This window comes from Citrus clementina, unplaced genomic scaffold (genome assembly GCF_000493195.1).
Source record: "Citrus clementina cultivar Clemenules unplaced genomic scaffold, Citrus_clementina_v1.0 scaffold_7, whole genome shotgun sequence".
NCBI classification, from domain to species: Eukaryota; Viridiplantae; Streptophyta; class Magnoliopsida; order Sapindales; family Rutaceae; genus Citrus; species Citrus x clementina.
In genome coordinates, this window is record NW_006262075.1 from 20,269,218 (window position 1) to 20,340,895 (window position 71,678).

General features: G+C 32.4%; 6 protein-coding genes and 1 pseudogene across 9 annotated transcripts; 3 read left to right on the forward strand and 4 right to left on the reverse strand.

Annotated features, from left to right (window-relative positions):
- Window positions 1-1,795: 1,795 nt before the first annotated feature.
- On the reverse strand, window positions 1,796-4,558 carry LOC18037725 (L-ascorbate oxidase). Its single transcript, XM_006428075.2, has 5 exons — window positions 4,170-4,558; window positions 3,983-4,075; window positions 3,400-3,612; window positions 2,997-3,188; window positions 1,796-2,852 (listed from the first exon to the last, which is right to left on the reverse strand). The coding sequence occupies exons 1-5, from the start codon at window positions 4,482-4,484 to the stop codon at window positions 1,905-1,907; spliced, it is 1,761 nt and encodes a 586-aa protein (XP_006428138.1). The 5' UTR covers window positions 4,485-4,558; the 3' UTR covers window positions 1,796-1,904.
- A 4,303-nt stretch (window positions 4,559-8,861) lies between these two features.
- LOC18037815 (CD2 antigen cytoplasmic tail-binding protein 2 homolog) lies at window positions 8,862-15,687 on the reverse strand. Of its 2 annotated transcripts, XM_024180548.1 has the most exons (10): window positions 15,497-15,687; window positions 14,877-15,096; window positions 13,567-13,692; window positions 13,319-13,489; window positions 12,347-12,476; window positions 11,686-11,727; window positions 10,563-10,739; window positions 10,424-10,466; window positions 9,683-9,760; window positions 8,862-9,229 (listed from the first exon to the last, which is right to left on the reverse strand). In XM_024180548.1, exons 1-10 carry the CDS (start codon window positions 15,559-15,561, stop codon window positions 9,163-9,165), a joined length of 1,119 nt encoding a protein of 372 aa, XP_024036316.1. In that variant the 5' UTR covers window positions 15,562-15,687; the 3' UTR covers window positions 8,862-9,162. The 2 variants fall into 2 exon arrangements, with proteins under 2 accessions (XP_024036316.1, XP_024036317.1); XM_024180549.1 differs by lacking the exon at window positions 9,683-9,760.
- Window positions 15,688-20,513: 4,826 nt separating this feature from the next.
- On the reverse strand, window positions 20,514-22,007 carry LOC112097037 (annotated as a pseudogene).
- Window positions 22,008-23,943: 1,936 nt separating this feature from the next.
- Window positions 23,944-27,530, forward strand: LOC18037029 (trafficking protein particle complex subunit 12). Of its 2 annotated transcripts, XR_002904687.1 has the most exons (3): window positions 23,944-25,197; window positions 26,535-26,944; window positions 27,314-27,524. XR_002904687.1 is itself a non-coding variant. In XM_006428080.2 (2 exons), exon 1 carries the CDS (start codon window positions 24,084-24,086, stop codon window positions 25,194-25,196), a length of 1,113 nt encoding a protein of 370 aa, XP_006428143.1. In that variant the 5' UTR covers window positions 23,944-24,083; the 3' UTR covers window position 25,197; window positions 26,535-27,530. The 2 variants fall into 2 exon arrangements, 1 of the variants encoding a protein (XP_006428143.1); XM_006428080.2 differs by having other exon boundaries at window positions 26,535-27,530.
- A 2,450-nt stretch (window positions 27,531-29,980) lies between these two features.
- LOC18037030 (bifunctional aspartate aminotransferase and glutamate/aspartate-prephenate aminotransferase) lies at window positions 29,981-34,973 on the forward strand. Of its 2 annotated transcripts, none has more exons than XM_024180846.1 (10): window positions 29,981-30,263; window positions 30,487-30,694; window positions 31,064-31,157; window positions 31,244-31,347; window positions 32,188-32,436; window positions 32,521-32,634; window positions 32,743-32,826; window positions 33,912-34,082; window positions 34,201-34,314; window positions 34,525-34,973. In XM_024180846.1, the coding sequence occupies exons 1-10, from the start codon at window positions 30,130-30,132 to the stop codon at window positions 34,663-34,665; spliced, it is 1,413 nt and encodes a 470-aa protein (XP_024036614.1). In that variant the 5' UTR covers window positions 29,981-30,129; the 3' UTR covers window positions 34,666-34,973. The 2 variants fall into 2 exon arrangements, with proteins under 2 accessions (XP_024036614.1, XP_024036613.1); XM_024180845.1 differs by having other exon boundaries at window positions 29,982-30,263; window positions 30,484-30,694.
- Window positions 34,974-35,816: 843 nt separating this feature from the next.
- On the forward strand, window positions 35,817-37,808 carry LOC18037000 (protein NEN4). The gene is made up of 4 exons (XM_006428083.2): window positions 35,817-36,306; window positions 36,479-36,589; window positions 36,857-37,033; window positions 37,496-37,808. The coding sequence occupies exons 1-4, from the start codon at window positions 35,854-35,856 to the stop codon at window positions 37,586-37,588; spliced, it is 834 nt and encodes a 277-aa protein (XP_006428146.1). The 5' UTR covers window positions 35,817-35,853; the 3' UTR covers window positions 37,589-37,808.
- A 13,602-nt stretch (window positions 37,809-51,410) lies between these two features.
- Window positions 51,411-55,538, reverse strand: LOC18037340 (sulfate transporter 2.1). The gene is made up of 11 exons (XM_006428084.2): window positions 55,215-55,538; window positions 55,075-55,123; window positions 54,784-54,991; window positions 54,452-54,692; window positions 54,125-54,355; window positions 53,854-53,980; window positions 53,355-53,641; window positions 52,530-52,723; window positions 52,113-52,222; window positions 51,906-51,982; window positions 51,411-51,687 (listed from the first exon to the last, which is right to left on the reverse strand). The coding sequence occupies exons 1-11, from the start codon at window positions 55,536-55,538 to the stop codon at window positions 51,562-51,564; spliced, it is 1,974 nt and encodes a 657-aa protein (XP_006428147.1). The 3' UTR covers window positions 51,411-51,561.
- Window positions 55,539-71,678: the final 16,140 nt, after the last annotated feature.

Below are 71,678 nucleotides of genomic sequence, written 5' to 3' on the forward strand. Positions count from 1 at the left end.
AGATCCAAAAGATCTGCCCCTTCCAAAATGCCTAGGTGATGGTTGAGGATTGTCATCATATCTATGCCAGCATTCATCTGCTGCATGTCCTGTTTTGTGGCATATCTGACATATGGTTGGTAATCCATCTGCATGCATGTTAGCTGAAGGATGAAAGTTTGGCTTCATAGGTGGCCTAAAAGGTTGCATCATCTAGCCCCTGCCATAACCCCCAACATTACCAACACCAGGTGAAAAACCTCTGGGATGTGGATTGTGAAACATGCCTCTTCCAACATTAAATCCTCTAGTCATAGGTCGACCATAATTTCCATTTCCAACAACACCTCTTCTAAAATTTCCTCTCATATAGGGATGATTCACATTCATTGTGCTATAGTTTGCATTAAACACAGTTTTGGCACTTTGATTTTGTTCAAGTCTAGCTTCATGAGTCAGTAACAATGCATAAGCATCATCATAGCTCATCTTATTAGTTGTGATTATGGAAGCTAGATCTAGATAACCTGAACCTAAGCCATTCAAAACTCTTATTAACAGATCCTTTTCAGTGATTACATCACCAGCACAAGCAAGTTTGTTGGCGAGTAATTTCATTTTAGCACAATATTCCTCAACATTCATTGAATCTTTTCTTAAGATATTCATTTCATATCTGACTTGCATAATCTTAGCCTCAGATTGAACTCCAAACTGTTTTTCAATAGATCTCCACACATCAAATGAAGTGTCATAGCTAAGAACAGAACTAAGAATACCTTCACTTATAGTTGAGAGCAGCCAACCAAGGAGTATTTGATCTTGTGCTCTCCAGTTGCTGTAGGCTGGATTTTCAATGCTCTCACCAGATCCTTCGATCGTTGAATCAACTAGATACTGTTCTGGAATAATTTGCGGCTCTAGAATGAATCTTTCAAGGCGATTTCCTCTGATTGAAGTTACCACTTGTTTGGGCCAAAGCAAGAAATTTGATCGATCAAGTTTCACAGTTGCAGCAAAAGTAAATGATGTTTGTGTATGTTGATTTGAGTTTATGATTGTTTGATTTGAGATTGTATTGCTTGAGCTGGCCATTTGTGGCTCTGATACCATGAAAGAAAACAGAGATGTGCTGTTTGGTTGAATAGAAAATTACAGAGAAAATTCTCAATACTTGTATTTGATAAAATTCAGTTCTTAAGAGCTTTTACAAATCAGTACAAGTATTTATATTATTCCTTACACGTGAGAATTGCTAGTAACTTACTAACTAACTAACTTTCTTTAAGCTGGATCACTAATACTTGACTAATCACGCTGAGCTGTTATTCTTCACTAACAACCTTCTGCTGACGTGGCTTCACCAAGCTACTTGAATAATGAGCAGCCTTGACAATATATTTATTTATTTATTTATTTCTTTATTAGTTTCTGTAGATGTCCGACTTTTGTACATATTGCATCAACAACTTATTGTTGATTCTATGAGCAACTTGCTTTGTCGACAAATTTTTATAAACAATGAATCTCTGATCCTACCTTAAATAAAAAAGGTGATAAGTTTCAAATAAATGTACAATTATTTTCAAATAAATTTTCATGTCTTCTTACACATCCTATTTGATCAAATTGCAGATTTGATACTATAAATCAATGTATAGGTGCCAAATAAAATCAAATAGTTAATCTGTTATATGAATTTAAGCTGCTTTTCTTTTTTCTTTTCATTTTTTTAACTCACCATGCATTGCAAGCATACAACACAACTATGCAAGAATCTTTTATTGATCTTTCAAATGAAAATGAATTTCGTCGATAACTAATTACAAGCAAATAAATTTTCTTGGGGTCAAAATTATTAACCCAAAAAAAATAGAAAAAGAAAAGGAAAGTGAAAAAAGTGTCCAAATTTTCCACAAGTTTTACTACTTCCTGTGCACACAGCCCTTAATTGAAGAAGGCAACTCCCCAAGCCTCTCAATTCCTTCAGCAAACACAACTCCCATGCCCATGTAGAAATGAGACTCAATATGGCAATGAAAAGCCCAAGCTCCCGGGTTATCGGCCCGAAACCGCAATGCGGTCCATCCATAACGATGAACAGGCACTGTATTTTTCATTATTGGATTCACCAAATTATACTTCTTTGGGTCATTGTAGATATCAAATTTGCCTTCTCCATAGCCCAATACCCAAAAATCATGGCCATGAAGATGCCAGGGATGTGTCTCACTCGTCTTGTTACTCAAGGAATTTGCATTCTGCAGAATAATATCCACCGTTGAATTGAAATTCAGCCTGTAAACTCCATTACGTATGGTGTAACTTTTGTTTTCTGCAACACTAAAAATGTCGTAGTTTTTGAAATCATACCCATCGGGAGGTGGGGTTTGATCAAAAGCACTTGTTATATTCTCTTTGAGTGCAATAAGGTAAGGAATGTGAGGCAAGGTATATGTGACTTTGTTCACAGACCATCTCACATTGCCACTCACATTATTTTGTGTATTGAGCATTACTATCATTCTGTCAGCACTTTGCGGCGGGGGAACGATGAATCCCTTCCGGGCTTTAATGGCTAAACTCTGGTTTAAGCGGGAGCCAACATCGTTCCAGAGGGGCCCTGAGGGGGGTGTCGTGGGAGGAGATCTTTTGGGATGATTTGGGTAGTAATTCAAAATGGCTAAGCCAGGAGGTGTTGTGAATGTGGCGTTCCTGCTGACAATATTTGTTGTGGCCCAATAGTTTCTAGTTGGGTTTTGGTCAGCTTTTATTAGGACAGAGTACGTTTCTCCTGAATATATGAAGAGATTTTGCACCACAAATGGCTCCACATTATGCCCATCTGCTTCCACAACTGTCATATTGTGACCCTGGAGAAGAAAAAAAAATTATGTCAAAAAAAGTTTTCATAGTGTATATGAAGTTATATATGGATGCGAAGTTTGATTATAATGTTTTTAGAACCGTGTTTTTTCTAAAACTAGTTTTGAAAAATGAAAATAAAAAACACATACCTCTATTTGAAAGCTGAGGGCAGAGAGAGCAGTCAAGCTGGAAATCCTGAGTCTGTAAGTTTTTCCAGGGATTACTGTGATAACATAGGGCGAACATTCTGGATTTGTTTCATTACAAATAATGCCAACATTCAAGCTTGGAGAGTTCAAAGAAGAACAATTGAATCTTCCTTTTCCTTGTATCAAAAGTGACTGAAACATCAAGCATGAAAAAATTGTTTAGCGAGATCCTGATATTAGCTTTCCTGAGCTTTAAAAATCTATTGTGACACGTGTATTATTGTTCTTCTATTTTATTAACAACTAACTACCAATCTCTATTTAGTCAGGTAAAAAAAAAAAAATTGCATTAAAAGAGAATCCTAATTCGCAATTTTAACTTTAGATATATGTTGCTCATTACCTGAGGCTCTCCAACCCATTGAAAGGGAATAGAGGACAAGCCAGCAGCTTGTTCAAAAGCGCTTCTGTGGAACCAATCATTCAAGATGATGCTTCTATCATAGTCATAGGCATATGGCTCGGATTCCCCTTCAGGAAGTGATACTCGAATTGAACCGTACAAGCCAGCTTCTCTTTGCATTCCGTAATGAGCATGATATAAATATGTTCCAGGCTACAGTAAATTCAAAATTAAAGAAATTAATTAATTGGCTCTTAGTTGTTGCATATACTTGTTATGACAAAACAACCTGGAAAATAACAAATTAATGCTTCAACTAGAAAGAGGGGGAAGAAAAAAACAGTATAAAGGTGTCTTGAAGGGCAAATACAGTGAGTGTCAAGTCAGTTAAGCCACTTGACCCAAAAGCATAAACTTGCATATGATATAGACCAAGAGACGTCGGGCTTTTATTACCATGTTAAAGTTTCGTTATCAGGTACAAAGGTTTAAAAGAGTACTTTAGTTCTAATTTGCTTGTCTTTGACCATAGGAAATTAATGAAGCTGAACGGAGGGATTCAAGATCCGAAATTAAAACTCACCCTGTCAACAACAAACTTGTAAGTAAATGTTTCTCCAGGAAGAATTGGACACTGAGTCACTCCTTCTGTTCCATCAGCCCAGGGAGTTCCAATCTACACGTGTACAAAAAATTAGCATCAATGATTTAAAATGAACTGAATCCATATTCCAAAAACATCGAAATGGAAACATTTCTAAAAATCCTACCTGTCGAATTCCATGCCAATGAATGGCAACATTCTCAGTAAGCAAGCTGTTCTTAAGCTCAACAATGACGGTATCATTTTGCCGAGCCTGAATTGTTGGTCCTGGAGTCCTTCCGTTGATTGTGATCACAACTTTTCTGAAGCAATCAGGGGACTTGTACTCATACTTCACTTCCCATTTGTATCTTCTAATCCTGGCCTCAGCCATTGGAACGATATTTGCTAAAGAGAAGATCAATACACATAAAGCCAACAAGTTTAAAATCTTCATTCCTCTAAATCTTGAAGAAACCGCCATGTCAAAAAAATATGCCATGGCTGCTTTTGTGACTCGAAAAAACTCAACTGGGTTGCTTTTGTTTGATGCAAATGCTTAAAATTTTGATTTAATATTTTAATATGGCAGGGCAAAGAGAGAAAAAAGAGAGAGCAGCAATGAGTTGTGTTGATTTGTAAATGTATATATAGACAAAATTCATTAGTGTGCTGCAACTACAAGGTCAAAGTTGGAGCTGGCGAGCCGCGCAAAGAATACTTTCGTATTTTGATTTGAATAGTAATTTACTGGTGTGAAACTCTAGGAAATTTCGGAGCATGCACTTGCAAGAAAGGATCGATGTTAATGACGTTGACCTTTTAGATTTTGGAAGCTTATTAGTCTTATTATTATTATTTTTTTGCTAACATATTGATTACGAGATGTTTGTTAGATTGAGATCGAATTAAGTAATTTTTTTTGTCGGAACACATGGACAAAAGTTTAGCCCACTTGTAAACATTTTCTATTGATATGCTTGTTAGATTGTAACGTCTACGTTTTGTAGAATACAAACTTGTATAAGAATTGAACTTGATGCATGCATGGTAAAAGAAATCTCGGCTCTATGTACTTAAAAAAGGGATGATTTTCAAATAATTTTTATCTTACGAATCGACATTCAAGTTAGTCATCCTCCTTCAACAACTTGCATGTGCCAATATTTACATTTTCAAAAATATGGATTTGACCTCTATAAATATATAGGTAGTGAACAAAAATATATAGGCCAAATTGGTATTTGAACACGTGGGGCCATTCGAACAAAAGAAGACTCCATCTTTCATTATTATTATATGTGCAACTAATTGAGTTAATTATGTTAACTTCCAGAAGGAAAATATAAAGAAAAAGTTTCAAAGATTATAAGCGGACCCGAGCAGTCAAATTATGCTTGCGTTTGCAAATGACTTGTGCCATGTTTGTCTTGCTGTCAATACAACTTGATTGCAATTAATGAACCAAAGATACTTGTATTCAACTTGGTCTTGCTGTAAGAAAGATTTGTGCCGGACGGACAAATATACAGTTTCAGACTTTCAGCATATGAAGGCAGCACGTCCCACTACATAAAACCCATCAATTGACAAATTACATGAGTCTCGGTAATGGATTTTAAAATGTAAATTTTAAAGTAATTAATGATTTGTCAAATCGGATACACTGATGGGTTGGAAGAAATGGTAAGAGAAGGGAAGAATAGAAAAGACAGTGAAGAAAAAAAGATAAATTTCATTTTCATTATTTAATTAGATATAAAATTCATCTTTTTCTATTATTCCTTTCATCTTTCTTTTTTTTTTTTTTGTCCTTTCCCGATATTTTCAAACCAAACAAACCGTAAATCAACCCCACATAAATTTGAGATAAAGCAAACTGTTGACCATTGACAATGTGAGCGATGACTTTTTTTATTCTTTCAGCATAAAGTTTTTAAAGTCAAGAAACCGCGTCGACTTTTTCTTTCGCGTAAAGGATTCATGAACCTTTTAAACATGATTATTGGGTTAATAACACCTGGATTCATAAGTTTGATAAAATCACAGATCAAGTTTTGGAAATTTTCCTTGACAAATCCTTGCATATTTTGTTAAGAGTTCGATCATTACCAAAAATCAATGAAAAAACTTTGAAAGAAATAATTTCTTAAGACCGTAACAATGTGGAGTATCAACAAGAACCTAGCCAGCTAATAACTGCTTAGTCAAATCATTATTTTAGTTAAAATATGTATATATATATATATAACAACAAGAACCTAGCCAGCTAATAACTGCTTAGGTATTAGGGGCAGTTTAGTTAATCTGATTTATGATGGTAAAAATAAGAAGGAATAATTCAATTTTCCTTGCACCAATCTTTAAAGGGGTTATTTCAATGAAGAATGACAAAGTGATCGTATAATTCTTTTGATCACTTGAGTCTGTTATAAATTATTAATACCATATTTCGACGATTACACTAAAACGTTAATGGAAAAAGTGCATAGGCACGTGTAAAAATTAAAACTAATTAATTTGTATAGTAAAAGATTATATTTAGCCTTCGATTAAAAACAAAAAAATAAAATAAAAATGTGCTTTCGACAATAACGTGTTGTTTATGATTTTGATAGAAACTAGGGACCTGGATATTATTTCCCATTTCTTTATTTTCTATTCGGGCTTTCTTAATAAGAAGTATCATTGGCTCATTGCATGTTGAGTCCTAATCCTCTTTTGATTGGCAAATCACGAGGTTTCTTTCGCATCTACTTGCCATAAAGAAAAAAAATACAACAAAACAAAGTAGTTAACGCGTTCTTCTATTTTTTCTCTTCCTTTTCGCTTTCTTCATTTTTCTTTAGTCTTTTCAAATTTGTTTCATTATCTTTCTTTTTTATTCATTTTCCTTTTTATTAAATCTGTTCTCATAGGAAACTTGTTATCTTTTGATTTGCGTTTAAGCATACAAGTTTCACTCGATGGCAACTCACATATCTTTCGCCTCGTGAAGGAAGGGGAAAAATATGAACTATATGAGAGTTAAAATTTGTTTTGAGTTTGGTGCGATTGGTAGTAAGGAAGGGTAAAATGGTAAGATCTTAAAAAATATGACAGGAAGTCTAAATATTTTTTAAAATATCAGGAGAATTTCGATTAATTTTATCAAGTAATATGGAGATATTGTTCATTTTCCCCGGCTGAAGGATGGTGTAAATATTTATAATGTTACAATAAATTTGATCCAAGCCGAATATCTAACTATAAATATTATTTCAAAACACAACGTGCGTTTTCATTTTGGCATTTATTGGCAAATATTTTAAACAAAGTGCAAATAATATTGGTACATGAATATGCACATTCAATAAGATTGCATTTGGCAGCTTCTGTTGCACTGTATTACATTACATGAAAACACTACTTTTATACTAACTTATTAAAAAGGTGATTAATATAATGATAGGTATAAAACAAATTCACTGGAGGTAGGGTTTAGGTTGTATTACATTAAAATATTGTTCATATTTCAAATATAATCATTTAACTTTTACTATTTATAAATCATAATAAATTTAATTTTGTTAAATGTTAATTTATAATTAAATAAAAAAATTTATTCAAATAATAATATAAGATGGTAATAAACCTAAATATTTATCAATAAATGATAATATATTATTTTACTTTCATTACATAAAATCATTTTAATTATTTTACTTCAAATGGGTAAAAAGTATTTTAGTTTTATTTAATAAGTTATTATTTACTAAAATACTAAATTTGAAAATAAATTTAAATTAAGCAATTATTTTTTACATTAAAAAATAAAAATAAAATTTATAATTTAATATGATATAAGTTTATAATATAATATATGTTATATTATATTATATAATTATATAGTATTATATTTTTACAATACATTATCAAGATATACTATATTTTAATATGATTATACTATATTATAATAATTAATTTATAGAAATAAATTTTATTATAAAATAACAATGTAGCATTTTATTATTTAATAAAGTATATTATCATATCATCTTTCTATTATAAAAATTAATATATATAAATAATTATTTAATACTTAATTTCAAAAATCAATAATAAAACCCCGCCCTAAAGTGCGATATACCATAATGTAATAAAGTTAATACAATATAATATAATACAATATGCTAAATGCACCATCAAGTGTAAAGCAAACCCATGGTTATTAGATTGCCATGAATTAGAAGTATTATCAAAGAAGTGGATAAAGCCTAAATATTGCCCAACCCCTAGCTGATATTATGCCATATTTGTAATTTTTGGAGAATCAATGGTTCTACCTATAATTGTGGATGTCATTTAATTGAAATAGCAAGAGATTTGGAATTTGAATCCATTTAATGAGTAGTGCTACACATTTGAAGTGAAAAAGTGATTAAATTACGGTTAGATTAAATAATGAAAAAATAAAAAATAACTATACTTATAATTTAATTATATACCAATTGACCATTTAATGAATAGTGCTACACATAAATTTACCTATTAGAGTACATACTTCCCTCAAAAATAATAGTAACAATAAAATCTACTCCTTACAGGTCAACGCTAGAGAAAATTAAAAAGCGAATATATATCTAAATGTTCCAAAGGCCGTTCTGGGGAAGAGGGATGGATGAATGGTTCAACCCGCTCAGTTGAAATTTCCTTGCAACGGTTTTTAACTTTATTTTATTTGCTTCTGGGTCAAAAGTCTATTTTTTCAGTGACGAAGATCACCAGGAGACTTTGACCTTGGAATTTTCTACAAAAGATGAATTTTCTACAAAATTGATTGACAGGGTTAGAGATGAATTTTCTACAAAATTGTGATGATATTTGATTGACAGGGTTAGAGATGAATTTTCTACAAAATTGGAACTTTGCACATGGGGAGCATATAAAAAGATTATCTGGAAGAATAGAATTTCAAACTTTTGGACAAAATTTTATCTGCTATCTCCTTCCCGAGTGAGAAAAATGCATGCTTCTAAGGTTAAGGGAGCTATGTATAGAAAGTCGAAATAAACCGGAATAATTTGAATCCCAAATCGTGGTTAACTTTCAATCAGCAGAACGGCTAGCATGTTCAATATTACTACAAGTCATTCGGTTGCCTGTACAAACAACTAAAGTTGAGCTGCGATGTTCACTCTTTAGTTTTCCCGCGATGCATCCGCATTCACTTGTTCATATGTACCAGTTTCCTCGTTGAACGAATACCTGCATAAAGAACACTTTCTTGTTAAAATAGTTCTACATATTATAAGGAACAGTGCATATCTTATCCTAGCATCAAGAGGTATTGCTGCATTTTAAATTTAATGCCTAAAACAGGATCCCACAAGCTACCGAGAAAAATAGAAACATTTGTATCTCTACAAGGTCTTAAAAATGCTACGAAAGATTTTAATAATGAAAAACCACCTCTCACAAGAAAAAAATCGTTTATGTTTCACCATGTCCAAGAAACTAATCGTATTAAGTGAAAAGTTACTTCTTAGTAATTTAGAATAGAAAAGGCCATACGATTATTTGTCTACTTTTCTATCTGAGGACAAGCATTTGCTACCAAATCAATTTTGCACTTTCCAGATCAAGCAGTGTGAATTTAGAAGTTCCCAGCAAGAAAAAAGAAAAAGCCAAAAATACGTTAAAAGAAATATGCAGTCATACCATTGCCCTGAAACAGCCGAGCAGTAAAGTCCAGTAGATGGGTCATAGTAATAGCCCAAACTGCTGCTGTAATAGTAACTGAAGGCACAATTCAAGATATAACCTTTAGTACTACTGGATATGTGAGGACTGAATATCATAAAATTTTGATCTAATTATGTCCATAATGATAGCACTATTGTGAAGCCAAGCCTCCAGAATGGTCAATCAACATATGTCAAAATGGTAACAGCTTTGACCAGGTTAAAAGAAAATTACTCAAGTAACTCAGAGCAAGATCATGCTGTTTCCCTCAACGCCCCAGTCAAACAAACCCCATGTAACACTAGAAGTGTAGGAACCATGAGACTGAAGCAAAAACAAATTGTATTTGGCCCATTACCGATGAAAAATAGAAGTGTCTAATCCAAATATTCTCTTAATTGAAGAAGCAAACAAAGAAGCATAGAAACAGTCATAATGTAGACAAAAGGTTATTCAAGGTGTAGGCATATTGCACATTTTAACCATATTGAAACACAAACTAAGAAAGTCCCACAAGAGATGGCATTTTGTATTTAAGCAACAACTTAAGCAAGAGAAAACCTAGAGTCATCACATCAAACAAAAAGTATAAAATTGAACTATCAAATGAAAGAAGCAAACAAGCGGTAATCACCAAAACTATAAAAAAGTGCATATTGCATTTCGATTTTATTTAAGTTGAAAAGAGAGAGAGTGAGAGAGTGTGTATTTGTTTACCCAGAAGACTCGTCATATACATAGTCATTTTGCAAAGATTCAGCTGTAGACAAAGCAACATCAGAAGGCATAAGGAAAAGACAGTTGGAAATGACTATCTGAAAAACTTGTAATATTATCAACAGCAGAGAGAACTCACTCTCACAAGCTGTGCTCAGAGCATCTGATGATGATTGACTGGCTGCATTTAAATTAGGACCCAAAACTGTATTACGCTCATCAGATGATGGCTTCACAGTAGCAGCTTCATCATCATCAGCAAACATATCATACGCATCAGCCTTTTCCTTTGACTGAGCTAACCTCTCATATCCTTCTGTAAAAGAGGAAAAAATGCATAATCAATAAGCCTCTTATTTCTCTCCCCCTCTACCCAAACTTGCATACAAATGTGAACGAATAAAACGGTTAATATCTATCTTTTTTTTTTGGGGGGGGGGGGGGGGGGGGGGGGGGCGGTGGTGGGAATCCGCAGAACAGCAGTTAAACCGAGTTAGTGCAAATAAAAATAGAATGTAGAACCAACGTTGAAAAGAAATGTTGTTCAACTTATTTCTGAAAAACATGTGATAGAAACAATAGCATGCAGCAGGCATCAAGTACAAATTCCGGCTGTTATGTTTGTACTTGACTAAGATCTGTATGGCACTTTTGTACTTACACATATTAAGAATTTTGTGTTTAGCACAAGAACAAGGCTTGTTTGCACCAGTGTCCATACGAAGATGGAGGATATAAGAGAATGCATCTTCATGGACTAAAAGTTATACCATGTTTTGAGGACGCTTCAAAAATTTCATTTAAAAAACATTCACATTTTTACAAGCTTGGGTTATTGGTTTTCTTCCTAAGAATTATGCAACAAGCAAAAACACACAGAATTATGACTCAGTACATCAACATGTAATATGCTATAAATGTACCAACACAAATATGTAATCATCCGAGTATGCCTAATTTTATAAGATTTGTTAAGTATGATGCCACCACCTATCAAAATATCACACTTTAGCACGTGTCGACAATTCATAAACACATTTAACAAAGAAGACCTTATCAACAAGAAATAAGACCATGTTAGGATTTCATGAATCCTACAAGAAGACGGCCACCCAATGGCACAAACAGGTTAGCTATAACATCTAAAATTACGCTCACCACTGCATAAACATCCGTTGATATTCTAATAGAACATAAGACTGTTGGAAAATGAATATTAGGATAAAGACACAGGTAAAGATAGTTTTAATTGTGGAACCAACCTGCCTCACGCTCAAAAGTCTCCCGGTTCTCGTGGTACACATCTGCAGAAGAAAAATACAAAGCAACATAACCGAAAGCACAAAAAAATAATTTCAAGTTATTATTATTATTATTATGAAAAAGAAAATGCGTTTCTTTCTCTGGAGAACCAGAAAACCTTGTGCCTGACAGTTACATATAAAACCTATACTAAAATCATAAAGAAACTCTATGCTCAGTGCAATTCCATGCGAGTGATCTTATTTTTTTTTTCCATTACATCTCTTCTCTAACAAGTCATACAAGTTTCATCATTTGACCATCCGGAAAATAAGTATTATACTTCATATACAAACTGTTGTGATAAATCCAGCCATATTTCTTAGTTTTCAACAAAACTAAACTAAGAACTTATAGAAACAAAATTTACTAACATTGCCCACATTTGTTCTGAGTTTTTTAAAAGCAATTCTACTAAGAATTACAAACTCTTAAAAAGAACGAGCAAGGGGTAGGCGGCTACTCTTTTGCTGCCAAATGACTGGTATAAGAGAAAAAGACGTTTACAGCATTACAAGCATTAAGATGGATATGCATAGCACATACACAGATTTAGGCAAAAAATTAAACAAGTATATTTCAAAGATTTAAATAAAAAAGCCTCACAATATACACACTTACTATATTCTCCATTCTCCTCCATCAGCCTCATGGCATCCTCAGTTAACTGATCAAATACGCGCTTTGTCTCAGCCGACATCTTTTCCTTCTTGTTTGAAGTTCCCTTCAGCCTTCTCAGAGCTTGTGTAACCTATCAAAGAAGCAAAAACAAAGTTCAAAAACCTAAACAAATATAACCTATCTGAATGGACAGATGTATGTGTTTATGAAGAAATCATCGATATATGATAACCATGGATATGTCAAATATCTTGCTTTAACAAGACAAAGGATAACAGCATATTGTCTTAATTTAAAAAAAAAAAAAAAGTGATAACGGCTTATCTAATTACAATACTTCAGTAAATATGTGATTAAAATTACTAATGCTAGCACAAAAAATAAAACTGGTTTTTCAGTCAATAATGAAAACAACTGAACCAGCTTCGAGGAGAAAATATATAAGTAGCGTGGCCCGACTGATGAAAGGAAAAGGATTAACATTGACATCAAAACAAGGTTACAACTTCTTTGCAGACTATCTTCAAATGTATGTAGCATATAAATAGCATGTAGACAACAAATGCAATCTAAACAAGAATTTTTGGCGGCAGTGCACATTTTCTATCTACATTGCAAGGACCTTAATATCATTACACTGTCATTTATAAAAAAAGAAAACATATACCAACAATACTCTAATTTCACACACAAAAATGATTTCTTCAAAATACAAAACCATGGTACCTAGACCAACAATTGGACCAAAAAAAGTAATTTATAACATCACAACTCACAAAGCACAAAAATTGCATCAATACATATACAACCCTGAATTATAAAAAGATGCAAAAGATTTTAAATATCACTGTCAAAGCTACATGGTTGAAAGCAGCTACACAGTGTCCATAATCAATATTTCTAGCGAAGCTTTCAAAAGAACCATGAAACCCAAATAAAACAAACATAAACTCAGAAACCATGTGAATTTACTGTTTCTCCTGGCTCAAGAATGTTGGCAATACGCCTCTTTATCACTCCAAGTTCTTCAGAAGAAAGTTCATGATCATTATCTTTATCTTCCTGCGCCTCAATAACTTTATTGTCTATTACTGCAGTACCAACATATCTTTGATCAACTTCAAGACTATCAAGCCATGCATCCTGCGAAAATTCATGTTAAGGATATGAACAAGTTGAATTATACATATTACAATGACATCCAAAACACATATCTTTACCTTGATTTCATTTTCGTTGACATACTCAACAAAATTTCCCTCTGCATCAAAATAACCTTCTTCCCTCTCCTTATCCAGATTAAAGGGATCGATCTGAATCCCATCATCAACAAAGTTCTCGTCACCCCTGTTAAAAAAAAATTCTCCCAATCATAAGTCTATCCTTTCCCTTGATCCAACAATTGATGAATCTGGAAATCATCTTGACTTCAAAAAAAATTTCTACTCTCAGCAAAGAAGCTTTACAAACTATGACACGCTCAATGAACAAGAATTACATGGCGCCCCTGGTGACCATGATATTTATAGACTTAAGAACCAGCAAACACATTTTTCAAAGAGAAGAACAGACGTTAAAAGGAAAAAATAATAAATCAATCAATTTACAATACTGCATGTCAAGTGGATTTGGATTTTGGGCTGTTTAGTCAGTAGAATTGACCAGATGAATACCAAACAAAATGGACAACAAAAACAGCCAATTAAGAATAACAAACACAAAGAGGTGAAGTATAAACTCCTTAAAAATGCTGTTTGATGAGAAAGTAAACAAGCTTCAATTTTTAGGCTTACTAAGATGGGGAAACATATGGTATCCTTCAGTTATAGCATTTAAAACATGATGAAAAGTGGAGCAAGAAAGTAAAGACATGAGAAAAGAATAAGTACATATGCGTACCTGAAACGATACACACAAGGAAATTGTTCAGTACTAAACCTCTACCAGTATATATTGCCTACTATGAAAGGGGTGTATGTATATATATATATTGAATGCAGGTGTACTGCTAGTATTCAGGAGGATAACTGTTAAATATGTATCTTAAAATACCATTGATCTTAAGTTTTTGTAACTACGTGCTATAGGGTGTATCATTAATATGTACCTATTACAGTAGTATAATGAGTAAAGCAGCATTAAGAAGGTTTGAGGGATCAAAAGCACTGGTACTTCAAACAACTTTCTACTAGATTTTAATTATACTTGCTTCATAAGAAATGGAAAATTCTATCCAACATAAAGAGAGCACCGAAGATAGATAAAGAAAAGATCAATTCCTGGGCTCAAAGAGTTCATATTGAAGAGCTCAGAAACCTTACTAAGTCAATCTCATTGTGAGAAATTATTGTTAGAATCTAGACTGTATCAATGAGCTTGAAAAGATGATATGTCTAGAATAAATTTCATCTATTGTCAGGACATCGAAGCCCCCCACTCTATTATTGTTTGGACAGGTCCTATATTGAATAGTTCCTGAATTGCCATTACTAAATTTTAAAATGAAAGAATATGTAATGAAAAAACGAACCTCATAAGTCACTTCAGCTGCAGAGATATCATTACCATTCCCTCTACTTTCTTCACTGCAAAGCTCGAAAGTCATTAGGTTCCGGCGAGTTGCACGCTCCTTAGCAGCAAGTTGGGGATTCTTCAAACCAGTTGGACCATCACCATCATCCTTGACTCCATCCACAGCCTCTTTCCCGGGCTTCACCTTCTTACCCTTGGGAAATCTAATTCTTTTCTGCCTGCAAAATTAAACCCATATAACATCATTACACCCAACAAGCAAAAACTTAAATATTATCAAAATTTCATTTCAATTTAACAAACAAGAGTAATTGCACTATTTTCTACATGTAAGACCAAGAGCATATAAGCAGAAACCCGCTTCACAAATAAAGAAAAGCAGCCGGCTATGTAACATACAAGAAAAGCAAATGGATGTTAAAAGAAAAAATGAAAAATAAAGACAACTCACAATGCCATTTTTCTAAAAATACAACAAATATCAGCTAAAACTCCAGTTATTATTGGTAAAACTGAATAAGCCCAGATGAAAAAAAAATATTATCTTAATAACTGGCAAATTCTTTTTAATTAGAAAAATTAAAGGGCTGAAAATAAGAGCAGAGATTAGGGTTTTACATGGGTTGTTCGTCCGAATCTTCGTCGTCTAAAAAGTGGCGCTTGCGAGAAGATTTTTGCTCCATTTTGAGACCAAAATATAAAAAAAAATCTAATAATAACTCAAAAAAAAAATAAAAAAATCAACCACTTAATCGAAAATATGTAGAAGCTTGTGATACAAGAGACGGTCGGGAGAGCGATCTCGAGTCTTTGCCGACTCGGCTTCGTGACGTGATGCTGGCCCGTATCATTTATCCGAACCGAATTATTTGGGTCGAATATTGTAACAAGCCCATAAATGTTTCGGTAGAAAATTATACAATAGGCCCAAACAATACATGCGGTGGGCCGCTGGCCCCTCATATTATACTCATTTTATTGGTTGTAGTAAAGCCTTTGTAAAATTTAAAAAAAAATTGAGGTTAATTTGACATCATTTTAATTATTAAGGTAATGAACAAAGGGATAAATTAATTTTTATCTTAATAGAGTAAAAGGATCAAATTGTTTATAAAAGTTATTTTATTTTGCCATAATATTTTAACTATTTAGTTTATGATAAATATGGCCGCATATTTCTTAACTGTATATTTCATAAGATATCACTCTGAAAAATACATTTTTTTGGGTTTAATTAAAAATTAACAGTCAAACAGATAAGATAGTACAACTAATGTTCCTTGATTGATAATTTTTTAGTGTTCTTAGACAGCTGCAATTTCAAATTTATGGGTGTACAAATTTTTTCCTTTTCTAATTCAATCTGATTGATTAGTTCGTAGCTATTCACTCGATTGCAGTCATTTTTGGAACACCTCTAATAATGGGACAAATTATCAATTTTGAAAGAACTTATAGTAATCTCTTTCAATTATGAATCAATCTAATCTAGATGAGAAGAATTTGCCTCAATATACTAAATATCTCCACTGATGTGCATCAATATAATTTCATCATTTTATATAATATAAAACTCGAGGAGAGAAGCATTGCTTGACCTTGGTGGCTTTGATTGTACTTATTCTTGTTGAACAAGTAATTAATTACTTTAGTTTATAGGTTTACAATTATATGCACAAATATAGAATAATATATAGAGTCTTTAAATTTCCTTTATTTCGAGTTAGTTATTTCAGTTTTACTATAATTTGAAGTTGGAGTCAATTATTTTAGTTTTGCTACCCTTTTCCTCTATTTTAGTCTCAAAAGCCTGAAATAGAGGGACATGTCGTCCAATTATATTCTCTTGTAATGACATGTCATACCTAAAATTTCCTAAAAACAATTTATCCTCATCCATTGTTTTCAACAAGTTGACGTGTCTTCTGGTAGCCTAATATATGGACGTAACGTCATCCTAATGTCTTTTACGTAAACGAGTCATTGTTCATTTCTGCAGTTGCTTATTCTAGTTAATCAAGTATAAGTGACTTGAGTTAACTAATTGTTTCATTTATTGTATAATTTAAACTTATTTATCTTTTTGTGGTCAAGAATTACGAGAAATATCTATTTAAAGAGTTAACAATCCAAAACAAAACTCTGAGGACAAGTTGTTGAATATCCTAATCGATGTTCACCAATAGAATTTTACCACTTGGATATTATATTTATATATAAATCTGGAGGAGAGAAGAGCTATTTAGCCTTGGTGGCTTTGATTTGTGCTTACTCTTATTGAACAAGTAATTGATTACTAGAGAAGTTTACAAATATATGCTCAAATATATAATAATATATAGAATCTTTAAATTTCCTTTATTTTGAGTTAGTTATTTCTATTTTACTGCAATTTAAACTTGGAGTCAGCTATTTTAGTTTTGCTACAATTTTCCTCTATTTCAGTCTCGAAAAAGCTTGTCGGTTGGACTTTTCTTTTATCTTATACCATGCGCCAACTCATACTCTGTACTGATTGTCGTCCATTGTTTCAACAAGATGACTTGTCATCGTGGGATGTAATACATGGATGTCACGTCGGCTTTTGTCTTTTACTTAAACTACTCGTCGTTAATTTTTGCAGTGTGCAGTAAAAGAGTCCTTACTGATGTATTTTGCTTTTACATGTGATAATGTTGTCTTTTAATTCTAATTACCAAGTCTAGAACATTCACATCTCAGAATATCGATCCTGGAGAAAATCTATCACAATATTGATTTAAAGAATTAATCACATTTTAATAATGGAGGCCGTGGAGAAAGAGCTAAGGTATCTCATTTGAGCTTATATTCGGTATGTGCATGTCACTTATTGTTGAGGATAGTATTTGTAAAATTATCTTTTAGTGCACGACTTTCATACTTCGTATATCTTGATCTATAAATACAGTGATTCAACTAATGGTTATTATAATAGACTGTATGTATATCGATCTAATGCTAAGCTATTATTGTGATTGTGCTAATGTGTTTGTAATATATATAACCATTATTTAATAATTACACATAACATCTTAACACACTTATGGCTTCATCAAACTCTTGGTTCAGACCACATCCCATATTCTGCTGCGGCGGCTCCGCCACCCTCTCTGGTCTCGATTCAAAAAGTATCATCGTACCCATCAAGAAATGAGCTTCAATATGGCAATGAAAGAGCCAAATTCCAGGATTATCAACTCGAAACCTCAGTGTAGTCCAGCCGTAAGAACGGAGTGGCACTATATTTTTCATTATCGGATAATTCAAATTATACTTGTTCACATCACTTGACATATTAAATTGGCCATCTCCAAATGCAAGTACCCAAAAATCATGCCCATTAAGGTGTCACGAATGTGTCTCACTGTCACCGTAACTCCAAGTATTAGCATTTTGCAAAAGGGTTAATTTTGTCCTGCCCCCAACTGTTTCAACATTTTTCACCACGCACCCATATGTTTCGAAAATACTCACTCCACACCCAATTCCGTTAATTTGACCGTTATGTTTAACGGAGCTATTTGAAATTTAAGTAAATGTCCGAAATACCCCTTATCTTGAATTAGAGAAAAATAAAATGAGATAAAATGTTAATTTAATAATTAATGTTTACATTAAAAAATTTTATTTAAAGGTAATTAATAATAATTTCATCAATTAAATTATCAAATAAATTTAATTTATCATCATCAAATAATATTTAGGATATGAATTTCTAAATTTGCCCTTTGACCGTTAGACTAAACGGTCAAATTAATGAAATTAGGTGTGGAGTGAGTATTTTCGAAACATATGGGTGCGTGGCGAAAAATGTTGAAACAGTTGGGGGCAGGACAAAATTAACCCTTTGCAAAATAACATCCACTGTTGAATTTAATTTGAGTCTATAAAATGATGCGCTAACAGTAGCATTACTGTTACTAGCAACACTGAAAAATATCATAGCTTTGATTATAAGTCTCCGGCGCGCGCATCAAAAGCATCAGTCCAATTCTTTTTTCAGGGCAATGAGATAAGGGGTGCCTGGCAGTAGAGATGGCAAAACCCCGGGCCGGGTCCGGGTATTGCCATGACCGGACCCTGCCCGGATGCAACCGGTCCGGGTCCGGGTCCGGATCGGGTTTTAATCCGGGTACCCGGATTTTATATTTTTTAATATTTTATGTGTATATATTTTTTATTTTTTGATAATTTTATAAGTTTTAAATTTATTTCAATAAAATTTGACATGAAAATATAAACTTTAAGTGTTTAAAACTTTATATATGTATAATAAATAAGTCAAATAAATATAAAATATTTAAAATAATATATATTTTATAATTTTTTTTAATAAAATTCGAATTCCGGGTTTATCAAGTGATGCCCAAGACCGACCCGGCTTCATACCCGGGCCAGGTATTACCCGGCCCGCAACACCCGGGTACGGTCCGGGCGGGTATTTTTGCCACCTCTACCTGGCAGGGAATATGACACATTATTTAAAGAACATACAATTTGACCCTGGAATGTGTTTTGTGTGTTGAGCAACAAAAGCACTTTGTCAGAAGTGCTTGGAGGGGTCCAGATGAAGCCCTAACGAGATTTGATGGAAGCAATTTGTTCTTTCTTGATTATGTGTCGTTCCAAATGGGGCCTAGTGGGGGATTTATTGGAGGATTTGGTGTTGAAGATTCAAAAGGTAATGTAAAATGGCTAAACCAATTGGGGTCTCTGGTTTTCGGGCAACAACATTTCTTATGATTCAGTAATTTCTTGAAGGAAAATGATTAAAGGAACTAAAATAAGACAAAGGGACGACATAAACGCGGCGCTCACTACCGTTTCACGTGTTTTCTTTGTCTTCTTTTAATTTCGCGTGGGGCCATAATAAATAATAAAATAAAGAATTGTTAAATGGAAAGCATATCATCTCTTTTTGTTTTTTATGTCCTCCCTCCCCAGCTAGATTTTCCTTTCCTTAGTTTACTCCCCTTCTTCGTTCTTCCCTTTCCGTTCATTTGGAAGGAAGAGGAAATCGACCCCCAGCAATTGGTCATCATTCCTGGCCGGCTGGTGCTTTTCCCACCCTTTCACAAGCTTGGTTAGCAACGTACGATTCTCATTGGCCACTAGCTCAGCCTCGATCTACGTGCATTCATCCCCATAGAACACAACAAAAATTTTACAATTTAAATTAAATATCCTAACCATTTAAATATATAGAACACAACAAAAATTTTATTTGAATGTAATGAGAGTTACTAACTTACTAATTAATCAGTACTAATTTTATCAAGTTGCCTCTGTTTACAGATCTAGATCTAACTTCTTCCTTGTGATAAGCGAGATGCAGAGAGGGAACTAATTTTTCCTTGTTAAATGCAGATGGCTCATGTTAAATGAGAGGTGAGAGATGGAGAGAGAGAAGACAACAAGAAAAATCGGAACTAAAAAAGTGCTGCTATTGTCATCTCTTTTCGTTACTTTTGTGGTTTCTTTTTTATTATTTTAATATATTTTTTTATTATTTTATTTTTTAAATGAAAAAAGTAACCGACTAAGGATGATGAATGGAGTTAAAACAACAGACAAAAGGACCTACGTTTCTGTCGTCCCTTTGTCGTCAAAGAGTTCAAATAGCAGAACTCTTTCTTAAAGAGTCTTGATTGGCTGTTATTAATACTGAATATGTTTCTCCCGAGTAAATGTAGAGATTTTGAGTTTTAAATGGCTGCACGTAGTTCTCGTCAGCTTCCACAATAGTCATGTTATGGCCCTGTAAAACAAATTTCGAAGTTAGCGGATTATTGCTCAAACAAAATTAAATTTTCTTTTCACTCATGTGAGTGAAGTTTAAATATCAAAAACATTTTGCATCATTTTTAGAATCTAACAGCTATAATTAAAATGCTCAAGAGAAGTTTAGATTAAAAAAGAATCATGGTCCTTTAGATAAAAAAATACTTTTGAAGAATAAATTATAAATCAATAAGTTCTATAAGAGATAGGGGAAAATTATTACATCCCCATTAAAGATTTTAACTCTTATCACATACCCAAATACAGGTTTTATAATACCTTATTATCTCAATGACATTAAAACTTTTTAACAATAATAATAGTATTAGCGGCTGGGGTCGATAGTTTTTATGCGAAACTGTTGATGTGAATTATGTAAAGAGATATTATGAAAATGACTGCTAGGGATGGCGAGTAAAGGCAAAACAATTAGGGGAGAAAGTGAGAGTCTTCCAATGATATGATATACTTCCAATGATGTATTAGTATATCTAGAGTTTGATTCATTCCTTTTCAATACTCTATACGCAAGAAAGGACATTGATTAACATAATAATTCTTTAACTTGTGATTATGCAAAAAGAAAACTAATTACCTTTATTTGGAAGCTAAGAGATGACAAAGAAGTCAAGCTAGCAGTTCTTGATCTGTAAGTTTTTCCAGGGATTACAGTGAGTGAATTAGGGTGGCATTCAAATTTGTTGCATCACAAACACTAGCATCCAAGTTAGAACAATTATATTTTCCTCTTCCATTTATTTGGAGTGACTGAAGCATCAATACAGAAAAAGAAAAACAAATCAAGTTAGTGTAATTTTTACGGTTCAAGATTTTTTTATGATTTGAGATTTTACCTAAGGTTCTCCAATCTAAACAAAAGACATTGAAGTCAAGTCAGTGGCTTGTTCATAAGAGGTATAACGGTACCAATCGCTTAAGATAATGTTGAGATCAAGATCATAGGTGAATGGATCATTTTTTCAGTCAGAAAAATGTACATTGATTAATCCATATAGGCCGGATGCTCTCTGCATTCCGTAATGAGAATGGTACATATATGTTGCGACCTATGAGTGAAAGAATTGGTCATTCATCTCTTAACCCAAAATCTTAAGTTATAAAAACTGAACGAGTAAGTGCTCATTTAATCATCACAGTTTGAAACAATTACTAAGTGAGTCTATTTATTAATTTTCAATAATTGTGAACATTTACCTTATCAACAACAAATTTAAGTGAAGGTGTCACCAGGTGCTGTTCCACACTGAGAGACGCCATCGGTTCCATCACTCCATTGTGTTCCAAGTTGCCATGCATTAATCACAAATTGTTGTTAAATGAATGAATGAAATAATAACCCTGAATTGGTCTAGCTAACATTGGCACACGAAACCGCAACCCTGATAGCATATGAGTTGGACGGTAAGCTCAATTTATTAGATAAGATCACAATATTAGCAAAGAGGTGGGAAGATTAATTTTCAACTGTGCACGGGTTCTTAGTCTCTGAAAATAAAGCAAAGAAAAGAGAATTCAATTTGATTCCGGTACCTGTCGGATTCCATACCAATGAATTGCAACAATTTCCATAATCAGATTGTTGACGACATTGATGCTAATTGTATCACCTATGGCTGCAGAAAGTACAGGCCTTGGAGTTTGTCCATTATGGCAATAGCAAGTTTCTTATAGCAGTCGGGATATTTGTAATTGTATGAAATTGCCCATATTAAATTGTGAACTTTTGCCTCAGCCAAAAAGACGGCCACGAGGCTTAAAAGCAAGCAACATAGCCAGAGATTTTGAGCAATATTGCAGAAGCTGAAAATCAGCCATCTGGATGAATGAAGACTGGAGTCTTAAGTTTTGGTTTTTGTGAATGCAAGTTTGGATCATAAGATTTTAAATGCATGAATTGGTGTTTATATAGAAATATTGATGTGTCTTGAGCACGAGTCAAATCTAATGAAGGAGCTGGTATAAAATTTTAAACTTGAAGATATTCCAATCTCCAAGTTAAAGATAATGTAACACACACTAGACTTATGCTGCGTTTACTTTTTGAATTGGAGTGGGAATCCTGAGGAGTGAGAATCTTTGGATTAGGAGTGTGGAGTGGGAGTGAGAGTAGGGTGTTTACTTAGACTAAATGAAAGTATGGATTGTCAATCAGAATTCTAATTATTTGTTTACTTTGTCTTGGATTGAGAGTAAATTGTTTTAAATTACAATTTTATCCTTATGTACAGAATTATAATTTGTAATTAAAAAATTAATAAAAAATATATTTAGAAAATAAAGTAAATATTTTATTATATTTATAAATTAATAATAATTACTAATATTCTTAATTATGTAAATCATAATTTTTTTTATTAATTTTAATTTAAATTATGTGAATAAAAATTATTATTAATAATAGCAACACAAATGAAATATTATTATTGATAATATAGTACAAAATTAATATTTTTTAGAATAAAATATTTATTATTATTAATTAAATAATTAATTAATATTTATTAAAATTAATGTTTAATATTATTAATTTAAATATAATTTTTATTTATTTTTATTTTATTAAATTTAATAAAATAAATATGATATAATTATTATTTTTAATAAATATGATATTATTTATTTTATTAAATATTATTTATTTATTTATTTTTATAAGGATAAAATGGGAAGAGGGGGGAGTGGATTCCTACTCCCACCTCCCCCCATGGGAGTGGGAATCCCCCTCCCCACTCCAAAATTGGGTGGGACCCACAGATTCCCACTCCCACTCCCTCTTTTTTTAAGCTAAGTAAACACTGGAGTGGGAGGAATCCACACTCCACACTCCCACTCCAGAAAGTAAACACTGACTTAGACACGATGCACGCTATTATGTGCCTGCCTAGTATAAAATAAATAATTATTTTTAATTCCATAATATAATGCAGAATTAGTACGAATATTAACGGCATTTTGCACACATATACAAGTTGATATAAACTAATGATTTTTTCCTTAGCTAAATTGTTTTTATTGTCAGTATAATAAGATGCAGATTTTGCCTTTATCATCAAACTTATCGGAACTCACACCACATTCAATTCCATCGACCCAACAAAATTTTTATCAATTGTACAAGAATGATGATAAATATGAGGGGGAAAATAGATAAAAGAAAAGAAAAAGGAGAGGAATATATATGATGGGCACTTTTGGAATTATAGGGGTGTCATTAGAATTATTTTAAGGATTGAGCAATTTGAACCCATTAAAATACTCAATAAACCCACTTTTCCTTCAGAACCAAGCCCAAAACTTTTACCACAACGCTGCGTTTTACCACTCTTGTCATCTTCATCACCTTGATTTCCAAATCGCTGGCACAGCAACGAAACTCAACACCATGACGGAGTCGCCACCCGTCTGTCAAAACCCAAGCCGATTCACGGATCCGTTAACCAACGAATTCGGATCCTTGAACGACCTCGTACCGGACCTCGCATCTCTCCAAGACCTCGCCACGCGCGGCTCCTGGCGCACAATCATCGACAATGTCTCACGCGCCCGCTCCCAGTCTCTCCTCACGCAACCCCACCACCACCTCACTTATCTCGCCTACAACACCCTCGCATTAATGAAACTACGCCGCTTCGATGAAGCCCAACAAGAGCTCGACTCTCTCGAAGACTTTAACAGCTCCGGTTACCAATACGAAACATATCCTCATATTTACCCGAACCGGACCGGATCCATGGTTCCCTTCTCTCTCCGCTGGCTCTACGCGGTTCTTCCGATTAAGTTATCGAACCGGCAAGTGGGTCTGGACCGGTTTTATGAATTGCTTGATTTCGTGAGAGAAAAGTTGGCACGAAAACTAGCTGAGAAATTGGAAGAATCGGTGAAATCGTGGAAGAAAAGAGAGATTTTTGTTTTGAATTGTTTGATTGGGTATCATTTGAGTAGTAAAGAGTATAATGTTTGTTTTGATTTGATGAATGAATCGATTGGTCGAGGTAATGGTTTGGACCCGATTTTGGTTTCGAAATTAGGGTTTATACAGATGCAAGTTGGGGATTTAGAGGGGGCAAAGAAGTCGTTTAATCGAGTGGAGGAAATGTTAAACGAGGGGAAATTTGAGGATGGGTTGCTGAGTGAAGTTGAGTTTAGGAACCTTGTCAGTAGAAATAAGGCATTGATTTATTTGGTGGGGAAAGATTATGTATCTGCGGTGAGAGAGTATGAGGAGTGTATAGAGAGGGATTATAATGATATTGTGGCGATTAATAATAAGGCGTTGTGTTTGATGTACTTGAGGGATTTGTCGGATTCGATTAAGGTGCTGGAAAATGCGCTTGAGAGAGTGCCGACAGTGGCGTTGAATGAGACTTTGGTGGTGAATTTGTGTAGTATGTATGAGCTGGCATATGTCAACCATTCAGATATTAAGAGGACACTGAGTAGTTGGATTGGGAGAGTTGCTCCTGATGATTTTGATTCTTCGTGTACGAGGATTTGAGGTAGTTTGATGTTTGTATCTAAAATTCATGGTTTTACTAAGGTTGAACTGTTAGCTTGTGGTACACATTATTTGTTCAGCTTAATCCAAGATATTCAAGCCCTTCCTTATACTGTTAAATTGACATACTATGTTCTGGTCATTGTGATTGTTTTTGGGTAAGTTACATTGCTCATTTCATGGTAGTTGTCATGGTCTGTTGTAATAATATGATTTTTTGATGTATGGGAAGAGTTTGCACAATGTTTCTTGCAATGCATATACTTGAGTCCACATGGATTGGGAATTTTTCATGCTGAGCTAGATATGGAACAACCTCGTCCATAATTACCTACATCTGTTTGAGACTAAATTAGAAGTTCCTGTACTATTTTTCTGATTCTTTCATTTAATTACTTTTTTGTGTTGTGAGGAGTAATGATCCCACTGCTATTAGCTTTTGATATTTATTGACATTGAACAAGTCAGTATGATTGTTTGCTGCTTATTAGGACAGGAAATCATCTGTCGTAGTAGATACACTAAAACTGAATCATATGTTTGTGTGCTCGTACTGCCTCTTTTAGGTTCAGCGATGGACATTGTTTACCTTTATTGATACATGAAATTTCATGTTTTTTTAAATAGACTGTTTTCTTTTTGTGATGGTGATCCATCAAATTAGGAGCAATCAATTACATGTTGATCTGTCATATCGTCAAGGCATGCTACTTCAATGCTATTTTCGTATCTTTGTTAGTTGATCTGGATATATATATACATATATGTTTGCTGTAGATGAGGTGCTGCTATTTTCTATATGTATCTCACTAATACAACCTAAATATCCATTTGTTTATTGATAAGTCACTTCTACAAAATGGTTGATTGCTTAAATTTTTCCTGACTTTGGGTTGCATCCATTTCATTTTGCTTTAGCCTCTAGCAAATCTAGACACTTATTTCATTTTGCTTTAGCCTCCAGAAAATCTAGACACTGATTTTGCTTCTGCTACTTTCTACCTTCCTGTGAAATTTTTATGCTCACGGCTTACCAGCTGCAGTTTAATCTTCCCCAGAAATATTGATGCAGTTTAGAGAATGAAAAATTTTATGCCACATTTGGAATAAGTTTAATGTTGCAGATTTTCTGATGCACCACCTTTTTTTTTGGTTATCCCTTGGTTTGGGATGGGTGAATATTTGATGGTTTTAAAGTAGATTAGTAGGCTATGCATTTCTAATAGATGAAAATATATATTGCAATATGGCATACAACATGTTGTTGAATACAATTGCCTTCTGTGTATGATACGTGATGCAATCATATTTTTGATTGGCTGACATGTACCTGATCAGCTTCAGTCTAACGGCCCAAACTGCTTCTGAGTATGGTATACTTTTCTATACCACAATTGCAACGCTTGGATGTTCCAATCACATCTCATGAAGCCCTCATCCATGGAAGAGATGTTGGTCTAGCATGAAAGATAAGAGCTGGTCAGTTTAGCAAGGATGCTTGCCCAAGCATATACCACAAGAGGGATCTTAGCTAGTTAAGTAGAAACCCACTTGTGTGTGTGTGTGCATACATGCATTCACTTCCAAAACCCCAAAAATGGTTGATATAGGCAAGTCATCCTTGGCTAGAAAACTAGCTCTTCATCTCCATACAAGACCTCTCTTCCCCTCAGTTGATGCTTAGATGGGATGCTGCCGTTGGTGCATTTAGTACCATCTATTTATAGCCACTGAGAAGTTCTGAGAAGGTTAGATTCTCATTTGTTACTGAAATTGTTTTTACCAATCCCTTTCCCAAGCAATTCTATCTTTATTTGTTAGTTATCTCTTATGAACATTAATTCCATTATTGGCCTACACCATAGTAGAATATATTCTTGGGTTACAAGTGACCACCATATGCGTCGATTTTCATTTTGCTTGGCGTTGTTTTCATGTTACGAACAAGAATGATATATTGCATTTGACTTTTTCCAGTCTCCCAGTGCATGAAAATGATGTTCATACTAGAGAGACATTATCTTATTGTTTACTATTTGTGATCTTGAATTTTATTTGGGTTTGTCCATGCCTTGTTTCACTAGTTGACCACATTATTCCAATTCTTATATCAGCAGATGCCCATTTGCCAGCCCCAAAAAAGGTGTCAATGCCTCAATGCTTATGACACCTAGTCTTGTAGTGTCATTCTGTTTGACTTGTTAGAGATTGATGAGCATCAGTCACATCACATTTTCAACTGTAGCTCTTATCGCTCTTATCAAACACCTTAATGCACTGCGAATACTCTTGACTTATTCGAAGCTCCTTTGATGATAAAGTAGCAACATATTCTTTCACTTGCGTTAACTTTATGCCTTTGGAATGTTTGTGTTGCCTACTTGTCAAGCCTACATCATCTTCATCCATTACTCTATTATTTGTCTTAGCCAGTATTCCGTTTCTCCAAAGTATTTGTTTTACTGATTTTGATATTGGAGTTTTCTTCGTATACTTCTTCCAAAGCTAAGGGCGGTAGCACATGTGGAAATGCAATCTCAAATGTACCCTTTCGCAAATTGTCCGAGTTTAAACTTATTTGTAATTAGAGAAAGCCCTGTATATGAGATGCGCGCCAATAAAACGATGGGATGATTTCAAAATTTATTTCTATATGATGAAATTTTACTCAATAAATGTACACGATGCGATATGTCTCTTTCATTTAAAGTCCTATAGTGTAATCAATTCAATAAATTAGATCTTAATTATAAGATGGATAAAAACTAGAGTCAATTCATCGCACCGAAGTTTTTAATTGTATATCTTGAGTTATGGGTAATATTTCTCTTAAAATTCACGATACATACACAGTAAGAAAGTTGGTACAAGAACATAACACTTAAAATATGAAAATTTTAAAATAGATTTAGTGTACGCACTCTTTTAAGATCCATGTGGGTTGATGAGGATCATTAATGAAATTGTTTTTATTTTCCTTCTTTTGTGGAAGAGTAGTCCTTTTTTTTAATGATTGGTAAGGTAGGTAAGATTCAAGTTGCACCTCTTTGAACTTTGTGAGATGTTCATCAAAATCAAGTAACCAACCTTGAAGTTGTTGAAGGAGAAGGCGTTGTTTGACTAATCTCTCTTCCACCAAAACTTAATTTGATGAAAATGCTTTGATTTTAAATACATTTCGATCCGTAAGCTTATCCTGTAATTCTTTGAACGTATTCATTTTAATCAAATTATATTATTTAAGATAAATTTCATGTTATCCCTCGAGTGAATTAATTATTTTCAAATCGTTCTCCTTATTTTTAAAAAAATTCAAATTATTTTATTTCTATTCAAAATGTAAGGAAAAAAAATAGAAGTGGGTTGACAATTCTTTCGGTCTTTTTAACTAATATAGGGGTAAATTGAAGTTTTTAAAAATAAGAGAGATGTTTTGAAAATAATCAATTTATAAGAGAATAATTCAAAATCAGCCCTATTATTTATGAAGACAAATGTTCGAGAAAATTGTTAGTTTTATTTTTTTTAAGGAACGAACCAAAAAACAATTCTTATATAAAATTTTGTCTTAATTTCTCGGGTTTGTACGCTTGAAAAATAAGGTGGGCGGTCAATTTTTAAACTCTTTGCATGGTATTGCTTGGTATGTTGACTGCTGAACATTTTGGACTGGAGGTAGGTGGCCGTGGCTGGCTGGTCTGGTTGCTTGAAGCCTCATTCTCAAGTCTCAGTAAAACCTATAGGCCAGGTTTGAATTTTTTTTTTCTAATAAAAAATACTTATTTATTTATTTTTTTATAAAATCATTATATATTATCCATTAGTGATTAGTGACTAGTTTCATCGTCCAAATTATGTTTTTGTAGCGTAAATGAAATTATCATTATACCCTTATGACGTCAACAAAATCTCAATTGTTTGAAGATGGCCGTAGACGTGCAAAAAAAATATAATTTTAGGTGGAGGTCAGTAAAAAAAAATTAAAAATTATGTATTTTTAAAAAAATATGAAAAAATAAGTGGACAATGGATAATTACTCTAAAATCAAATTTAACAATTAACGGAGTCAAACTTGTATCACAAGCAACCTGAAATCTGAAACCAGATGCTTTTAACTCAAGATATTAATTTAAATAATTTTTATTGTTATTTTATAGTTCATTTAAGAATTTCAATAATGGGATCTAATAAGATTATAAGAGCATCTCCAAAAGACTTTTATATTTTATTCTTCAAATATCAATTTACTTACTGATGTAACAAATAAGTGAATGAAAAAAATACAATCTCCTTCAAAAGACTCATCAAATAAGAATAAATTAACATTAATTTAATCAAATCTTTCTACTATTAAATTGAATTGCTGTTATATTTTTGAAAGCAAATATAAATAATAATTATTGTAGTATTATCTTTTTAATAAATAATAAAAAAATATTAATAGAAGAAGGTGAAACTCACTCGGCAATATTAAAGAGTGAGAAATAAATTTTATTTAAAAAATCTAAATTAACGTATTTTTTAGAGTGTTTAATATTCATATGACTATTTAAATAAGAATTAGAATTTTATTTAAATAATTTTTTGGAGGTGCTTTAAGTGGTATATTTTTCAACGTTTGATTAATTAACATATTAAAGTAATATAAGTTTGTTAATCTCCACCGTCCATTTCAACGGGCAGACCTCTAAAAGTTAAATCACTGCCGTCTACTGAACCACTTGAAGTGGACCCCAATGTCACTCATACGTATGATGATATACACACACTGACAAGCCACCAACCCGTCCTTTAATTTTGTTCAGCAACCGCGCCTTACAGATTCCTTTTCAAAACGATCGGAAAGATTCCAACTTTGTTTCGTTAACTTTCATAAAGAATCAGAAAAGACAACACATTTACGTAATAATTCTCACAATCGATTCCAGTTTCATGGCTAATTCTCTTCATTCATCAACTAGCTTCATCTCCAATCCGGTCAATTTGGGACACAGCAAAATCCCCGCCCAAATACCCGGATCCGTTTCTTTCCCTTCCCGGTATCTTCACAATTTCAATCTCAACAAGTAAGTATAAGTTCCTCTTCATTTTCTCCCTCAATCTACTATTTTCAAGCAACAAATGTGTGAAAATGCATCTGGGTTTCTATTTTTTGTTGTGTGTGTTACTAGATTGAAATTCTGCTCACATTGGTATGGGGGAGGGGTTTAGTTTGTATTTTATGTAATATTTCAGAAGGAAAAATGAATTTTGAAATTGTTTTTTTTTTTTAAATTTTTTTCTAAGGAGTGATGGAAGAGTGCTGAGAGTGATGGCATGTAGTGGGGTGGAAGAAGTACAAGTTGATGTATCTTTGAGTCCGAGAGTTAATGCTGTGAAGCCCTCCAAGACCGTGGCCATTACTGACCAGGCGACGGCACTGGCTCAGGCTGGTGTGTCTGTTATTCGGTTGGCTGCTGGCGAGCCTGATTTTGATACCCCAGTCCTTATTGCAGAGGTACATTTTCTTTCTTTATATTCCATCCGAGCAAATTTCCTTAATTTATTGTATTTTAAGGATTCGTTTTGATTTTCCAAATGAATGTTGATAACATAGTAGTTAAAGTGTTTGGTAAATGCATACAAGTAACACCCACCTAACAACATGTATTTGACTGGTGGTGATTCCATTCCACAGAAGCTATGTGCCTGAAGAGGTTTTGGCAAATTTTTTAGGGAGGTTTTTAATGGATTTATAAAATTTAGGAGTGATTTTCAATGCTTCTTAGGGTTTCATGGGTGTGTTTGTAGTTGGAAAAAAAAAAAAAAAGGGTAGCTGAGGTCCTCAAAATTTATTCTTAATATATTTTCACTTGTTGGGTTGTAGGCAGGGATAAATGCAATTCGTGAGGGTTTCACAAGGTACACTCCAAATGCGGGTACTTTGGAGCTTCGTTCAGCAATTTGTCATAAACTTAAAGGTGGGTTGAATATTAAACTGCTCTGTACATAGCCTATACTTCTATGGTTGGGTTTTAAATTATGTTTTCCTAGTTTTTAATTGCAGAGGAGAATGGTTTGTCATATACACCTGATCAGATTTTGGTCAGCAATGGAGCAAAGCAGAGCATTCTTCAAGCGGTTCTTGCTGTCTGTTCTCCAGGAGATGAGGTGAAATGTTGTGAACATGATATATGTATGATTCATTAGTTGTTGGTATGCTTTCTCTGATTAGACTAAGCTAGCAGTTTAAGAATTATTGATTATTGTTTTTCTTTTTCAAATTGCAAACTCTTTTGGTAAATGTAACAGTCTTCCAATTGAAGCATGAGTAGAAAATTGGCTTCTATCATACTACTACTGTGCTTGCTGTGGTTAATGATATTAGAACTCCAACTTGAAAACTTTTGTTTAGGAACAAGATTCTGGTTGAGAATTTGAAGTGATTCCAAGCAAATTTATGTGTTCAAAGTTTTCATTGAGTCAAGTGCCGTGATGCTTTTGACTTGTAGCCTCTGGTGGAGCAACATCTAGGGAAACAAATGTTGCATGATTTTATCTTTCCATTCAAATATCAGGGAAAAGGACTTGTATTGTATTTGAACCTTACTCCCATGCATTTTAGTTTTTGTATAGGAAAATACTCATTTGGTTTAGAAGCACTTAATGAAATGGTAGGTTCTTGATCAAACATAGTAATTGGTCACGACAAAAGTAAAATCATGGAATGATATGGTTTTGCATAGAGTAGTCCATGAGATTCACAATCACAATATCTTTCATGATTATTATTGACTAATGTCCAAATACGCAAATCTTGTGTCACAAGAAAGAAATAGAAATCTGAGTATGTAGGATACCTCCTCTGCATTTCCTGTCTGTTCTGAATATTTAAAGGATCAGATTAGCTCCCTTGCATGGTTTGGAGCTGCTGGTCATTCAAATGAAATGAATTTTACTTGTAGAGATGGGGTCACATTTGCCAATGAGCATTCCACTTTCCTTCTTCAGGTTATAATTCCTGCACCATTTTGGGTTAGTTACCCGGAAATGGCCAGGATCGCTGATGCAACACCTGTGATTCTTCCAACACGCATTTCTGAAAATTTTCTCTTGGATCCAAAGGTTCTTGAGTCCAAACTCACTGAGAAGTCAAGACTGTTGATTCTTTGTTCTCCATCTAACCCAACAGGATCTGTTTACCCCAAGAACTTGCTTGATGAGATTGCAAGGATTGTAGCAAAGCATCCCAGGCTTCTGGTAAATCTGATTGAACCTGAAATTTCTGGTCTTACAATTTACCAACATCTGAAATCCTGAACCTTATTTGGCTGGTTTGTTCAGGTTCTGTCTGATGAAATATATGAGCACATAATTTACGCACCTGCAACTCACACAAGCTTTGCATCTTTGCCGGGCATGTGGGAGAGGACTTTGACAGTTAATGGGTTCTCTAAGGTATTCAAATTTGACATTTGTGCTAAAACATCGAAAGATCAGTGGCTTCTAGTTAATTTCAATAAAATAGTTGCCCTTGTTGATTGACTTGTGAGCATGACTTCCTAGGCCTTTGCTATGACTGGTTGGCGACTTGGATATATTGCCGGCCCTAAGCATTTTGTTGCAGCATGTAATAAGATCCAGAGTCAGGTATGTTGCATTCCTATCATCCACATGGACCACATCCTCAAATGTTAAAACTCACCTGCCATGCATGACATGTTTTCTGGTTTTTGCGTTTTCCTATCATCCACATGGACCACACCTTGAATGTAAATCCTTTACACAGCATCAAGAAGAATGGTTTAATGAATATATAATTGAATTGTACCAGATTGATGATATTTACTCAAAGAGGGAAATATTTGTCCTTATCGGACTTCAAGATTTTGAGTAATTTTGTCTATATTAGATTTTTTTCGATGAGCCTTCAAAAACTTTTGATACTAAAATTACGCAAGCTCAAAAGTTTCAATTTTTTTTCTTCTATCAATATTCATGAAAAGGGAAGTACTTGTGGAGCATGAAATCGTTTTGCATAATCATGAAAATTTGTTGGACTATAATGATCTAAATGCTGAGGCATTTGTAGATGATTTGAAAGTGGCATATGAATTAATAATTCTAATCTTTTCAATGTTTTTTTTTTAAACGTCATTACAAGTTTTTCGGGCAACACGTCTCAGTTTAGACAAGGTATGACATGTAAACTAACATAAGCGAACTTAGAAGTGAGATAGTAGATCATAACTTAATACAGCAACAATCTCAGAGAGAAGGGACAGGAAAGTAGGGAGGATGCAGGCTGGACTAAAGTCTTCATCATGGGATGTTATGTGATTGTTAAATCTCTCATGAGTTATTAGATTGACATAATTTCTGCCTTTTTGTTTTCCTCTAAGAAAGAGAGACAATATAACTTGAACTTGAGAAAAAAAGCTGGTACTATTAGGAGTGGGTACATGTTAGAATTTGAAAATTTTAGATTATTTAAAGTCAAAGCAGATATGACTGCATTTCCAATTCTTACACTCTCGTGAATAGTTTCGTAGAGAACTTTAATAAGCGATAAGGAATTAATTGTTAAACATATGATATCTATTGTATTTATATGTACTCTTATGCTTATTTTGCTGAAAGTTTATTTATCGATGTGCCATTATCTTTTCATAGAATTTTTTCACCTTGTTCTTTGAAATATAAATACAGCTTATTGCTGTTTTATGTTATTTCAGTTCACTTCAGGTGCCAGTAGTATATCTCAAAAAGCTGGTGTTGCTGCATTAGGTTTGGGCTATGCTGGCGGGGAGGTAGTTTCGAAAATGGTGAAAGCTTTCAGAGAGCGGCGGGATTTCTTGGTTAAAAGCTTCGGAGAATTGGAGGGCGTCAAAATGTCAGAACCTCAGGTAATGGCCACAGTTAGATTTTTACTTATTGGTGTGTGTTTGCTCTTGCTCATGCCTTCATTGTCTTTTATTCTTCATAGTCTATGCTAATCTTTCTGTTTTCACTTCTTGTATGCAGGGAGCTTTCTATCTCTTCATTGATTTCAGCTCTTACTATGGATCAGAGGCTGAAGGCTTTGGGAAAATTGAGAATTCAGAGTCTCTTTGTCGATACTTGTTGGACAAGGCTCAGGTATTGTGTGGCTGCTTCATGATTTCCTCTCTATGTACCCTAGCTAATTTCAATTCAAGAGTTTGGTAGTAACTAGGGAGTAGCTACTCCAATATTTTCAAATATTTCAAGAAAATGTCTTAGAATTGCTGATCCAGGCAATGCAAAAATTAATTACTTTTCTTGAGGTTTATTAAACATTACATGAAGTTTTGCCTTTGATTATTATAGGTTGCATTAGTTCCTGGAGATGCATTCGGTGATGACACTTGCATCCGCATCTCCTATGCAGCGTCCCTCACCACCCTACAGGCTGCTGTGGAGAGAATTAAGAAAGGTCTTCTCACGCTCAGACCTGGTGTACTGGTTTGATACAGATGAACTGATGCAAATGTTGCAGTTATATCTTTCCTCAAATTCAAGATCTGTATTATTGTACTGATTTGTTTGTGAAAAAAGGACAGGTTGGTCATCTAGGTGCATTCTTCTCTGATAGTGGTGTTTCATGTAACTTTTCGTAGGGTGAGCAATTTCTGAATTGATTAGTTCCTGGTTTGGTTTAGATCTTCAGAAAATGAACAAAAATTGAATAAAATTATTCAGCTTGGTTTTCCAAGAAAACCGAATAAAACTGACTTCACATGTTTATTTATGCAAATAAAATTTATGCTTTGCTGTTTTATAGATTGTGCCACTTGTGAATTACTGTTCTTGCACGGACAAGGTTTTTTCTTCTGTTGTATTCTATTATATTAACAACCAATTATTCAAATGTATTTATTTAGATAAAAAATTTTATCAGGGCAGAATTCAGGTCTAAAAGAAAAATGGTTTTGGGTGTGTTTGATTTGGGATCCGAAATCTATTTTCAAAATTTGACGAAGTATCTCTATTGAAATTATGTGAAATTTATCAGGATTCTCAAATGCTTTCAGATCGGATGGTAATAATAGAAGTTTCACTATAACAAGTCTCCAATCGCTCTTGCATTCTAGTAGATTATCTTTCAAGCAACAAAATATTCTTCCAAAACCATAAGCCGTTATTGAATACTATTAAAACAGGCTTTCTTCCCAAGGAAATATCAAAATTAAGTTATGTAAAGGTATCAGGGAATCAATTCAATCCCAGTTCAGGAACCCAAAAAAGGGAAAAGAAGAGCTTGCTTCCAAGATTCCTACAAATTCATCAAATTAAATATCAATAGCCTGACAGGCAATGAAAGCTGTAACTTCGGCAAAAGGTTTAGCCGAAAGGTTTAAGAACCCTGCCCAAAAATAATCAAACAAAGAGACTAAAATGGAGGAAAACAATTTCTTGCCTTGGTTTCATGCATTATTCCTGCCTCCCTGGATTTGGTTTTCTTTGCTTTGCACTAGACAATGCCTAAACAACTGACTTGAACCACAAGATAATCAACCCCATATTGAGGGGAAAAAAATAAAAAATAAAACTTCATGCAGCTGCACCATTTATAAATTATAGCATGCTGGTAGTAACAGGCAAAAGGCGCAAAAAGTACCTAAAAAGACCTGAAAGCAAAAGACAAAAACAGGAGAAATGGACGGTTTTATTCCAAGTCAAGCAGCAGGCACAGCAGAGATTGTGTTTTTTGACTTGGAGACAACAGTGCCCAGAAGAGCCGGGCAGCGGTTCTGGGTGCTGGAGTTCGGAGCAATCGTAGTCTGTCCGCGGAAACTCGTGGAGCTTGAGAGCTTCAGCACCCTCATAAAGCCAAAAGATTTGTCAGCTGTTGCATTGAAGTCTAGTAGATGTGATGGGATAACAAGGGAAGCTGTTGAGAGTGCGCCTGAATTTGAGGAAGTTGCTGAAAAAATCTTCAGCATCTTGAATGGCAGAGTGTGGGCAGGGCATAATATACGGAGATTTGACTGTGCTCGTATCAAAGAGGCATTTGCTGAAATTGGTAAGCCGGCGCCTGTGCCTGTTGGAATGATTGATTCTTTAGGAGTCTTGACTGAAAAATTTGGCAGAAGAGCTGGTAACATGAAGGTATGTATCCAGTTGAAAGCATTTTAACATCAAGCCTTTTGCTTGGAAATTTTAACTTTCAATTATAACATGTACTCCAAATTTCAAATCCAAAAGTTGACTAACCTGGTATTAGAGCCGAAGTTTCGTTGTTGAGTTCTGATGTAGGCCTTGTTTATAAGTATGTGTCTAGATGGCGACATTAGCTTCATATTTTGGGCTAGGACAGCAAAAGCACAGAAGCCTGGATGATGTTCGGATGAATTTGGAGGTCCTGAAGCATTGTGCAACTGTGCTCTTCCTGGTACTTTCTGAACCTTCAGCTTAGCTTTCTCTTCCTTTCGTACAATGCAGGCAGAGCTCGATTTAATTACGTATTCACATTTTATTTTGGGTATTATTATGTTTCTATAATATTAGTATCATTTGGAGGTTTTATCAGTTGAACTAACTAACATGACCCACGTAACAAAGCTTATTAGATCTCATGTGATTTTTCTTTTTTTCTACCTAGCCAGTTTCTTAGATAATGAATCATTTTTGTAACACATTATGATCTACTAATTAGCAGGAATCAAGCCTCCCAAATACATTTAATAGCAATTTGCAAAGCTCCCTCACGGTTACAACACGAAGCAGAAGCAATGGAAAACTGCCGTGCAGAGAGGAAACTAGTAGAAAATCTCCTCCAATCTCTCTTGGATATCAAAGGTCAGCGGTTCCCTACACAAGAACAAGCTTGGGAAAGGTTCATCATTCAATAATTTTGCTCTTCCTACGTTACTTACAACATATATGCATAATTATTCTCCAGTGCAGACGTCCGCACTTTAATTTAGAATATAAATTTTAAACGTTAAGACACTAAATTACAACAGTATTAACATACATTGCTCAAATATATATGTTGTAGATTTTGAAATTTTGCACATGAGAATTTTAAAAATTCCACACACACACACGCACACACATATATATATAAACATGAGTTGCTTTTTAATCTAAGTTATAGGCTTACATGATGTTTTAAACACGTCTTCGTAGAAAAGAAAGAGCAAATTTTTAGCGTAAAGAATTGCTTGTCTATGCATTTTAAAAATTATAGACGAATATCGGCACTAGATAATTTTCACATCAAATGCATTATAATTTATAATATAGTTGTCAGGCTAACAAGTAACAATGAAAATGAATTTCTTGGAAATCACAGATGACAGAAAGTGTGAAGAATCTGTTGTGTAAATCTCAAGGAAGCCAGCCTCTTAATACCTTACTCAAGCATTCTCATTCACTGCTTCGATGAGCAAGAAAATATTTGTGATCGATACGCCGGCAAATTATCCTGTTCACTGATCTGTTTCGATAATCGGAAGATGAAACAACCCACGAAATCCAATAATCCTTAAGGAAGAAGAAGTTAATCAACATTGTCGGAAACTTGTTCATAGAATGTGAAGGAGATGATGATGATGATCATTTAATTAGCAATGAGGAGACTCCTCGCAAATGCTTCAATGGAGAAAGCAGCCACTTTCATAGATGTTCAAATTAATGAATCCGGAATTACAATTTGTAGGTTCATTTATTTGTCACACAATTGTCTCGTTCATTCTTTAATTGGGGTAACTCGTTTGAGGCCAATTTGTATACAAGAAAAATAATATAATTAACAGAGATTAAGTCATAATTATTCTAATTTTTTATGCTGCAATGTGATTGTGGCAACTCTCGCACAATAAAAATAGCATTTGATCATATCTATACAAGTGGAAAAATGTGGCCACTGGTTTCTCTCCACTGAGCACAAAATAGCAAACCTAAACACTCTTAATTTGGTAGACAGCAGGAAGAAAATAAAAATAATGTGTGAAATAGATAGTAGCTCCTCATTCTATTATTTATACGATAACAATATATTTATAAAGATGTATCTCATCTGTTGTGTCAAAGTTCTTTACTTTGTTATTTTATTTTTATAATTAGATAGCCAGTCGTTTGGGTGATTTTCGTGGAGTTTATGCTATTTCCTTCGTTGTTCACTCGAGTTTTCCTTCGGATAGAGACCGACTCTAGTTCTGTTGTGTTACGTATTAACAATCAGTCATTTTAAATACTTATTTTTCTGTTATTTTCTAAGATTTAAATTCAGTGCTGAATTTTATTCAAACAAAAAAATCAGTGTTAAACTGAGTTTTTTTTTTCCTAATAGTGTGATTCATAGTCGTTTAATAAAAATTACAATATGTAATTAAATTTTAACCATATATTGTTGTAACTGCACACATAACACCAATGGTTAGCACAATATTGCTTAACTTAGTACCAAATCCAAATCCCTTTTTTTGTCCCCATAATATTTTACTCCAGCAAAGAAAATTTCATTTCTTTTAAATAGTTTTGAAATAGAGGTGAAAATTTTTGCAGGCCAACAAATGAAATTGAAGATATATCAAACAAAATGAACAAAAAGATTTTGTCAACGGTGAAGTGATATTAATAAAATAGACCTAAAAATAAAGTGATTAGTTGCTCACCACTCAAGGTATGAGTGATTTAACCGGGGAGAGGGAAAAAAAAAGGGAAGATAAATTAATCTCTGGCCATTTACATATGACCTGACGTGTATAACATTATCAAGTAGACGTCATGTCGTAAGAATTTATAAATATTGCAGGACACATCGTTTATTTTATACAATTTTTATTCTGGAGTAATTTTGTATGGCATGGCGTTTCTAATAACTTCATCCCATAGATTTCATGTCGTTTATAATTTCCGAATACAAGTGACAGTTTGTTCATATTTTACTTAATTTGGAGTAAAAGTTAGACGACATTTCATTTATAATTTAATTATTTAGTCATGAGTTAATTACATTAGTACAAATGAAAATTTACTAAGTATAAAAATAAACAATTAATTTTAATTATAAAATTTTAAATTTTTTTATTAATATTACAATTTATATGATGAGTTAAAATACGACATGACCCACTGATTCACTGGCGTTACAGGAAAATGTAAAATTCTTGGGAGAAAAGATTGATCTCACACCGCTCAAATTAAGGCATACTCATCTCAGTCCAAGACACAGTTTCATCTGTTGCAAAGACCATTTCTAGCGAACCCGCCATTGAACACAGACACCCAAGGGTCCACTCCTACAGTACTTATAGTTGTCATATAGATAGCTGATGCACGTGTTGCTGCTTTCCAGGTATATACAATGGATGTATGTATCATACCGTGGGTGTTATTAAGTCCACTTTTTGATATATTTTTTATTAGTAAATTGACTCTAAACTTCACTATTATCTAATTCAAGCACGAAGTTCCTACAACAAACTATATTGTCATAGAAAAAAGACATAAAATATATTTCACAAGGTGTATTAATATCCTCTCTCAACAAAGGCTGTTGAACAATGAGCTTACTACGGGATCACGATATTCTGTAATAATAATAACAAAAATTATTGAAATTAATTTTAATTATTTAATTATTTTATTTCAATGAAAAAATAGAATGGGAAAACATACCTAAAGCACAGCAAATTCCATTGGTCATGAAAAATCTTGCACTCTGAATGTGAATACTTCCAGCACTCATATTAGGATGTATGGGTGATCTTCTTTCTTTCCCCCTTCAACAATTTTCTCGACTGTAAATTGAGGGATGATAATCTACTTCCCCTCATTCTTTTGGTCGAGTTCCCATGATTTCACATATTGAGTGTTGCCGAATTCATTGTCAATCCATGCAAGTTTGTTCCTCATAAACTTGTACGTGGAAAGCTTCTTCAGAAACGTCATGGTGGTGGCAAATGACTCAACTCTTGGATCAATAGAGCACCCTAACATAATAATGTGCGGACATACAACTTTAACAATGTCTGACATTTCTTCTTTAATGTCTTCTCGGTCAAAAACTTTAACCCCCTTCACGTGTTGTAGGATGTCTACTACCTTGGCATCATAATCCACGGTGCTGAGCAGAGCTCGCATGGATATATCCATGGACACTGCACTTATATGCTCCTCGGGGTCCAGTTCAAGGATTGGAACTTGTCTTACCAAAGTTCCATTCTCCAACAATTTCTCCTCTGCCTTGGCGGGCACACTTCCGTCTTCAACTATCTCCCTCCACCTCTTCTCCAAGTTATGCTTATTTAAAAGTGCTTCATTTCTTGTTACCAGTCTGAGGGGGAGATATTATTTTCTTTTTGTAAGACTAAATTTAAATTTTAAAATTAAAAAACATAATTAATTAATTAAATAATAAAATTTACTAAACATTGTAAATTGATAGAGATTACTGATATATACCTATGAAATGCTTTCTTGTTTAATTTACTTATTTCACTTCCCTTTTGAAAGTCGTTGCTCACTCGGGCATTTTTGTTCCAAGGCAAAAATAAATCCGTGAAATGCCTTCGTTGCTCCTACAAAAATAGATTAATAAATACAAGTGCAAAGTCGATTGTACCACTAGTTAAATTAGGTGATCGCTTGAACCCTGCATTTTACGAAGATCTCAATTTATAGAAAATTGACACTACCTAAACAAATAATATAAAACTTTAAAGATTTTATTTATAGAAGGCTCCAAAAATCCTATAATTAAAATTTACATATACTGAAATTGAACAATGAAATGTATACTTAATGAGCACTAACACGTATACTACTTAACGAGCACTAACATGTATACTACTTAACGAGCACTAACACGTTTACTTAATAAAACAATTAAGTTAGAATTATAACAAATTTTAATAAGAATAATAAAAATTTAACCTAAATAAATGATATAACAATTAGCCATCATCGTGCCATCATTTTAAATAATTTATTTTTCAATAATATCATTATTATTCTTTTCCAAATTTAATTAATTTTGTATTGATATAGAATATGATTAATAATTAATAACTATTTTTGAATGACTATAAATTCGCCTTAGTCTTGAAATATCTTTGAATCGCTTCTGCCTATGTGTTGCACGTGTAACGCTACAAATTCTCATATATATTAAGTTATGGAAATTGAGCTTTCATTGAGAATTATGGGTGGCCCATAACCCTTATTAAGAGGTTATTTATGAGATAATTTTGGGAAAATGGTTATTTTTCCTAATTAAATAGGGTTTCTTAAGACTCCCTATAAATTCATACTTTTTCTCTCCCATAACCCTAAATTCACAACGTTTATTTTTCTTCCCTGCTGCTCTTTACGCTCTTACCCAAATCCTAGGATTCAAACATTTGTTTAGGAGAGAATCAAGCGATGGGTAAGTTATTCTCCATGTTCTCAACAGATTTCTAATCACTCTATCTAGCTAGGGTTTATATTGGCACGATTCTAATGGTTGTAGATCATAATGCATGGTTTAGAATATATTTAGGTCTTGTTTAGGGTTTTGATTTATTATGAGTTTAGTTAATCAATCCTTGACGTATTAAGCACAGGATAATTCTGGACAGCATGAGTATCTCGAATTTAAAGCTATATTTTCTGAACGAATTTTCTTATAAAATTTATATTTCTGGGAACTAGACATGTAGGGCTTCTTGATTAAATTTTATTTCATTGAATTCGACTTCGTTTTGAATTTTATATGTATTTTCGAAATAGAAACCACTGCACTGGAAAACTCCGATTCCAGCATTGCGATCGGATTCACAAGACTATTTGTACCATCAAATGAACTCGGAAAATTCTGAACGTTTATATGTAGGTTAATATATGTGTCTAGGATTCCCAGTTTTAATTTTATAATTTTCTGGTTAGTATTTTATTTTATAAAAATCACGGAACCCGTTCTGTTTGGTTTAGATTATGTGAAAACAGTTTCGAGTTTGCTGAGTAGTAAATAATTTTTAAAATGTTTTTGATATCGGATCCTCTTGTAAATTTTACATGGGGTACTCATGGATGTCCAGAATAGTTCCAGAGGATATTATATCATTCTGAGTTTTAGATTAAGAGTTAAAATTCTGAGAATCAGACCTGTACGGGTATGAATTAGAAAATCAGATTCTTAGAATAAGTCATTAATTGTCATATCTTGTATTTGTTTAAGGAGTTGAAGGTGATTGAGGCTCTTAGAAGCTTAGAGGTGGGTTAATTCAAGTTCATTTGTCGAGGTAAGTAACTTTATTCCTAGTATACTGGATATGTATAAGTATTTTGATATTATTATTATAAGTATAAATGTTTTATACTACTTGATTTTGATAATAAAATTAGTTTTATGTAAATGTTTTAAAGCTAAATTCTTTTTAACAAAGTATTTTATAAATGCTTTTGAATATGTAAGTTATTTTGTTACATGCCTACTTTTATGATTTTATCTTTAAAATGTTATGCAAGCCTAAATTATTGTTATGAACTTTTATAAATCTGATACAAATGTTTTGTACCCATATTTGATTTCAATTATTGAAGATTGCATGAGATTCCTAATGTTTTGGCTCATAGTCCATAGTTATTCTGATTCTGATCGTAATATACGATATATCTGTCTGGACCAGTATTGGGTTTCTGTTTGAGTGTGCACACGATATTCTGATTCTGTTTCTGGCCGGGTCACCGGGACTATAGGTGACACCATGTGACATGAGCTAACCTTGTGTTTTCTGTATACGTATTACATGATTTGCTTTGCAAGTAAATATGCTTTTGAATATTCTGAATTATTAAGAATTTATCTTATGTTATCGTGATATATCGTTTTATGAAAATTATGGATTATGATATATGTTTTAATTAAAAGAAGGCTTGCAATATTTTTTGGTATCGATAGGCCTAGTGTGTTAGGAATGATTTTACTTACCGAGTTGACGGCTCACCCCTCGTCATTACTTTTTGCAGATTAAGTTTCTTTTGAGAGGTGCGCTTAGCTTTGGAGTTAGTAATTTTTTCAGTTTCCGTTTGCCATTGAATAAGAGGAGGAATAGACTCGTGTTTCTATTTAGTTATTTCTATTATGAACGTGTAATTTGGAGTTTGAGACTTTTATTATTATTTTTTTATGTCCTCGGGAGAGATTATTTAGTATTAGACGTTTGAATTTATGGATTTATTTGAATAAGAATTGGAGGTATTTCAATTTGAAACTTATGAGCAAAGATTATGATTCGTGAGTAACCTCCTTCTTCACGTGCTCCGCACATGTTAGATTTGGGGTGTTACAGCATGGGTCTAATCCAAGAATTAGAATTTGTTTAACCAAAGTTCCCTCCTTCAACAAGGTCTTCTCTATCTTGATGGGTACACTCCCATTCTTATTTATCTCCCTCCACCTCTTCTTGAAACTATATTTATATAAAAGTGCTTCCCTTCTCATTACCAGTCTAAAGGGGAGATATTGTTCTCTCTTCGGAAGACTAAAATTTAAATTTCAAAATTAAAAACATAATCAATTAAAAAATAAAATTTACTAAAATTTATTGATTAATTGCATATATTTATCATTTAAATATCGATTATTATAAGTGAGCCTCTCCATGACCATTTTTTGAACAATTTACAACAATTTCAATAGTAAAAAAGTTAATTCAAACCAAATATCAGTAATTTTCCAACTTATAAAGCCACCTACACTTTCTTCTTCATATTCTTTTTCGTCCAAAATGGTAATTTATAGTATAATAGTACACTTCCTAGCTCCCACATAATATATCCAAAACAAAATGCAAGCGATCACTAACATTGCATATATATACATTTTCTCTTTTTTTCTCTCTCTCTCACTCTCTCACACACTCGAAGCGTACATATATATGTTTATGTGTGTTTTTATATATATGTATATGAGTGTGTGTGTGTGTGTGTGTGTGTATCTATGCATTCTCTCTCTCTCTCTCTCTCTCTCTCTATATATATATATATATTTCTATGTGTGTGTAAATATATATGTGTGTGTATATAATACATATATATATTTGAGTGTATATATATGTGTGCGCGTGTGTGTATGCACACAGTTTCTTCCCCCCTATTTATGTATACACACACACACACACTCTCACACACACACACACACACACTTTTTTTTCTCTCTTTCTCTTCCTATATATATATATATATATATTTCCCTGTGTGTGTGTAAATATATACACGTGTGTGCGTGTAATTCGTATATATATTTGAGTATATATATATATGTGTGCGCGTGTGTATATGCATATTTTATGACTACAAGACTTATGTATTTCGTGTGTGTATATGTGCTTGAAATTAATGACTTATTTTATAAAATGACTAATTTATATATTTATTGAATAATAGTAGTAGTGTCTGCGGAACGGATTTTGCGGATTGGACATCAATCTATATCTGATCCAAAATTTTACAAATTATAAATTTTCAATCCAATCCAGTCCACGAATTGACAAAATTCAATCTAAATCAAATTCATACGTCTGTGGATCAAATACAAATTTGACCCAATCCATATCCAAGCCACCATTTTACGGATTGACGAAATTCAATCTGAATCTAGTTCATACGTCTGTGAATGAGATGCATATTTGACCTAATCCATATCCAATCTACCATTTTGCTGATTGGTTTGTGGGCTAAAACTTTTTAATTCTGTCCAATTCACATAAAATAAAAAATTAATATATAAATAATTTGACTACCGACCAAATTCAAAATTGAATAAAATTTAAATAAACTAATTGTTTAAAAAGCTAGAAAATATATTCAAAGTTTCAAAATATAGCACACCGAAAAGAAAAAAATCTCATTTGTTTATATACATGAAAATTAACTATAATTATGAAAATGAACTATTTAGGAAGCTATATTTGTTTATTTAATTATTTTTTATTTTTTATTATTATTGGATAAAAAACTATAAATATTATTATAATTTTTAAATAGATTATTATTATTATTATCATTATTAATAACAAGAATAAAAGTATTATAATTAATTAATCTATAACAATAATTAATAATAATAATTTTTTGTTAAATTGTTAATAATAATAATTAATGATAATTATTATTAATAATTAAATTTTGAATAATAATAATAACAACAATAATTAAAATACAAAATAATAATTATGATAAAAATTAATTAAGGATTTTATAATAATTTGTTACAATTTAACTCATTCTAATTTTGATTCTAAGGCAAAGTAAACACATAAATGGTAAACAGTCTTTTACAATCTTTTCTACGATGTCTGTAAAGTTCATAACATGTTGTGAGCCGTCGAATCACGAAATATGGCTACAAAATTTTGTCACGGGGCTGCAAATAGTAGATGAGATTGATAGTCCATTAAGTTAATTTGTGATAACAAGTCAGCAGTGCTGTATTCCAATAACAATAGGACTCGATGAAGTTGAAGTATACAAACATCAAGTTCCTAATTGTTAAAAAAAGAGTTCAGAGTAGACAATTATCTGTAGAGCACATCGGCACAAACTTCATGATTGTGGATCCGCTTACTAAAGAATTTCCACCCAAAATATTTCATGAGCATGTTGCTCGTATGGGTGTCTTGTCATTAAAGGATACTCAGTTTTAGTAGGAGTTTGTAATTATAGATGCTTTTATGATATAAACATTTTTCAGTTATTTCAGTATAAGGTTATTTTTTGCATAAATAAAATTTTGTTTATTAACACTTTAATTTTGATATGATTTGATCTCACTAAAGTTTAAGGTGAACCAGATAGAAATATGCATGTTAAGATCACATTGCATGAAAATTTCATGCTACATATCCATATCATGATTCATGTCATTTAGTTGTATTGGCATAGTGACCATTGATGGATCGAGTTACAACAGTTGTAACAAAGCCTGCTTTGATCCTATATTGCTATGATTGATGGACTAAATTAGTTATATGTATGTTGCGTAAATTAGCAGGTGTACTAGTGGGCACAAGTAATATAATGAAGAGTAGAGAATCGTCCCACAGAGATTGTATATCCTATTAGCTAACGAAATTATTCTAACCCTAATTTATTTGAATAACCGAATAAGTGAATTTATATTAAAAATAAAATAAAATAAAATAACTAAAACTAAAAAAAATATACAGGCAGTAATCGAAATCACCAAGAGATTAAGACACTAGGACATCCAATTTCACCATAACCAATCCAATTTAATCCTCCATCTATACTGTTAAAATTTATTACCCATGTTGACAATGAATTTCCCTAATCTATTCAATATTCTCTCTCGAATAATATTAAAAATACATTCAAATATTAACCCACTATATCTCTATGTGAATTTAAATATGCAAAGATTCATTAAACTCTATGGAAATTCTTATAAATACAGCATGAATCACGTTGGCACATCTCTGTCTTTCGTTCAATTCATGGCATCCATTACTCAAAGTAAAAATACATAAATCTCTTCTCAGTCTCATTATGTATCCTCAAATCATTCAAATATTGGCAAGATATTTAAAAGCATTAAACACAATAATGAACACTCAACCATGAAATAATAAACTAAAAATAACACAGATTTATGAAATTAAATCTTCATAGTTAGGTTATATCGTAACCCTAGTAAAATAAATTAGTTTATAGAAATATAAAGAGAATCCATGAATTTAATTGGGAACATTCAAGAAAAATAATATAAAAGAGAAAGAAAAACTCAAGAATTAACGCGTCTTCCTTCTCCTCCAAATTGGTCCAGTTGCTCTCGATTTTTCTTCTAATTGGTGCGGTTGCTGGTTCCTTTCTTTTCTTTCTTGCTCGCGGTTTTCTTTCTCTTGACTTCTCAATTTGTGCAGCTACCATTTCTCGGTTTTCCTTCTCCTCATTTTTATATTATTGCTCAGCCCCCGAATGCTTAAATCAAAAGGATTTAAAACGAAACAAACCTAGCCCACTTTCTAAGCCCATGCATGTGAATCAAATGCTAATGCTTTATGTAATCATTCACGTGACTTGTACAAATAGCCAATGAATATATAACATTATTTGGTAATAAATCTAATAATTATCCTTTAAGCATTATTTCTTTCCTCTTTTCTTTCACAATCCGCAATTATTTCCCTAAGCGCCAATTTATTTCCTTTTTAAGCTTCCTTTCACTTGAATATTCCCAATATTCCTACAATAACAAAATATGAAGATTGAAAAAAAAATTAATATAATAAAATATGTTTTAACATAAAATTGAGTTAAGAAAACATAAAAATAATATATAAATTACTAACACATCTTTAATCCAATATTGAGCTTATATATGAATAATTATATGTTACGGGTTGTCATATAAGGTTAAGTTTAATTAAAAGTGATCTATAAAAGTTTTCGGTAATTTAGGCTTTAATATATATGATAATGTGTGGGCCTTTAATATGTAGAGACTTAAGAGTAATGTTTATTTTTATGATGAGTTGAAATAAAAATACCTAATGATAACAGAGAAGTTATATATATAAGTGATTATGGTCCCCAGGTCGCATTTATAGTTTTAACTTTTTCTATTATCCCATCATCAAAGAGAGTGGTAGAGAACTTAAAGGATATTCTACGAAAACATGTTGATCTAGAAAACTAACCACACAACTCTAGAGAGTAATTCAGTATTATGGATTTAGGTACGCTTTTACATATTTTGTTATTGATTCTTGGTGACACAATATAAATGTTCTTAGATTTTAGGTGACAGTTCTCTTCAAAAGGATTATTTTCTAGTAGTTCATTGACCTGTTTCGATTCTTGGAGGATGTGAGAATTTACTAAAGCCAATAAGCCTTAAGGAAGAAAGTAATATTTCTGGAAAAAATTTCATTGAATATGAAGGAGTTGATGATGATCATTGAGTGAGAAGATTCCTTGCAATTGCTTCAATGGAGCTCCAATGCATCCGTGAAAAAAGAATACAATTTGCAGATTCATTTATTTGTCATACAACTCTCTTGTTAGTTCTTTAATTTAGGTATCTCTCCTGAGGCCAATTTGAAAATAAGAAAAATAGGATTTGGATTAATTAGTAATACAATAATTTTTATTTTACTAAGATGTGATGGGTAGTTATTGGATTATAATGATATATAAATACATGTAACTAAATCTTAATTGGTATAAATACATAAATGGTAGAATATCTTTAAAATCAATATCAGTTGAAATTTTAAAAAATAAAAATAAATTCACCAACAAGGGCGTAGATCAGTTGGCATGTAATTGTTTTACTTAACTAAGGTTCTCGGTCTAAGACTTGGGAATGTAGCGGCATTAAATACTTGTTATGAGAACTTTGCCGTCCTAGTGGTCATACTCGGCTCGAATCTAGATTAGTAAAGACTCAATATGATTTTCGAATATTAGATGGTTTAATATACTAAAAAAAATATTAAAATTTAGTGCTAATATGATTATTCTTTGTTAATATTTTACAAAAATTGATAAAGTTATTTGATAATAGATCTTTAGAAGATCAGAACAGTCCGACCAGAACTAAATTCAAATTCAGAAAAATAATAACGATTAAACAACACAAACATGAAACATTTGTTCTTGACATGCCAAAAGACTATATTTTCCATTGTCACTCTTATCCTTTTGTGATGAAAGCGAAAAGCAAAACCTACGAAGCACACGAAATTTTTTGTAACAATACAAAACTCAAGAAATTGGAAAAAGCAGTAAAGTGCTAACTGAATTTTATTAGCATTAATTAAAGGAGAATGCTTGATTCCCTAACACTTAAAATAGTACTCCTAAGAAAAAGGTTCGTTGACAGAGCACAAAATAACCCTGCAAAGGATAATTATAGTTTATAACGCTGTAATGACTAATGATCATAACTTTTTCAGCATATATAAAGAATCTGATTGGTAAGTGAAAGGTGCTGGCATGGCTTCTCTCCACTGAACACTAAAAGCAATGAAGCTAAGAAACAATGAACCTAGACACTCTTAATTTGGTATTTAGCAACAACTTTATGGGAAATAAATATTACATAATGCGATGAATAGGAGATGGTCTAATTCAGGCTTCAGAATAATGAACACTCAATGGAAGGATGCTTGATCTCTCACAAATCTAAGTATTTCTAATGGATCAATATTCTCTCTTAATATGATTTTTATCTCAATAAGTGTTATTAATATAATTGGTGATTAACAAATTAAAAAAAAGTAGTTAAATCTTAATTATACATTAATACTAAAACAAAGGTGGCACAAGATCGATAAAAATTAAGGAGTGCTCAGATCATGAGAAGATATCAATTCATTTCTAATATAGTTAACTGTCATGATTGTTTGCAAGCATTAACTTGATCATTATTAAGCCTTATTGGTTTCAGATATAAAAAGGAAAAAAAAAAAGATTGAGACAACGAACGATAAACAGGATATCAAATCTGTGTATTTTAATTAACTTTTGGCCACAAAATTTATACAAATTAATATGATATAACTGCATTGGTTACTAAATTATAACAACAAACGTTTAGATTAATTTTTCAAGTAATCTTTTTGTACTTTTTTATTTTTGTTATGTCATGGCGTAGCTACACTACAATTTTGGATCATCCTCGTTAGTCGTTATGTGAAGAAAACCAAAACCGGGACATGAAAGTTTACATAATGCAGATAATGCTCTAACTAAATTTAGAATGAAAGAAGATTGGTTAATTCCAGAAATGGAAACATTTGAAATAATTATGAAACAAAGATGCACTGACAGCCACAAAATAATTTAACCAAAGGCAAAAGCAAGCAGGAATTATATATGTTGCGATCCTATCTACAACAGAAATTAAGTCATTTTTTTTTTCTTTTTGGTTTTAAATAATGATACTGCAATGCAACGATGGTAACTCTCTCAGCATACAAGAAACACTTGTTGATTTTCAAGTGAAAAAATGTGGCCACGGATTTCTCTCCACTGACCACAGCAGCACTAAAGCTTCATAAACAATGCACCTTAATTTTGGTACACAGTAACAGGAATAAAAGAAAAATAAACCCAGTAGCTCCCAATTACTATTTTTACAATAACACTGTATTTATTAAATAGCAAGTCATCTCATTTGAGTTCCCCCCCGCCGAAAACAACAATTTTAAGCTATTATCGATGCTATTGAAATTGCCTTTGAAAATATTTGGTTGCTCCGTCGGACAGAGAGTGACTCTAGTACTGAAAAAACAAAAAAAGGGAAGAAGCGATCCATTAAAACCAATGCGTTTTACTCATATACTTCTTATTGTTATATCACTTATGGATAGCAATGAGGCAGAGATTGTTTCTGAATAATTAATTAAGAACTATAAAATGATTCAATGATCCATCTATGGTGGTCAAGATTCTTAAGTGGGAGACCTATTGCTACAAGATAATTATACCATAACTAATATGATGATTTATAATAATTGCTGGCATGGCCCGTATATGAATTGTTTGGTTACTCTCTCAGCACTTCTTTAGGATTTGATTGGAAGTGGAAACTGGAAAGTGATGTCATGTATTCTTTCCACTAACAACCAATTACGACTACCGCTTTGAGATACAATGAATCTGGACACACTTAATTTGTGTAACAAAATCAACCACATCCTTGGTTAAAGTGGATTAATTATAGGCAAAATTAATAATTGAAATTATCACTAGCCATTGGATCATTATTAAAACATTACTATTGTTCTAATGTTTACACAAACTCCTTTAGACTCCATCCATCCGAATGGTCAAGTTTAATGAGCCAATAAAGTATTATTATTATTTTAAACGCTAATCTATTGTATTTTATTGCTTTGTTTGTCAAATATTGAATCAGTACTTCATTTTAATCCATGGGTGTCGTCGATTTAATTGAATCCAGTCCATAATGGTAAAGTTCAAAATTACGTAAATTATTACAAAGTGTAGAATATATATATATTTATTTATTTAATGGGATTTGTATCCTAATTCCTAACCAAATATAGAAGAATTTACCGTAATGACAATATCCATGTTGAAAAGAGGTTGTCAAATCCGTGATTACAATAAAATAGAAGGGAACACAGAAGTAATAATATATAAGCCCTCCACAATTTGACCAATACATATTGTAATTAAAAAGCCTCTCACAGAACTTAACATCAGTACAAAAGCCAAAATGTATGCTACTAAGTTATTTTACATCATCAGCCAAAGGCCATATTTTATTTTTATGTCCCATAATACGAACACAAGTTTAAGGGACATGAGAAATTCACGAGAGACAAGTAAATGAAAAGCAAACAAACGCAGAAACAACAACGCTCAAATGGTAGCCATTTAAGCACCAAGACACGAAGCCATGGCTTCCCCAACAGTCAGAAAGATCCTTCCTCTAATTTTGTCCACAAAGTTGGCCATCTTTAGCTTGTGAATCACTTGCCATCTGGGATTGGCAATTGCTAGCTGAGAGATAATAGAGAAGAGTGTAAAAACTTTTCAAACTTAAATTGATAATTCATTAGCAAGTGAACATATATACAAAATAAAATTATTATTTGCAATTGTCAAGAAAATAAATAAATAAATAAACTGTGGACAGGTAATTCGTTTGATAAAGTATCAACTCTCTGTATACAGTTGTCGTTCATCATTTCCTAAGATGCACGCGGACATCAGCTTACCTCAATGCCATTAGAGTCGAGAGTTTTACGTAGTTCCTCTAGAGAAGCAAGTCCTGATGTATCTATGTTCATCATGTCTATAACATTAAAAAAAAAAAAAAAAAAACAACAACAACAACAATATTAGTTCTATGGAAAATTAAAAAGTTTCAACCCTCTTGAAGTTAATTAAGCTTACTGTAATGTTGATACAAAAATTAAACCTACTGGACAAGTCAAGGAGTACAAGTTGGGTATTCTTTCGAGCCTTTCGCTGGCTGCTTTCTTTTTCTTCTTCTTCTTCTTCTTCTTCTTCTTCGGTTATCCATCTCATAATCCTTAAACAATGAACAATAAGTTAAATTAACCAAAATCACATAAAACTCTTTCCTAAAATTATGCAAGAATTCCTAAATTTGGGTTCTGGAGAGCATAAAATGATAAAATAAGCTTTTTTAATCTTGTACACGAGAGGGAGTCAAAAGTTCGAATCCCGCTCATATCAGAATTGGGAAAAGGTTTGGTTTACATTTACGTAATATTTTAATATGGAATAAAAAATTAGAAAATATTTTATGAAAAGCCATTCCAGATTAGCAAGAATTAAATCTTTCCTCTGCGTGTGTGTGTGTGTGTGTTCTATACCTTTCTCTAACAGAATTGGCATTCGCAAAACAAAGCAAGGCAGATTTGACACGGATTATGAGGATTCCAGGAGTCTTAACAGCCATAGGGTATTGACCGACATCGCAAAACAAATCGGTTCCAGGAAGTTTTCCAAGCTTTTCAGTGCCAGGTTGAATTGAAATCAGTATGATCTTTGCAAATGATATTGTGACCTGTTACGCATAAACTAGATCATATAAATTTCACTCAGTTCATATATATTGTAAAATCGAGTACTTTCAGAAACAAATTTAGAAGCATCAGAAGATTTTGATCAATAAGGACCTAGATTAATCAACAAATATTTAAGCTATCATTAATTAATAAAAGAACTGAGAAAAAAAAACGACACCTTATAAGAACAAAAATAAAGGGCATTTATTAGTTGCGCCGCATTAGACAGCAAGCTGCTGTAAAATTTTTGGTGGGGTATAAAGTTGTATATGCCGTATAATATTGCAATAAAAAGCATATAGGACTCAATTTCGCAACGTATAGGAATCCCATCGATATCCTTAGTTGACCTAATAACATATATGAGTCAAACAATTCCACACTATTAATTAATGGTGCACATTAGGGAGGCTGGAGACAATTGTATATGTTAAGTAGTTAAAATGTTTCTATCTATGTTAAGAAGAAATTTTCTTGATTATTATTACTTTTCACAAATACTCCTCTTGCATGTAGCGTCAATAACTTGATACCCAAATTAAAGTGATATAAATTTGTTAATATATATAACTAATTCCAAAGGTTTGGCTTTGATTTCTTGTTAGTCAAGCAACAAGAGAGAAATATTACAGCGACTAGAAGACCGATCTCCACTGAAGCAAACAACACCCCGAAGAAGGCTCCAATGCAGGCAAGGAAGTCAAGCTTGTCGACTTTCCAAATATTGTAAAATTCATTGAAGTCAATGAGTCCCGGAAGAGCTGACATAATAATTGAAGCAAGGATTGCCATTGGAGTATAATACAAGAGCCTTGTGAAAAATTCCAATGATATGAGCACTGTAATGGCCATCACAATATTTGACACTGTACTTTCACAGCCAGCTCTGAAATTCACAGCACTGCGTGAGAATGAACCTGCATTCATCACGTAGTGTTAGAGAAATCAATAGATTCAAAAGTTCGAGCTAATAAGTTAGAGTTCAACGATAATTTTAAAGACAAGTGTCAACAGACTCCTCAGATGAAATGTCAATTCAAAAAAAAAGAAAAGTGTTCAAAAAGATGAATGGGCCGAGAGACAAGAGCCTAAAAACGTACCAAGAAATTGAAATTGGAAATAAGCTTACCGGTTGCCACATAGCAAGAAGTAAAGGATCCTACAATGTTCATGAATCCCATGGCTACCATTTCCTTGTTTCCATCAAGGCGGTATCCTTTAATTGATGCAAAAGACCGGCCTACTGCAATTGCTTCCTAATATTGAAATCGGATGTTAACAAATTTAAAGTAAGAATGAAATTGATTGTGATATACATATAATAAGACGTGATGTTTCAACACGAGACATTAATTCCGATACTATAGTAGCATATAAGTATCGGATTGATCAATACTCACTGCGAGAGCAACAATTGCAGCAACAAATCCAATTTTAGCCACTTCTCCAACATGTTGGCCATGGAATTGTATTTGATGCACTGAGCTTGGATTCAAACCTCTATCAATGTGCTTCACTATCTTCACTCCATGTTTATCAGCTCTTGTCAGGAATACAAAGAGAGTTGATAAAATAACTGATACTAGTGGGGCAATGGCTGGTAGCCAGAAGAGTTTCCTCTTCTTCCTCCCCTGAAATAATCAGCACGCGTATTGGAAAAAGAACAATTCTGAAGTTATCTCAACTTCACTAAAGGGAAAACAAAATGAATAATTAGGCTTAATTACCAGATATCTAGTAGTTAAAATGAAACAAAGGAATGAACATCCGAGGATAAAATTCTGAGGACTCCATGTATGATGGAGTGAATTCCAGACAGCTTTCACGACAGAGATAGCATCAGTCTTGTTTGTGAAGTGAGGAATTCCAATTAGTCCCTTGAGTTGTTGAAGGCCAATGACAATGGCAGCACCAGCCATGAAGCCAACAACGGCAGCATGTGACAGAATATCAATAAGGAACCCCAACCTGTTAAATGAAAACAAGGATAGTAACAAAATTTGATTTATCGTGTTGAAATGACAGGAACTAACTGAAAAAGCAGGCAAAAATGACACACCTGAACAGCCCAAAAGAGGCTTGAAAAATGCCCGCAAAAAAAGTTGCCGTGAGAACAAAGTTTCTGTAAGCAATTGGATTAGCCAGAGGATCTTGCACCTTTTGAATCATTGAAGATAAAAGCAGTGACACAACAGCTACTGGTCCAATTGCTATTTCTCTTGAAGTCCCCATCACGGCATAAATGAGAGGTGGCACAACACTTGTATCTGTATATACAAATTTCATACCAATACATGATTACCTTAACATATATACATCTGCAAAGTTTTGGCATAAAAATCCCACTTACAGAGGCCATACTGGGGATCAAGCTTTGCCAAAGTTGCATATCCAATACTCTACAGTAAATTGACATGAAATAGAATGAGCCTGAAAACTTTTTGTAGCTGTAGAATTTTAGTGATTCAAAAAGTTGATCAATTTTACTACCTGTGGAATGCAGAGGCTGGCAAGAGTTAAACCGGCCATTAAATCATTCCTAAATTTGGATGCCTTATAGTTTCGGCACCAATGAAGAATTGGGAATAGTCCATGGAGAAATGTAAACACAAGATTGAATCCATCATGCTCATTCTTGAACTTGCGTCTATGAGGGAAAAAAGTTTCCCTCACAGAATTTACAAGCTCTTGCCAAAAACCTGGCGGCTTGGGAGCATTGAGCACCCATTGAGCTCTTTCATTGGTTTTGTTTTGCTCTATGTCAAGCATTTCTTGGACATTGGAGCTGCTTTCCGTAGCCAGAGCTGCAGCCATGGTTGATTTTGATTTTTTTTTTTTTGAAGTGTTTGGGAGAACTTTGGAGAGCTAGCTCTGTCTCTCTCAGTTTCTCAAGAAGTTTCGAGCACCATCAGGGTACATTCAGAGGTTAATGGATTGATGGATTGATGCTGAAGTGCTTGTAAGAATTTTAGGATCTTATATACAGAAAGAAAAGGTGAGTTCGATGGTTGAGGATTATTTTTGAACAAGATATTTGATCGACAAAGATATGCACAACTATTAAATTAAAAAGGGCTACTGCTACAAGGTCAAATTCAATAACTTTCTAGCACACTGAATTAGGTATGCATTATTAAACTGTTATGACATTGCACTTTTTTATATGTTTTCTCTTGCTGGACACCGAGTTTAAATCTAAGAGGTAAAGAATTAAAAATCGTACTTAAAAAAAAAAAATGGTTCCATTGTACTTTTTATACTTGCTTTATGAACAAGTATGATATGTCAAAGATAATTGAAAGTTGAAACCAAGCTTCTTCTTTTATTCCAGATTAATAGTACCATTTGTTATGGATTTTTAATCCAAATCTATGAATATAAAAAGCAACAAAAATTTGAAGGATAGAAGTAACCCCACTATGTTATGTTCTGCATTATGTATACTGTAGAATTATGGTGGTTACTTGGAGTCTAGAATTCTGCCAAAGGCATTCCTCAAAATCTAAAGAATGAATGATTTACTGCCGTTGACTTATGATGGTCTATTGACGGCAGTAGAGTTTTTAAAACAATTTGTTATTAACTTTCAGTTTATATCACAGTTTTTTTCTTTTTATTTTTGGATAGGGTTTTATGTCGCAATCTTTTTTTCGGTGAAGTGGAGCAAGCACTGAGATGACTAATCTAATAATTTTGCTAGTGGTGCTCTGCTTTGCTGGCATTCCAGGACAAAAGTTTCTACTTGAATGGCCGGTCCCCATTTGTTAGGAATGAAAAAGAAAAGGTTCCTTTTCAGAGATTCTAGAGGCCATAACTTTTGGCCCAAATGTTTGTTAAAGATTGACACATAAAAAGACTGGCCCAGCAATGACTAGCAAATAAATATGATTTGTAGATTACCGGTGCTTTATCTGTATTTTTAGAGTAATGATATAGTCATAAATTCTTATATAAATTTATTTTATATAAACTGATGTAGTGTTAATTCATTAGTTGAATTAAATATCTCTTGGCCCACATGATTTATTTATATTATTTTATATTTTCATTCAACCAATGAATTAATGACACATCAGTTTGTACAAGATAAGTTTGTACAAGAGTTTATGGCTGTATCATCACTCTTTTCAAAAATAGTTATAAAAAGTTTACATTATTTTTAAAAATTTTAAATAAAAAAGAATTTTTAAGAATTAATTGATTAAATCTATCTTAATTTAGTTTTTTTTTTGTGATTTAGATTCTTTTATTATATTTGACTACTAAGATTACTTTAGCCTAAATTTAAATTGATTATTTTACCCTTACAAGGTAAAGTACCAAAATTTTATATATGTTCAACAATTTTTTAAATTTTGAACAAAATTCTTTTTTTTTTTTGGTAAATGATGTGTTCACTCTACTTTATTAATATAATTATTAATCTTTAATTAAATCCATATAATGTCTTAATGGACAATATTCATGTAAATTATTAAACTTTCAAATTTATGTCATATGTAAGGTATTGAAAATTATTCGATTTAATTTAAAAGAGTTAGATTACAAGTCTCAAGTATTAATACATGATTATTAGTTAGAAGAAAGATTTCTACTTCCTAGGGCAATTGGATTATTTTATGTCATAAGGATATATCAAATTTATGTTAAAACAAAGATTGTTAAAACTTATTTTTAAAAGTGAGTTAGGCGTACACAAACAGGGCGTGTAACATATGCTTACCTGTTTTTACATTAGGGATATATACTTCACAAGCTCTTCTTGTTTGTCAAATTCATCACGTAAGTCCTATATTTCCATAAGTTATCACTCAAGTCCTTTTGTCTTGAGGCTTGAGCACTTGTTAAATTAACGGGCATTTTTGCAAGTAAGCGGTTTAGTCTCTCCTCTTGACTTGACATCGCCATTTTCAGTAAACTTTCAGCTATTCAGAAGTACTGAGTTTATAATTTGTCAATAAATAAATAATTGCGTTCTATAAAAGAATGATAAAATTGAGTAATTTTACCCATTATGGCGGGCAAACTTTACACACATGACATAATTTTATAAGGTTGCTAAAGTTACTGATTAACCGGAATATCTTTCGGCTAGGATCTAATTTGATACAAGAATTAATCGTATCCCAGAAAAGCTTGTATCAATTATTTGAAAGGTGTTTTTAATTAAACTTGCAAATAAGATAAATCATTTCATCACCAAATATGTTAATTTTTTGAGTTGATTACTGATTATCAAAACCCAAATTCCACACGATAACAAATGCTAAAATAATAGCAATCAGCAATCGCAAGCCAAAGGGTTTTTTTTTTCATTAATTAAAAAAAACCTTAATTATTAATTATTTGATCACCCCAAAACTGCAGATAAGAGTAAGAAGAAAACCAATCAACCATGGATACAATAATAATTAATTTATTTTTTGTTAGAAACCACCATAAGGTGGAGGGCTAGGTTTATCTGTAGAAATAAAATAAAATAAAATATATTATTAATTAAAAATACCCACAAGAAGATAAAATAATTATTAATTGTTAATTAATTAATTATTAGCTTCAAATACATCAAAGCTAATATAAGCATACGTGAACGGCAAGAGATTTTTTTATTTCCCCCTATATATATATATATATATATATATCAAGCAAAAACATACACACACATCTATACATACAAACACACCATGGACAATATTAGTTTGTTCCTTGATTCTTGATTTTTCAATATTCTTTTTTTTTTCCCTCCCTCTCTCTTTTAGAATAAGCCTAATGTTAATACAAGATAAGAAACTGAACTACTTATCAATATTGACTCCCTTTGCGCACATCCAATTTAATCGAACAATTCTCACATCATGATCAACAAATCAAAACATCGATTCAATACAAACTAATGAAAAGATTAAAGGAGGGGATTAGTGAAACCATGATCATCAATTGTTAAAGGTGGATTGATTTGAGAGTGATGATGCCCTTTCTTGATTTAACATCTCCTGTTGTTGCTTCTTCCATCGCTCAATCTCTTTGTACAACAGGCCTTTGCTTTCCTCCTCTCCATTAATATTGCTCTCCTTATTCACACGAACATACTTTCCCTTCTTGATTTTGAATCCTAAATTGAAACACATTTGATCTCTTCTTTGCCCGAAAGTTTGATATGAAAGAGAATTATAAAGTAGAGCTCTCTATTAGATCTAGTAATAGTTAAGTATCTAAATAGTTTAATATTTTTAACTTTGGTGATTTTTCATGGGGAGTGACGGTGACTACAAGGCAATGTTGATTACTTTGAGAGTAAGTTATAAAAGAAATTGTTAGAAACTTTGAATTACTTTAAGAATAAGTTAAGTCGCTAGCATACAAGTTTTAGGATCAAACGTTAATTAAGTATTTATTTGTCACCTTCAAACTCTCTTTTTTCATCTTTTCCACCTTTTCACATACTCTTTTAAATTCTTATTTGTTTTTATTTATTCACCCGTTCATGCGTATTTAGAAAGATTTTTATAAACAATCGTTTACATAATAAATGCAATATATCTTGGGTTAGAGTTTATCTCGAAGGGCATGTAAATTGTTTTGGATTTGGGCGTAAGTTTTTGCTTGGAGTTGAGCTTCCAACACCCCTTTAAAACTCTTATGAAACTCAATTTTTATATTTACAGTTCTTTCTTTGATGAAAATTATAAAAAAGGATTGAAAAATTATAATAGAGTTTTAATTAATTTCACTATCATCTAGAATAAATTAATTAAATTACAAACATACTTTTTTAAATAAAAAAAAATCTTATTAGTAGGTAGCTTTTTTTTCATTGATTCAAAATTATTTTGATTTTTTTTAAATGTAAATATATCATATATTAGGATTTAAAGATAGTTAGGGTTCATGATTAGTAAAGATAGTAAGTTTAATTAAATTCATAATAGTCCTTTTATCTAATTTTCTCTAGCTATGATTACAAAAATGGTGTTTTAGAAGGATATTAAAGGGAAAGAATTGCTCTTGTGTGCTTGACCATGGGTTTCAGTGAGCCAAGTATTTGGGGTAATGAGGTTAATTTATGTTTTTGAAGGCCGTCAAAGAGAATTTTTCTTTTATTTCACGCGGAAGTCTGTCTTAATTAAATTTATCACAACTCTTATATTATTTTTTGAAATAGTAGACTTTCAATATTATATTTATTGAAGTGGAAAAAAGGTGGAGTTTTATTTCTTTTACTTTATTTTAATTATTACATAATATACAAACCATAAACTTTCCCATCTTAGTTATCAATAATAAATTTTCATAAGTTAATCAATCATGCATAGTACTTCTTAAGGGCTAATTTTATTATTCATGTCTAGCTAGAATGCCAATTAGGAAGTAAAAAATTAAAATGAAGGAGAAATAATTGCTTATTAGGAGATAAAATTGTAGTATGATCATAGTATCAGTAATGCACCACGATTCTCTTTTGCAAGACAATTTTTTTTTAATTAAATTCATATCACCATCTCCGTTATTATATTTCATTGCCTATCAAGTCTTAGATATACATAGACGTTTAATCATCAAAAGCAAAGTTTCAATTTTAAAAGAATGTCGTCTAAGAACAAGTTTTCTCAATGGCACTACTAAATGATAATATAAACAATAATAAATGAAATAAAATCATCAATTAATTAAGAAAACAACTAACTCTCTATCTTCGCGACTGATTATAGAACTACAAACTCTTTTACAAATATATTTTATACAAATTGATGAGGCATGAATTCACTAGTTGAATGACAATATAAAATGGTAAAAACGAATCATATAGGACAAGAAGTATTTATAATCCAATCAATTGAATTGTGCCACATTAATTTGTATAAGAATTTATACCTCTATATTTACTCTATCTTCACATAAAAAATATTTTCCTTCCATTCGGATACGACACCGTTGCTTCAACACATAGAGCTGCTTCTCCACAACTTCATTTGGAAAATTTCTTGCCTTAACCCTAATGAATCAACCAAACCCATTTGATAATCATACATGTTAAGCGAGATTGGACCTGATCATGTCCTGTAAGCCTTTTGAATCTTGACAAATTGTCTTGTCGATTCTTCTTTGTTTGAAGAAGGACACACATCATGATGCAACTCACGGGCCATTCTTCTATACGCTTTCTTTATTTCATCAAACCCTCATTTTTTGGACCAAGTGAAAGCACTTCATTTTAAAAAAAATAAATTTCCCTTTACACATGGCCAGCTTGTCTGTAATTTTTTGCCTTAGGTTTGTTTTGCATGAAATATTTGGAGTCATTTTTGCTACTTTGAGATCGTTCATCATTTTCATGGCCATTAAAAATCTTTGAATGAACAACTATTGAAGGCAAAATCCAACTGTTGAAGCACTGATAACTCTATAAAATGAGAGTTATCATGGCACTTTTAGACTTAAATCAATACTACTTAGAGAGTTAATTATGTGTTTCTATTGCATTTTTTGTTACATTTTGCATAAATAATCATTTTAGTTCATCTTAATAAGTTTTGCTCGATTTAAAGTAATTTGTGCTCAAATTGTGTGCATAATTGTAGGTTTCCAAAAGCTTATAATTCATGAAAGGAATGCTATGCAATAGGCTTGCAAAAATAAGGAAAGAACATGGCTACAAAAGAGTTGAAACAAATCTGGAACAGTGCAGTTGCTGTAGCTATTGCTGTAGCAGCCATTGCTGTTGCAATCCTGGAACAACCACAGAGAAAATTTTGCGTGGGATAGCTGCAGAATTGTGATATGCAGTTTCCTAATCTGACTTATGCGCGACTTAGGTTTCCGTTTACCTTAATTTTCAACTATAAAAGAAGCACGCATCATAAGGAAAAAGGGTGGGCCGTCACCCAAGGAGAAAAACACAAAGAAAATTTTGTGCGGGATAACTGCAGAATTGTGATCTGCAGTTTCCTAATCTGACTTATGCGCGACTTAGGCTTCCGTTTACCCTAATTTTCAACTATAAAAGAAGCACGTATCATAAGGAAAAAGGGAGGGCCGTCACCCAAGGAGAAAAACACAAAGAAACAAAATTCAAGAGAGAGATTGAAGGCTACACAAGAGAAAAAATTGCAGAGATCAATTGAGAGCTCAATCCTTCTTATCCTTCTCTTGTTTTCATGTTTTCTATTTGTTCATGGGGATGTGTTTCATGGCTAAAACTTTGTTCTTTATTTTTCTTTTGCAAACCATGAACTAAATTTATTTGTGGTTGAGTGATAAACAATTTTGATGGTTTATTGACTGAATATATTTGTTGCTGCATGTCTGCTGTAGCAGTTTGTTTTGATAGTATTTATTTTTATTCATTATTTTGGTTGATCACCCATTTAATGATACAAGTTAGGAGAGAGCCGCAAAAGGACCTATCTTAGTAGAATATATCAGAGCAATACTTGGTTTTAGATGGAGTTTACTGGATTGAGTTTAACTTATCCCAAAAGGGTCATGCTTAATCTAAAATTAGTGATGAACTAGACATAGGGATTCACCTTGTATGGTAAATAGAATCTATGCGTGTAATGCTATATCTTATGTTGGCATAACAATTGATCACTGTTAGGTTACATATAGATATAAGATATCCAACATGTGACGACTAAGGATGCATAAAGATTCTGCCTAGTGCTGTAGCAGATACTGACCAAGCCAACCATTAGAAAATAGTCAAGACCATTAGGAGAGTTTATTCACTCAACTAATTTATATTCTCATTGATTTTATCCTTGAGATTGACGTGATAATTTACTTTGTTGCATTTTATTTATTACGTTTTTATTTTAATTAGTATATTAGTTTCATTAATTGTTTTATTTTATTTTAGCAAAAAATCTGCACTGTTAAGATTATTGTAGCAAATCTGATAACATCAATCGTTGTGGAGACGATCTAGAATACTCATCACTTTACTACTTGTTGTGTACACTTGTACATTGACACCAATATCATTAGTATTTATACCCAATAAGCACTCAGATACACTATTGTCAGTTCTCTCTACCTTACAGTTTCTGTCATATGCTTGCATAGACCAAGTGTATTACCCTTACAAAATCGTCTTGTCGATTCTTTTTTCTTTGAAGAAGGACACACATCATGATGCAACTCATGAGCCATTCTTTTGTACGCTTTCTTTATTTTATCAAACCCTCATTTTTTGGACCAAGTGAAAGCACTTCATTAAAAAAAAAAAAACAAATCCCTTTACGTATGGCCAACTTGTCTGTAATTTTTTGCCCTGGGTTTGTTTTGCATGAAATATTTGGAGCCATTTTTGCTACTTTGAGATCGTTCATCATTTTCATGGCCATTAAAAATCTTTCAATGAACAACTGTTGAAGGCAAAATCCAACTGTTGAAGCACTCAGATACACTATTATCAGTTCTCTCTACCTTGCAGTTTCTGTCATATGCTTGCATAGACCAAGTGTACTATCCCTTATTCTATCAACAATAAAATCTTCAAGGTGAATCAAACCAACATGGTGTTTTTCTCCTTTAAAATAAATAATTAAGTCCATTGGAGATGTTTGTTGTGACACCAAACAAAACAGAGCATACTTGTAAATGATTAACTTAAGTTTTTCAAAAACAAAATAGGAAATAAACATTATACCATACTTATGTAAGCACACATTATCATTAACATACAACCAAACACATATAATAGCAAACAAGGATTTTGATTAATATATAAAAACAACCCCTTAATATACAAAACCCAGAACCAATACAATTTCTCACATAAACCACACCCCATTTTGTCATTTTCTACATTCTAGGGTTTGCAATAGAAATTAAAGTAACACAAATTCAAATAATTTCTTACAATTTCGTACATTTATTCATTAAATAAAAGATATATTGCATGAAACAAGTTTGATGTATGAGCATATCCAACAACCCGATGCTTCACTTGCTGTCTTCAAGCAAAATCAGCTTACCCATCAAATCAAACTCCACAGATGTCAGCTATAATTGTTTCATGGTTAAATATTGAGAGTATTTGGTGAAAGTTGATAGAAATGAGTGGGAGTTGTTATTTGTTTGGCTGGTAGATCTTTTTGCATGTATGTAAGATTTCTCTTGATGGAGGAAAAGATACGAAGTGGTTCATCTTCCACCTTTTTTCGACTCGGTTACAATGAAAAAACAATATTATTTCACTGTTATTTTTCTAGTTCCCGTGAAACAATGTCATTTCACATACATGAAACAATATCGTCATATAGTGAATGACGCCATGGTCTAATAAACGGGCATCATGTCATTTTCAATTAAAGCTTCTGCTATCTTAAAAAAGACCAAATTACCCTTGTAATGTTTGCTCTTGTAAACGACAGTTCATTGAATAGTGGTCGGTAGATATATTTTGTCAAATTAGGGTGGACGACCAATACCTTATCAAAATGTTATAGTATTTTTTTTTTGTAAAAGTGTATCTGAAGGATATACAAATGATAATTTCCCAAAATTAAAATAAAAGAGAAATAATTACTTATTAGGAGAAACAATTATAGTATGATCATAGTATTAGTAATGCACCACAATTCTCTTTTGCAAGACAAATCCTTTTTTTTTAAAATTAAATTCATGTCATCATTTTTTTTAAAATTAAATTCATGTCATCCATCTCCATGATTATATTTCACTGCCTATGGAGTCTTAGATATACATAGACGTTTAGTCATCAAAAGCAAAGTTTCCAAATTAATTAAAAGAATGTCATCTAAGAAAAAGTTTTTGGATGGCACTACTAAATGATAATATAAACAATAGTAAAAGAAATAAAATCATCAATTAATTAAGAGCATCACCAAAAAACTATTCAAATAAGATTTTATTACTTATTTGAAGAACTACTTCAACATTTAAGCCTCTAAAAGACACTCCAATTAAAACTCTTCAAATAAAAATTATTCTCTCTTCAAATTTGGAGAGTTACTTTCTCCCTCCTCAATTTATATTTTATTACTTTTCACTGGAGAAAGAGAAAGAAATGTTTTGATTGCTATTGACTTTTCTTTTAAAAAAATAATTATTTAATTAAAATAATATTACCTTATTTATATTTGAAGAGTCTTTTGAAGAATAACATATTTTTTCACCCTTCTATTTACCACATAGGTAAGAAAATAGATATTTAAAGAGTAAAATTTATAGAGGCTTTTGGAGATACTCTAAGAAGACAGCTAGCTCTCTAATTATTAGATTATCGGCCCCATATAAGCCCAATTATACAACTCATCATGAGTAGTTGGTCAACATAAGAAATAATTAAGCATTAATTATTTATATAACTCTTTCTTATTGAAGATCAACAACTAGATTATAAAAAAAAAATAGAATTAAATATAATATTTGAGATTTAACCAGTTGTTCGTGAAAATATCTATTTTTGCAGGCCCAACAAAAGTCCACTGTGTTAGAAAAGGTCCAACCAATCAGCCGAAAATCAGAACCCAATGGTGTTGAGAAAAAAAATTCAAAACAATGACTCCGAACAACACGTACGAATACGATGGCAGTTTGCTTACCAGTTTTGTTTTCATTTTTCTTGTTTAGTTGTAAGATGACCAATTGGCTAGAGACGTCTTGTTTTCTTGCATTGAAACATGATTTTATTTTTTTTTAATTTTGGGTTCAAAGCGTCATAATCTTATTGATTGATTTTTATCTGGGTTGTATTGGGATTTTAGATACACATATTTATAGTGCATTCTAGAGATTTATAAAAATTAATTCAGAAATCTACTGTCATTAATAAGTAATTACATTGAAGAGAAATTTATCACTATTTCACATGTTTGTTGAAAAAAAATAAAATAACTTCATGACCGCTCACTCTGATGCTGTCAACATTGCTAAGCTCACCGTTATTTTAGGCTACAAGTGTGAGCCCAATTTGGCAATTGAAACATAAACTTGATCCAAAGGAAAATCCAATTAACATGTGGGAGTCTGAACAGTTAATAGCCCCAAGCCTTTCTTTTTTTTTTTCCAATTTTAGTTACTTCGCATTCACCTTACCTACGAATCCAGAGCAGGCTGACTCATTTGGTTGATCAAATTAGATAGGAAAATGAGGTTCTTACCACATTTAGCACCACACTTAGAACCAAACGGTGCGTTTTGAGCTAAATATAAATTCTCCACAGTTCATGCATCACACACGCATTCTCTCTCTTACCTCACGCCAAATCTCACCCTCTCAACTAAGGAAAAATCTCACCGCGCTCCCTTCTCACCGTCAGCGGCATTCCCTTCTCACTGTCGGCTTTCTCTCTCTTTCTGTGGGTCTCTTCATAGCTGGCGCGGGTCTCTCCACAAATCTTACCTTGAAAATTTGGAAAGTTTATGGCTTGAATTTGTGAAGATTCAGCTGGAATTGTGTTGCTTGTGGTGATTGCATCTATGGTCAAGTTTTGCATTTGTAATCGATTTGTATTGGCAAGTGAGTTTAAATTGATTAGTAATTGCATTTAGATTGATTTTGAGTGAAGTAAAAGAAGAGTGCTCTTGTACCAGTGAAGCAGTTAATATAAAGATTTTGTACATTTCGTGGATTCCGCCCTTGAGCAATCATTTAAGATTAACACTTAACCTGGCACATGATATGTTGCATACGAACAGCTTGATCTTCTGCTGATTGTTAACCAAAGCCAAAGTTGCAACCCAAAATATATCTGACTGTTTGCTTATTCAGCCAAATAAAGACGCCTTTTAGTGATGTGGGAGATGCAATCGACGAAGGGGAGAGAGAGGGAGAATCGGCTTGTGGTGATTCAAGCTGCAAGTCAATTTCTGAGTTGTGTTCTGTGAGCAGCATGTGTGGTGGGAGCAGCGAGTGGGCAGCGCGTGTTGTGTCAACAGCGAGTGAGCAGCACGTGTTGTGTGTAATATGTGTGGACAATTAATATTTAACTCAAAACGCACCGTTCGGTTCTAAGTGTGGTACTGAATGTTGTAAGAATATCACTGCTGAATTAGATAACTTTATTGCTTTAAGTTTATCGTTTGTGGCTGTCAAGTGTCAACTAAGGTCATAGATTTTTAAAAAATAAATAAAAGAAAATTTTCATTAACCCAAAATCGAAATGGTGGTAATATGGTGAAGAAAAAATTAGAATGATCTTAAATTTTTTTTTTTCACAAATGAATCATTTTAAGTATCAACCAAAAGTTGCCAAAAAAATGTTATTGAGTTCTTGAGCACTTTTTTCACTTATCTTTAAGGTCAGAGGATTTCAGTCTTCGAGTGTGAGGGGGGAGCATAATTATTTATTCTTTTCTTTCACTTCAGGTAAAAATTTTTTAAAAAAATAATTGAAGAATGTCATTCCGTAGAGGATACGAGTCACCAGAATACCAGAAACTCAGCCCAAATAAGCAAAACACGTATACAACAACATTTATTGAGGAGTGGAGATACAAATAAGCACCCCAAAAACTCCTTATAAAACCCCTCTTTCGCATTTACCATTTTAGTCATAACTAAAAATACATAAAAATATAATAATAATAATCTCTTTATTACTTATTACTTTTTTTTACAAGAGCTAAAAATATCTAAAAACATATTATAAAATCAGCAACTTCACTCACTTCAATATACTTAGGGTATCTCTAATGTAGGACGAAACTTAATATCAAATTACCTTTTACACCATTTTTAGTGTAAAATGCTTCTCAATGTAACACCAAAATGGTGTAATGAATAGTATTGCACCAAATATGGTGCAACACTATTCATTACACCATATTTGGTACTAGGGAAAAAGAGTCTCAAATATCTTTATTACTTTATCTTATTTACATATATGTCCTATTTTATATAATATTTTAAGTTATTATTATTATTATTATTGTTATTTTTTAATTTTTGAATATTATACTAATATTTTAAATATAAAATATTCAACACAAAATTAATAATAAAAATAAAATGCCAATAACATTAATTACTAGATTACATATTACAAAATTAAAAATACAAAATTAAATTAACACAAATTAAAAAAGCTACTACTACTAACATAAATTAGAACAATTATTTAGTAATGTGGGAGATCATTATTAGATCCTCCAATATCATCAAAATATTGGCCAATATTATTGAAAGTATTTTGAGATGCTTGGTCTTGCTGAGATCTTCTCTGCAAAATCTTAATTTGTTCATTTTGAAAATATTGGCGTAAGCTCAGATCACTTATCGAATTTAAATCTTTAAGTAAAATTTTGTTTTCTTCATGATATGTGACCATCTCCAATTTTTTTTTTCTCATTTTGGGCTCGTATCATTTGAATTTGATAATTTTGTTGCCTATCTTCACTGCCTTTTTTGAGAATTTCATAAAGTCGTCGATTGTTTTCTTTAATAGTATTAATAACTAGTGAATTTTGATCTTCAACTTTCCTTTTTCCTTTTGCGTTCTTTACTCCAATGGGTCGTTGAGTAGAACAATCGTCAACATATTCATCATTTATATTTAGTGAAAATGATGATAGACCAGGAGATGCTGATGTTGGAGACTCCGGAGCGAGAGAATCTGATTGTGATGACACAAATTCGCTATTTTGTCCTCGAAAGTATGGTGTTGCAATGCTATGATCATCTCCATTTTTTTCTATATCTTTAAGGATAGGCCATACATGATCAAATTTGAACCCTTTATTGTAATTCTTATCTTGTGCTAGTAACACTTTCGCTCGATTTAGCTACAAAATAATGTAATAATGTTATATATAAAATAAGTGTAAGATAAAAACAATAAAGATGTAATATAAACTTACAATATCTTGTTCGAAAGCACTATTTGGATTTAGATTTTCAATTTGTCGTACGCATCCCCTCAGTTTGCCAATTGCAGCTAAGATACTTTGCACAAAGATCTTCTTGGTCGATCTTGAGTGGTGAACTCTGGTTTAGAATTATTGTATTCAATTTCAATTCAAGACCAAAATGCATCTCAAGATTGATTTATACCAACAATGGGGTTTTGGGAAATATCAAGATATATATGACATAAGCGTATATATTCTTTATGGGTGTATGAAGTACTTTTTGGAGTTGGAGCCATTTTATAGAATAAATGGTTGAAGAGATATGTTTAGATATTTTTGAGTTAAGTAAAGTTTACAATAGTATTTATGGATGAAAAATAAACATATCTAATAGATGAAAATAAGTGAAATCCATCCAACGGTTGGTATTGAATACGAGAGAATCCTTATCTTTAAATTTTGAATTATGTGTAGATATGACAAGATTGGATAAAAGTAAATCTAATGGATGAAAATAAGTGAAATCCATCCAACGGTTGGTATTGAATACGAGAGAATCCTAATCTTTAAACCTTGAATTATGTGTAGATATGATAAGATTGTGTTAATTGAATTAATTCTTGAGAATTAAAGGAATAAAAATAAGAATATTTTTTTTGCTGTAAAATTTGGTGTAAATAGGTTGGAGATGAAATAGTAATTTGGTGTGAAAAATATACATTTTTTGTGTTGGTGTTATGCATTAGAGATGGCCTTAGTTGCCAGTTAACTGATTAGTAATTTTCCTGTCATTACTCCACTTTGTATCATCGGGTGTTTGAAATATATATATATATATTTGCCGGCCTGATGGAGCTTTTAATTTCATAAATAATTGTGAAGGGCCCTTTCATCTAGAAAATTGTAAACATGTCTAGAGTCCACTTGAATGAATCTAGATTCCGTACTGAATTGAGTTGGGCTTATCCTTTCATAATCTTCTATTCTCCACATTAGTGTTTGTACGAATTCTGTGGATAAATTTTCACGTATAGTAGTACTGCCACTGGATTTTTTTTTCCCTCAATCAGCAAAATGGAAGACATGAAGGTCATGTTTGCTTGGGGGTAGAGAAGTGGGGAGAGAAAAATAATTTGATTTCTTTTCTACTTTCCATTGTTTGGTTGGACCAAGTTTAACGGAATTGAATTTTCATTGAAATTAATTACCATCAATTTGAAGAATTTGTATTCCTTATCAATGACTAAGGATTTCAAATTCCTTATCTATTTAAACACAAAAATTCCAATATTATCCTCTAAACAAAATCAATTTTAAATAAATTAAAGAACAAATAATTTATATTTATTTTCTTAAATTAATAGGATAAACTTATTTGAAAAAAGAAAAAACAGTAAAGTGACTCACCGAAAAGTCACCGGAGACTCGCCGGAGTTTCACCGGAGACGCGCTTTACCATCAAAACCGGTACTAATGGAATCCTCACAAGCCGATCTACAACTCTATGGGGTTAGAAATGCTAATATACATCGTTATTTACCTCAAGTCTTGTTTAAATGATTGGGAAAATTTTAATTCTCATATTTCCAACTATATAGTGTATTTTTTGCAAAATTAACATTTCCAATGAGTAAATTGTCCATTTCTGATCATTATTATGCATTTAACGCGGTGAAAAATGGCAGTCAATGACGGTCAACGCAGCCTGTCAATGGCGGTCAACGGTGGGCAACGGTGGTCAACGGTGGTCAACGTGGCGGTTGTCCATGGCCAAATACTGTAATTTTAAAAAAATAAAATTTTTTATTTAATTAGGTAATTTCTAGATTAAATTAATTCATATTTTTATTTTTTTTAATTTATTAACAATATTAACATTAAAGATAGTGGGTATATTTGTCCAAATAAAAAATATGTAATTTCTTTTTCTTTCAAATTTAATATGAAAACAAACAATAATAATTAATTTTTACACTCTTTTCCTCTTATTACCTCTCCATTCCTCTCCTCTTTTCTCCTCTTCTCTCCTCCCATTTCTTAAAACCAAACACCACTGACATCTTTTGGATTAACAATGTAATTTTCCAAGAAATATCGATCAATTTCACTTTGTTTCAAGACTCTTCGCGATGTAGAAAGAAGGAGAAATGTTCACTGAATAACTTACCAATAACCAAATCAAAGTACGAATTGATTTCTATTTTACTAATTATGATCTTGATCGCGCAGCCACTATGCAGAAATAATTATTCGAATCGATCAACAACAATGAACGCAGATTGAGGTTCAAGATCGTCCCACGTAAAAGAAGAAAAACAATCTTTAAAAATCAAAGCAGTCAATTCTTTTGATAATGAAGGCTTGAAATAGTGTTAATCTTATTTTAATTTAAGTTACTCGGATGTATATGTACCAAACATGGTCAAATTTATACAAGAAATTACCATTGATTGCTCCTTTCGCAAAGCAAATTTTGACTTTATTTTGTTCTGAAAAGAGCTGGAGATTGCCTTGGTACATGCACTGAATTTTCTGGATAGTCAAGTTGTGGTGGAACCTTATTGTATATGAACACGAAGGTCCCAAGATGGTCCTGTAAATTGTTTATTAGATCATAAGTTTTAATATTTTGAAAATTACGAAAAATATATTTTTTTGATAAAATTTGGTTTAGCTACACAATCGTTGATTTCTTATGTTGATACTTTAAGGTGGTGAGAGATTTTCTTTCTCACAGAATATCGCATTCATTCCAGTATCTACGTATAATAATAATAAAAAATAAATAAATTTTCATTTTCTGATGTATTCATAATCTCTTTCTCACCACAAATTAGATCAGTGTAATAAGAAATTTATTTGTTTTTTTTCTAAACGATGAGATAAACACTGGGGTTTGAATAGTCCTACGTTGAACAACAATTATTGGGCTGAACTTCCTGTCCAAAGTGAATTTCGCTATTAATTGCAGGACTTACAAAGTTCTACTTCAGAATGTGTGATATGCCATTTGCAATAATCAAGGAAGATGTTAACAAGAAATATAAATCATTTAATTGCCAGTTTTTTTGTCTTAATCACGAGGTATCCTAGGGAGAGCCCCAACTATGAGAGGCACCTTTAAGCCCGTACCAC

Bases quoted from the DNA above. Each gene is read 5' to 3' on its own strand.
- LOC18037725 (XM_006428075.2), bottom strand. From the start codon at position 4,484: ATGGCATATTTTTTTGACATGGCGGTTTCTTCAAGATTTAGAGGAATG. The intron at 3,613-3,982 runs GTGAGTTTTAAT...AATTTACTGTAG, and splicing joins ACAAGTTTGTTGTTGACAGG to CCTGGAACATATTTATATCA. The intron at 3,189-3,399 runs GTAATGAGCAAC...TTGATGTTTCAG, and splicing joins AATGGGTTGGAGAGCCTCAG to TCACTTTTGATACAAGGAAA.
- LOC18037815 (XM_024180548.1), bottom strand. From the start codon at position 15,561: ATGGAGCAAAAATCTTCTCGCAAGCGCCACTTTTTAGACGACGAAGAT. The intron at 11,728-12,346 runs GTAAGTGTGTAT...TTTCTTCTGCAG, and splicing joins GGAGGAGAATGGAGAATATA to ATGTGTACCACGAGAACCGG. The intron at 9,230-9,682 runs GTATGACTGCAT...TTCTTTATGCAG, and splicing joins TCGGCTGTTTCAGGGCAATG to GTATTCGTTCAACGAGGAAA.
- LOC18037029 (XM_006428080.2), top strand. From the start codon at position 24,084: ATGACGGAGTCGCCACCCGTCTGTCAAAACCCAAGCCGATTCACGGAT.
- LOC18037030 (XM_024180845.1), top strand. From the start codon at position 30,130: ATGGCTAATTCTCTTCATTCATCAACTAGCTTCATCTCCAATCCGGTC. The intron at 31,348-32,187 runs GTGAAATGTTGT...TTCCTTCTTCAG, and splicing joins TCTGTTCTCCAGGAGATGAG to GTTATAATTCCTGCACCATT. The intron at 34,083-34,200 runs GTAATGGCCACA...TCTTGTATGCAG, and splicing joins TCAAAATGTCAGAACCTCAG to GGAGCTTTCTATCTCTTCAT.
- LOC18037000 (XM_006428083.2), top strand. From the start codon at position 35,854: ATGGACGGTTTTATTCCAAGTCAAGCAGCAGGCACAGCAGAGATTGTG. The intron at 36,307-36,478 runs GTATGTATCCAG...GTATGTGTCTAG, and splicing joins GAAGAGCTGGTAACATGAAG to ATGGCGACATTAGCTTCATA. The intron at 37,034-37,495 runs GTTCATCATTCA...TGGAAATCACAG, and splicing joins CAAGAACAAGCTTGGGAAAG to ATGACAGAAAGTGTGAAGAA.
- LOC18037340 (XM_006428084.2), bottom strand. From the start codon at position 55,538: ATGGCTGCAGCTCTGGCTACGGAAAGCAGCTCCAATGTCCAAGAAATG. The intron at 53,981-54,124 runs GTGAGTATTGAT...TTTCAATATTAG, and splicing joins CTGCAATTGTTGCTCTCGCA to GAAGCAATTGCAGTAGGCCG. The intron at 53,642-53,853 runs GTAAGCTTATTT...TGATGAATGCAG, and splicing joins TTCTTGCTATGTGGCAACCG to GTTCATTCTCACGCAGTGCT.